The 71043-nt window shown below is 38.4% G+C and overlaps 2 protein-coding genes across 5 annotated transcripts; both read left to right on the top strand.

Moving 5' to 3' along the window:
- Nucleotides 1-12098: 12098 nt before the first annotated feature.
- On the top strand, nt 12099-34053 carry LOC111564421 (RNA-binding protein, mRNA-processing factor 2a). Of its 2 annotated transcripts, XM_055009433.1 has the most exons (8): nt 12102-12560; nt 15163-15240; nt 17556-17594; nt 17774-17836; nt 20331-20481; nt 23099-23247; nt 31458-31530; nt 32959-34053. In XM_055009433.1, exons 1-7 carry the CDS (start codon nt 12291-12293, stop codon nt 31521-31523), a joined length of 816 nt encoding a protein of 271 aa, XP_054865408.1. In that variant the 5' UTR covers nt 12102-12290; the 3' UTR covers nt 31524-31530; nt 32959-34053. The 2 variants fall into 2 exon arrangements, with proteins under 2 accessions (XP_054865402.1, XP_054865408.1); XM_055009427.1 differs by lacking the exons at nt 17556-17594; nt 17774-17836; nt 31458-31530; nt 32959-34053 and having other exon boundaries at nt 12099-12560; nt 23099-24207.
- Nucleotides 34054-41368: 7315 nt separating this feature from the next.
- On the top strand, nt 41369-70209 carry cpeb1b (cytoplasmic polyadenylation element binding protein 1b). 3 transcript variants are annotated; one of them, XM_035945315.2, is made up of 12 exons: nt 41369-41523; nt 41719-41887; nt 47410-47619; nt 48676-48905; nt 55500-55755; nt 58057-58170; nt 59638-59727; nt 62008-62144; nt 63929-64127; nt 65575-65669; nt 66064-66144; nt 68773-70209. In XM_035945315.2, the coding sequence occupies exons 1-12, from the start codon at nt 41509-41511 to the stop codon at nt 68881-68883; spliced, it is 1707 nt and encodes a 568-aa protein (XP_035801208.1). In that variant the 5' UTR covers nt 41369-41508; the 3' UTR covers nt 68884-70209. The 3 variants fall into 3 exon arrangements, with proteins under 3 accessions (XP_035801208.1, XP_023119749.1, XP_035801209.1); XM_023263981.2 differs by having other exon boundaries at nt 59638-59742; XM_035945316.2 differs by lacking the exons at nt 41369-41523; nt 41719-41887 and adding an exon at nt 46809-47264 and having other exon boundaries at nt 59638-59742.
- Nucleotides 70210-71043: the final 834 nt, after the last annotated feature.

The raw sequence follows: 71043 nt of genomic DNA, 5'->3' as shown, positions 1-71043 counted from the left end.
TATATATATATATATATATATATATATATATATATATATATATATATATACATATATATATACATATATTTATAAATAAAAATTCCTAATGAATGTAAGTGAGGTGAAAGTAGCAAGATAGCTGCTGTTGGTTCAGACAAAACAAAAGCTTCAAAATGCAGAGTAATCGTTTGATGGTTGAATCAATTTGCCTACTTCTCTAACTTTGTGGATGTCACCTTTTAAAAATCTCCTCCTAATGAGAATCCCTTCCTGATAACGACGTCAGCAACGATGATCTGGTTGAAGATCTGAGCTGTAAAACTGCTTTCTAGTGCAAATGTCTGCACTATAATGCAGGATTTAAGATCAGCGAGACCACTTCAGGTTTAACTCTGGGTCTTTTGGAGTTACAATGGTGGTTTACATGTTGGAAATAACAGATCGGTACTAAAACACCTCCTGGTGACGACTCAGGTCACTTCCTGTGAAACCGGCTGACCTCGATGCTCAAAGAGCTGGAGGGTCTCTGAGGAGAACAAATGTTTGTAGCGTCTGAACCCTTTTCTTTCCCCGATGAGCATTGATATGAGAGCTATAGATTCTCAGTGCTTTATTTTTTCCTCTTCACTTCATGCAGTTGTACTTTTCTGCAGGTCTTTGTACAACAATAAGTCCTAAAACCTGGACTGATAAAGACCTACAGCTGGTCAGATTAGCACTGAGCCTACAGGGGTTGAAACATCTTCAGATTTGTTTTTCACTTAAGACTGTTCAAAATGAGGAATGAGAATGAGGCTGAAATAGTTTTACACACCATAAAAATACATAAAACAATATATTTAATGGATACATGATTGTAATTCCAGTCAGATCTATTCATGTTTTAACCCTCGTGTCGTTCTGAGGGTCAAAATTGACCCATTTTAAACTTTGAAAATGTGGAGAAAAAATATATATTTTCACAGTGAAACTTCTGATGTCCACATTTTCAACATTTTTGGGAATTTTTTGAACATTTTTTTGGTGGAAGAAAAGAAATGTTAAAAATGTTTCTTAAGAACATTCAGAAAAAAATCAACCAAAATCCAGCAAAATTCAGTGGATTTTGGTTTTTTTTGGGGGGTTTTTTTTGTTTTGTATCTTGCTTTGTCGTTTTGTGTCTTGTTTTTGTCGTTTTGTGTCTTGTTTTTGTTGTTTTGTGTCTTGCTTTGTCATTTTGTGTCTTGTTTTTGTCATTTTGTGTCATGCTTTGTCATTTTGTGTCTCATTTTTGTCGTTTTGTGTCTTGTTTTTGTTGTTTTGTGTCTTGCTTTGTCATTCTGTTTCTTGTTTTTGTTGTTTTGTGCCTTGCTTTGTCATTTTGTGTCTTGTTTTTGTCATTGTGTGTCTTGTCTTAGTCATTTTGTGTCTTGTTTTTGTCGTTTTGTGTCTTGTTTTTGTCATTTTGTGTCTTGTTTTTGTCGTTTTGTGTCTTGTTTTTGTCGTTTTGTGTCTTGTTTTTGTTGTTTTGTGTCTTGCTTTGTCATTTTGTGTCTTGTTTTTGTCATTTTGTGTCATGCTTTGTCATTTTGTGTCTCATTTTTGTCGTTTTGTGTCTTGTTTTTGTTGTTTTGTGTCTTGCTTTGTCATTCTGTTTCTTGTTTTTGTTGTTTTGTGCCTTGCTTTGTCATTTTGTGTCTTGTTTTTGTCATTGTGTGTCTTGTCTTAGTCATTTTGTGTCTTGTTTTTGTCGTTTTGTGTCTTGTTTTTGTCATTTTGTGTCGTTTTTGTCGTTGTGTGTCTTGGCTTTGTCATTTTGTGTCTTGTTTTTGTCTGTTTTGTGTCTTGCTTTGTCATTCTGTTTGTTGTTTTTGTCACAGACAATCTTGTTGCCATAGCAGTGAAATCTTTCTCAGTCTCCACTTTGTTGTCATATTGTTCTGTGCTGTAAAGTTATTAACACAGATGATGATGTGTGGCATTTCTTATTTTTTCATAATGAGGAATAATCCTGTTGAATTGGACTTTTGTCTCAGATCCCTTCATTGTGTCCATTAAACCAGTGATAACATTTATGAAGCTGTGAGTCTGCAACAGCATCATATCAAAATGTAAACTAGAGACATATAGCTGGTTAAAAAGACCTGAAAGAATTGAGTGGTACCGATACTGGAGATGTTGGGTCTGGACCCATGACTAATCTATAAATATATCTGCTTCATGGTGCAGATGAGCCTCAGGTGGACAGCAGATGGAAACAAAGCATTAGATCAGTATTTTTTGACTTTAGTAGAAATTCTCTTAATCTGTGAAAAGCTGTGACAGCACCTTCAAATTTAAATCTAAAATCTATTCAAACGTTGGGGTGTGTTGAATGTATCTGAGTTCAGGAGAAGCTGCTCCTCCACCTCCTCCTTCCTCTCAGCAGGTGTGAGGACGTCTGACAAGTGGTAGCACAGAGGGCAGCTGATAAAACGTGGCGACCAGATGGATAAATGGTGCTACGGCCGGCTAATAGTGTGCTGCAGAAATCATCAGAACAGAACAGCTTCAGTGAGGAGTTTCTAGAAGCTGCTCGTCTCTGATTAGCTTTAATGCATTCATGAAGGGGCTATTTATTGGACAAAGTATTCAGGAAACGTCACAACGCCTCCCCGGCTCAGTGAGTGGGTGAAAAAGCTTCAAAGTTTCCTAGGACTTCCAAATGGATGTTTGGCTGTACCACAGAGGACACGGAGAACAAGCTAAGTGCTTTAGCAGCGGGTGACGCTAACGCAGGAGGACAGGCTCAGCGTGGCGTGAAGCAGAAGAGTGCTGTGCGAGGTGACTTCTGGGACAATGGGGCCGCTTTCCGCAAATAAAACATGAGGCTTATCCTGAGCTCTGAACTATACAGTCTCAGCTTCTGTCAGGTGTTTGTGGTGGAAAAAGAACAGGGAAAATCAGATTTAATGGTCCTGAACTGGCTGGATTAGCTGCAGTGGAGGCTAATTCACTGAAATATTTAGTTTTTTTTGGGTAATTTGCAAAAACCATATGAGCTCCCTAAGTCCCGTTCAGTAGATTATTGCTTTTAAAGACATTTTATTCCACATTGTCTGATAATATCTTAAACTACACATGTATTCTGCTTAATCTCTGTTTGAACTATAAGACTCCAGGATTTCATGAGAAATATTCTAATCAGCTGTGTGCAGGATTTGTCGAGATTTAGTTTAATTTCTTCTTATCGTCACAAACTCTAAGCTAGAATTTGAAATGAAGGCTACTAAAATGTCATAAAAGACTTTTTTTTAAACATTTCAGATATGAATGCATAATGTTAAAAGAATCACAGGATTGGGGATTTGTTGCCTAATAATGGGTATTAATGTGATATTTTAGAGTTATGTGTTGCTACGCATGTAGATTAGCTTTGATGACGTTATCCAGAAACAGAATAAAGAAACAGGAAACAAACTTTTATTTCTTTTATTTTGAAATACTAGACAGTTTCACTGTTCTGTGGCTCTGAAATTCTTATAGTCATCATTCCTCATAAAAGGAGGTTAAATACTTTTGTTCACACAGAATAAGATGGAAATCTAGTAAAATATCATAAGAAGCATTTTTTAAAAACATAATTAAATGAAGAATAGTTAACCCTCCTGTTGTCTTCATTTACAGGCACCAAAAAATATTGTTTCCTTGTGTGAAAAAAATCAAAAAATTCAGGGAAAAAATTCCCCAAATTTCTGAAAATTTGCAAAACCTTCAGGAAGAAAATTCCAATAATTCCTTAAAAGTTTCCCTTAAAAATTTTATTTAAAAAAAATACCCCAAATTTAGCAAGAAAATTCTTGTATTTTTGAAAAATGAGTAAAAATCTTCAAAAAAAATACTAAAAATATCTAATGTGATTCCATATATATCAGTAAAATTTCTAATATTTTCTTTAACAACATTCACATAAGAATCAAACAAAATCCAGTGAATTTTGTTGGATTTTGGTTGATTTTTTTGTAAATGTTCCTAAGAAACATTTTTAACATTTCTTTTTTTTCCACCAAAAAATGTTCAAAGATTTCCCAAAAATGTTGAAAAAGTGGACATCAGAAGTTTCACTGTGATTTTTTTTTTCCCCCCCCCCACATTTTCAAACTTTAAAACGGGTTAATTTGACCCGCAGGACAACAGGAGGGTTAAAAGAATCACGAAATAGTGCATTTCTTTTTTCCCAGGTATTATTAAGACATTTATGATGACACATGTAGATTAGTGGTTCCTAGATTTTTATTTTTTTTTCTAAATGATGCTTTACTATAATATTTGGCTTTTGCTTTATTTCACTGAAAAATTTGCTTATTGTCACCTTTTCAAAGCTCATTGTTTCTTATAAAAAGAATAGCTTTGCTCGATTCATGCACATTTTCAACCTGTGACAAATAATCAAAACAATATATATATACATATTTATTTTGTACCAAACCACTAAAACAGACTAATGTACAACTCCATCTAATACTAATTATTTGGTTGAAGAAGAACAACGCTCCATCCTGTAGGTCAACAGGTTCAGAAAACAAAATATTTTCCTTTGTTTCCTTCTATTAATCAGAGACAGACTACTTCCACAATCTAAATATGAAAAATAAAAATAAACACCTCTTGGTATTTTCATCCCTCTGAGCTGCACTCAGGAAGAAAAAGCTCCAAACAGCTTGAAGAAGTCTTTTAAATTCAGCTGAGGCATATTTAGTGCCGAACGTCCACACAGAGCTATCTTTGGAGATGACAGCGACATGTTTAAAGGTTTAGAGCATCGGTGACTCATTTTTTCACTTTTTAACCCTTTCAACCCCTGAATAAGTCCTGCTTTGTTATCCAGACGTGGACAGAATCAAACAGTGTCACATCAAACTGTGTTTATACAAAAAAAGAATTCAGCATCAGAGGACACTAAAACCAGATTTAAACGCAGCTCTGTGACCAGAACAGTATCTTATTTCTGTAAATTGAGAGAAGTCCTAATGTCTGAAGCCTTCTGTGCATTAACACTCAGAGAACTGTATGTTCTGAATAAATTAATGATCACTCAGCGTCAATATTTCATAGCCGGAAAGTGTTTCTAAAATGGCAAACAGAGCGTAATATATGTCATATTTTCTTACTATAACAGCTGAATACTTGAGGGTTCAGTTCTCTTCTTAAATCTGCAGCTTTCTTTTAATTTAGGTTTTATTTTTTCCAAGCAGAAAATATCTTGTAACAAAAAAAGACTTGAATCAAAGACATAAAACTTGGAATTTTCAGAAAAGGTTTTAACCGAAGACACAAATCATGATTTATCCACACATTTATCAGTTCTTAAAACAAACCAGTGTCGCCTAATTCACCTTTATTCCATCATATAGCAGAGATTATTGTCCATCTCTGTCACATCCATCAGCACTTTTAAACAGTGTTTGTCTGAGTCTTTAGCAGAAACACAAACCGGATGTATTTACATCCATTTTTTAATCATATCTGATGATGATTTGCTTGATTCGAGTGTTTTTAAATCTTAAATGCATCTAGAATTGTGCACATTTCTAAGATAGTTGAAATTTGAGCATTTAGAAGCTGCAAAATATCATTGATACATGAAATATGGTTATTTCTATAATAATAATAATAATAATAATAATAATAATAATAATAATAATAATAATAATAATAATAATAATAATAATAATAATAATAATAATAATAATAATAATAATAATAATAATAATAATACATTTTATTTGTAGGCGCCTCTCAGAACACCCAAGGACACCGTACAGAATAAACAGAGTTAAAACACATTCAGATAAACAATATAAGATGTAGTTAATTTAAAGGAAGGAACTACTACTTCTGTATATTTTGGTTTGTTTTATATTTTTGCACTGATATTTTTTACATGTTTGCATTATTTCCTATACACATTCCCCCTCTGTGGGATTAATAAAAGTTTATCCGAATTTATCTTAAAATCGAGACTTAGGATTCCACAAATGACTACCTGCCAGTTATTTTTTATTATTAGTTCATCTGCTTAATATTTCCTCCATTAAGTGAAGGATGAAGTGTCAGAAAACTGTGAAAAATACCACCTGAAGATCCCAAAGGCCTTATTTTTTCCAACTATCTGCCAAAACCCAAATATATTAAATTAATTTACATATAAAGCAAAGAAAAGCAGCAAAATGAACACTTTAGATGCTTGATATTTTACTCCAATATACTGAAATAATTCACCCTTAATGCAGATTATTCTTGCTTTTATCTTCATCTAGTTTAATGGACATTTCTTTTGCACTGTAATAAAATCCTAATTCCTTATTTCATCCAACTAGATATTTAATCCATTTACAGTCATAGAAATTATAAAATCTTACCTGTAAAGTACCGACTGGAGCCAAAATATTATAATTTAGTGTGAAATAATATGTGAAATATTATTAAATATGTGAAGATGAAGAATAAAGAAGAATAAAATTAAAAGTAAAATGTGTCAGGTTCTTATTTCATCATGAGGATAATTTCATGTATATATATATATATATATATATATATATATATATATATATATATATATATAAAAATAAAAATCACATTTGATGAGCAGAAGCAGCTAAAATATGTCAAATAAATGAAGACATATAATAAATATTACATCAAATATCCCAGAAATAATAACAAATCCAATATTATAGTAAAAATTGTTGCAGGAATATCCACTGGCGTCATTTTCTTTCTCTTTAGAGCTGATGAAAGCTGCAGGTTCAGGTGAAAAACCAACAACTGGAGGAATATGAACATTTAGAGGAAGATTTTAAATAAATGAATGCGCTCTGTGTTCATCGTGTCTCAGTCAGAATAATCAGTTAACTGCTGCTGAGATAAACAGATTATTTCACATTGTCTAAACGTGACATCAAAACTGCGAGCTGTGATGTTTAACAGACTGACTGATCCTCCATGTGTCTGCATGGACTGTTCATCTACCGTCTGGGTTCAGAGTGTTCAGAAAGGCAGAGAAAAACACGGCAGAGCTCCACTATTTTTAGATCAAGTCGCTGAAGAAGTCCAGAGAGACGACGTCCGTCCAGCCGGCCCCTCCTTCGCCCTGAACGCCTGATTGTGTTTCTACACAAAGTCAGGAAACCGTTTGGCCTCTGAGCTGCTCGTAGGGAGGAAACGCATCCAGCTGAGCCTCAATAACACTAACCCTAACGCTGCAGGCTGGGCTCACGTCCAGGATGAGCTGCAGCCCCCAACACACAACACTGGTAGTCCACATTAATACACAACACTGGTAGTCCACATTAATACACGACACTGGTAGTCCACATTAACACACGACTGATAGGCCACCCTAACACACGACACTGATAGGCCACCTTAACACACGACACTGATAGGCCACCTTAACACACGACACTGATAGGCCACCTTAACACACGACACTGATAGGCCACCTTAGCACATGACACTGATAGGCCACCTTAACACACAAAACTCATAGGCCACCTTAACACACGACACTGATAGGCCACCCTAACACACGACACTGATAGGCCACCTTAACACACGACACTGATAGGCCACCTTAACACACAACACTGATAGGCCACCTTAATACACGACACTGATAGGCCACCTTAACACACGACACTCATAGGCCACCTTAACACACGACACTGATAGGCCACCTTAACACACGACACTGATAGGCCACCTTAACACACGACACTGATAGGCCACATTAACACACGACACTGATAGGCCACCTTAGCACACGACACTGATAGGCCACCTTAACACACGACACTGATAGGCCACCTTAACACACGACACTGATAGGCCACCTTAGCACACGACACTGATAGGCCACCTTAACACACAACACTGATAGGCCACCTTAACACACGACACTGATAGGCCACCTTAGCACACGACACTGATAGGCCACCTTAACACACGACACTGATAGGCCACCTTAACACACGACACTGATAGGCCACCTTAGCACACGACACTGATAGGCCACCTTAACACACAAAACTCATAGGCCACCTTAACACACGACACTGATAGGCCACCCTAACACACGACACTGATAGGCCACCTTAACACACGACACTGATAGGCCACCTTAACACACAACACTGATAGGCCACCTTAACACACGACACTGATAGGCCACATTAACACACGACACTGATAGGCCACCTTAACACACAACACTGATAGGCCACCTTAAAACACAACACTGATAGGCCACCCCAACACACAACACTGATAGGCCACCACAACACACAACACTGATAGGCCACCTTAACACACAACACTGATAGGCCACCTTAACACACAACACTGATAGGCCACATTAACACACGACACTGATAGGCCACCTTAACACACAACACTGATAGGCCACCTTAACACATGACACTGATAGGCCACCTTAACACACGACACTGATAGGCCACCTTAACACACGACACTGATAGGCCACCTTAACACACAACACTGATAGGCCACCTTAACACACGACACTGATAGTCCACCTTAACACACAACACTGATAGGCCACCCCAACACACAACACTGATAGGCCACCACAACACACAACACTGATAGGCCACCACAACACACAACACTGATAGGCCACCACAACACACAACACTGATAGTCCACATTAATACCCAACACTGATAGTCCACATTAATACCCAACACTGATAGTCCACCTTAATACCCAACACTGATAGTCCACATTAATACCCAACACTGATAGTCCACCTTAATACCCAACACTGATAGTCCACCTTAACACACAACACTGATAGTCCACCTTAATACCCAACACTGATAGTCCACATTAATACCCAACACTGATAGTCCACCTTAATACCCAACACTGATAGTCCACCTTAATACACAACACTGATAGTCCACCTTAATACCCAACACTGATAGTCCACCTTAATACACAACACTGATAGTCCACATTAATACCCAACACTGATAGTCTACATTAATACCCAACACTGATAGTCCACCTTAATACCCAACACTGATAGTCCACATTAATACCCAACACTGATAGTCCACCTTAATACCCAACACTGATAGTCCACATTAATACCCAACACTGATAGTCCACCTTAATACCCAACACTGATAGTCCACCTTAATACCCAACACTGATAGTCCACATTAATACACAACACTGATAGTCCACACTAATACACAACACTGATAGTCCACATTAATACCCAACACTGATAGGCCACCTTAACACACAACACTGATAGGCCACCACAACACACAACACTGATAGGCCACCACAACACACAACACTGATAGTCCACATTAACACACAACACTGATAGTCCACCTTAATACACAACACTGATAGTCCACATTAATACCCAACACTGATAGTCCACCTTAATACACAACATTGATAGTCCACATTAACACACAACACTGATAGTCCACCTTAATACACAACACTGATAGTCCACATTAATACCCAACACTGATAGTCCACCTTAATACCCAACACTGATAGTCCACCTTAATACACAACACTGATAGTCCACCTTAATACACAACACTGATAGTCCACATTAACACACAACACTGATAGTCCACATTAATACACAACACTGATAGTCCACATTAATACACAACACTGATAGTCCACCTTAATACACAACACTGATAGTCCACATTAATACACAACACTGATAGTCCACCTTAATACACAACACTGATAGTCCACCTTAATACACAACACTGATAGTCCACCCACAACACCAACCTGGAGCCCAATAATCACCAACACACACAGTGGCCTTTATTACTATTGTGATTATTAGTGCTGGTTTTCATCTGTAGTGGTGTCAATCATGTTTATTTCTTATTAAACAAAACCTATTGTTTTATTCATTGCTTCATTAATTATCAAAAATCGTATAAAAATCACTCTCACGCCATATTATTGCTCATATCATCTCTGAAACGGTTCGGTTTTTCCTTTTTTCGTTTTATGAAACTAAACAATGTGTTCCATTTTTGTGTATTTGTGTGTTTTCTATAAAAACATAGCAAAATGCAAAACATCAGTTTTATTGTGTTGTTGTTCTACAAAGTGTTACGATAAATCAGGTTTAATGTAAATTATTTAGATTTAAATTCTCTCTTAAATACTGTTTATCAGCTGCATGTTCCTCTGCATAGTCTTTCTTATTTTTCTTAAATATGTGTGAGCTGCTGGAGGCCTTGAATTTCACCGAGGGATTTTGGGTTTTTGTGTGTTTATTTTTTGTTGCTTTAAGTGTCGATTGTTTAGTTTTGTCATTTTATGTCTCATTTGTTTAGTTTTCTGCTGTTTTGTTTAGAATTTGGTTGCATTTTATGGTAATTTATTACTATATCTATCTATCTGTCTGTCTGTCTGTCTGTCTGTCTGTCTGTCTGTCTGTCTGTCTGTCTGTCTGTCTACAAAGAATCCAGATGTTGACTAAAAGCAAAAATACCAATTTAATAACACACACCCTGTATTCAGCAAAAATACAGAAATATTCTAATCATGAAAATAAAACCAACTCAGGGTGAACCTAAAATTAATCTATTCATATTATAATATTGGATAATTGTTATTGATATATTGACATAAAAGCGTAATTTTAATATTGCATCTTTGTGCAGTAAAGCTATTTTACTCACTTTACTAAATAAATATTCAATATTTTTAAAAAATCTCTGTCTGCAAAGTAACTATTAGAGTCCAAATATTATAATTTAGTGTGAAATAGAAGAATAAAGTGGCACAAAATGAAAAGCTAAATTTAATTGGTCTTGAGGATAATAAAAAGGAAATAAAAATACATTAAAAAACATTTAATGAACAGGAACAGGATGTATAAATGAAGACATACAATAAATATGAGGTAAAATATCACAGAAATAGTAGAAATATTCCAATATTATAGTAAAAATCGTTCACTGGCTTCATTTTGTGTGTTTGGAGGAGATGGAAGCTGCAGGTTCAGGTGATAATATGGAGCTAAATATCCACCTGGAGCATCAGGTTTCCATCAGAAAACAACTCAAATTAAATGACACGTAATTTCAAAGTTGGACATTTGAACTTAGAATTCTAATCATGAAGGTCAAAATTTAACTTTAAATCTGTGGTACTTTGGCTCACTCATGATATAGTAAGAAAAAAACAACGATATGATAAATAAAAATACAAGTAATATTTCTGAAACCTTTCACGTTTTTAGATTTTAGAGGTCAGATTTACTGAAAATAAAACAACAAAACTGTGATAAATAAAAACACAAGTCAGACTCTAACTCTGTCAAATTCAGGATTTCCAAAACTGAATTTAGTTTTATTTTTGTGCCGAGTTACGAAACCTAAACATGAGATTTTTCGGTCAAACTCATGAAATATTAAATCAAAATATCGAGAATAAAAATTAATTTAAAAAATTGATGGCAGTAATTAAAACAAACTTTCAAACTGATGAAAAATGTCAGAAATAATAAACACCTAAGCTTTACTGGCATTTTCATTTTTTTTTTTTTCTGGCAGAGATGGGCTTCCATATGACCATGGAGGCTAAAGCTGTGGTTCTCTGGTCACTCATTGGTCCCATAGAGGTGGTGATGGAGCAGCAGGACCGGGTCTAGCAGCTCCAGGCCCGGGTCTACCAGCTCCAGGCCCGGGTCTACCAGCTCCAGGCCCGGGTCTAGCAGCTCCAGGCCCAGGTTTCCAGCTCCAGGCCCGGGTCTAGCACCTCCAGGACCAGGTCTACCAGCTCCAGGCCCGGGTTTCCAGCTCCAGGCCCGGGTCTACCAGCTCCAGGCCCGGGTTTCCAAGCTCCAGGCCCGGGTCTAGCAGCTCCAGGCCCGGGTTTCCAGCAGCTGAGGCGGATTTGCGCTGATTGTGGCACAGCACCATAATTGATGACCTAATTGAAAGGAGGAGGATGATGATGATGGAGGGGTGGAGGAGGTCACTGAGAGAGAGAGAGAGAGAGAGAGAGAGAGAGAGAGAGAGAGAGAGAGAGAGAGAGAGAGAGAGCTCCAATGAGGGAGAAGTTTACTTGTTCTTCCTCCAGTCCCACAGCTGAGGGCATTGATGTGAGCGCAGAGGCTTTCTGTTTTTTTACGCGCACTTCTTCCCCCATCTACTCACCTTCACACACGGAGCACTAATCCACCTTCTCACCTTTAGTTTTTTAGCGGCTGTGTCTTGTGTTTCCTTTTTTCTTTCTTCCTATTTTTCCTCCTTTTATGAATGATTCTCTCTCGCAGTCCTGCTGCCAAACTCTGCTCGGATTCCTCCTCGTCCAACGCACGACCTCACCTCGGCACATCTTCTCTCCTCAAGCTCCGGCGCCACCAGGACTTCCACTGCAGCTTCAGACGCACTTGGGGGAAATTTCACTCGACGAGGAAGAACCTGATAGTTTGTTCAGCAGCAGCTTCAGCAGCAGCAGCTCAGACCGAAACCATGAGCCTGAAGACAGAGGCAGAGCCGAACAACAACGTTTCAATCGAGGAGGAGGTGAGTTCAGCCAAACTTTGACTTCTACTTCCTACTTTCTCTTTGCCCTTCACTCAAAACTCTCATTTCTGGCCAAACGTTCTCTGTTTTCTAAGTTGTGTTCGTTAAAAGTTCTCTTTTCTGTCCTGACCTTTGCGCTCTGAGTCGTTTTTAAAAGCGGAGCAGTGAATGCGCAATTAGAGGAAAGGCGCACCTCCTGCGGAGCCTCTCAGCTAGCAGGTTTAAAACACGTTTGGGAAAATATTCCGAAGTGTTCTTTTTATTTAACACTTTAACGTTTATTTTTGTGTTCCTGCTTCTTGAGAATGAGCCTCTGTTTAAATTTACGAGTGTTTAGCTGCTAACAATCGGAACACAAAGCTGCTCTTTCCTCCTTTAAAACACCTTTTACTGAAAATTCATTTTTTTATTACTTAAAATCTTATAAATCATATGAAAAGCGTTTTATAGGACTCATACTGCAGAGTTTTTATGAGCACCAAAGCTGTCAAATCCCCCCAAAACACATTTTATATTTAAAAAAAACAAAAAAAAAAAACATCTGAATAAAATAAGCAGAGAGTCTGGATTATAGGAAAATACATTCAATTCAAACTCCAGGGCTGGAATTTGTGAAATATTTTAGTTATTTGATTTTATAGTCCTAAACATCCACATTGAATCCAGGAGGTAAAACCTGACATCATCTCTCCAACCCATCAGATTTCTGAAGCTGAAAATAAAAGTCTGTCCTGCTCCAGTTCTGTAATTTGTCAGTTTAAATCTTAAAGATAAAATCCAGATAGCATTAGTTTCTATTTCTATGTATTTTCTGCGTGTGGCCGGCTGTATTTCCTCCTTAATGACTCCTCACTGAGGGGAGCACCGGCCTGGTGTTGCTCCTCCATTGTTCCCATTGTCTCTTTGACTTTTCTCAGCCCAGCTTCTATTAGATTCTTTTTTTCTCTCCTTCTTTATTAAGAGCAAACAAACTAACGAGGCTCCTTCAGTGGTAATTTAACCATCATGTCGTCCTGTGGGTCAAAATTGACCCATTTTAAAGTTTGAAAATGTGGGGAAAAATATATATGTTCACAGTGAAACTTCTGATGTCCACATTTTCAACATTTTTGGGAAAACTTTGAACTTTTTTTGTGGAAAAAAAAAGAAATGTTAAAAATGTTTCTTAAGAACATTCATAAAAACAAACAAAATCCAATGAATTTCACTGGATTTTGTTTGATTTTATGTGAATGTTCTTAAAGAAAATATTAGACGTTTTACTGATATATATGGAATCACTTTAGATTTTTTAGCATATTTTGGAATATTTTTACTCATTTGTTGAAAATATTTTCTTGCCAAATTTGGGGGATTTTTTTAAAAACAAAACTTACAATGAATTATTGGTATTTTCTTCCTGAAGGTTTTGCAAATTTTCAGAAATTTTGGGGAATTTTTTGCAGAATTTTGGGATTTTTTTCAGACAAGGAAACAATATTTTTTGTTGCCCGTAAATGAGGACAACAGGAGGCTTAACACCATGTGGATCTTTAAAGTTGGGCTCAGACGTCTCCACAGCTTCAGAATGATGAGGGGGAATTAAAACATCTCCAGAGCGTCCAGCTGAGCAGCTTTCAGCCGCTGCATCGCTGCTGAGCAGCACCTGAAACATGCCGGAGGGCCGGCAGGTTGGGGCCACGGGTCAGAGGAAGGAAATGGTGTCACGCTGAGCGCTGTTGTCCAGCGCTGTTCCTCTGGCAGCCCCCATTGTACCGAGGGCCTCCCCACCGGCTGGAACTAATGGGCCCCGCACCGCAATGTTTATCCCCCCCAGCCACAAACAGCCCCGGCCTGGATGAGGAGGCTCCGCCAGGCCTGGATGAGGAGGCTCCGCCAGGCCTGGATGAGGAGGCTCCGCCAGGCCTGGATGAGGAGGCTCCGCCAGGCCTGGATGAGGAGGCTCCGCCAGGCCTGGATGAGGAGGCTCCGCCAGGACCCACCAGGCCTGGATCCTGCAGGCCCGGATCCAGGAAGCTCCACCAGGATCCATCAGGCCTTGATGAGGACCTGAGGGTTGAAGAACGTCTCATGTTCTCTGTCTGGGGCAGGACGTTCTGTTTAAATGGCAGCACGGGATGAATGTGGTGTTTTTAATCCTCAAAGCAGCAATTTCCAACCCGATAGATCTGATAATGTTTTCTAGCCTTTTATTTTTACGTTACTGCCCAATTTTAGGTTTTTCTGACCTTTAAATAATAAAATTACACTGTTTGCTGGAATATTCGCTCTTATTTTACTCTTGAACTTGAGCTTTTGGTCTTTTCTACTCATTAATAATTGTGTTAAATGATGATCTTTGAAGGTCGCTTCACATCCAGCTCAGGTCACACTTAGCTCTCCCTGTTTTTCACACTTATTTGGTCCTTTTTAAAAAAGAAAATCCACAAACCTTCACCTATAAATCTGTTCCCTGCTGATTTCTCTTCTTGTTTTCGCCACATCATGCCCTGAATGTTTAATAATTTCTGTAACTGCTAGTTAACGAGGGTTGAGAGGTGAATTTATTTACAGAACGCCAAATTTTAATAATAATTCAGAGTATTCTGAACTCTGTCTGCAGGTACGAACCCTGTTTGTCAGCGGCCTGCCGGTGGATATCAAACCACGAGAACTTTACCTGCTCTTCAGACCTTTTAAGGTGAGTTTCAACATCTCATATTTCTCCAGAACTAGGATGATGTTTGTTTAGTGATTGTGGAGCTCAGGGAGGAATTTAAAGGTGAATAAATGAAAAAGACTTGATTTGTGGACACTGCTGTGCTGAAATAAATCCAGGAAAGAGTTTGTAAAAAGGACTTTCTGCTCATGGAGGAGCTGAACCTTTATTTTTCGATGTTGAAGCATCTGTTGTTCAGGTGACTTGTGGAAAAATTTTTATTTTCAGTGAAACTTCTGATGTCCACATGTTCAACATTTTTGAGACATTTTTGAACATTTTTTGGTGGAAAGAAATGTTAAGTGTTTTTTTAACAACATTCACACAATTTTTTTGTGTGAATGTTGTTAAAGAAAATAGTAAAAATTTTTACTGATAAATGTCATTTTTAGTATTTTTAGGAATTTTTTCGGAGATTTTTGCTCATTTTTTTGAAAATATTTACAAGAATTTTCTTGCCAAATTTGGGGGATTATTTTTAAATAAAACTTTTAAAGGAAACTTTTAAAGAATTTTTGAGATTTTCTTCCTGAAGGTTTTGCAGATTTTCAGAAGTCTGGGGAATTTTTTTGCTGACTTTTTGGATTTTTTTTTTCAGCCATTTGGTGCCCGTAAATGAAGACAACAGGAGGATTAATATTAGCTCTTCCGTTTTAGCGTTTGATGCTAACAGTAGAAGGTTTATTTCCTTTTGCTCGTCCTTTAATCCAGTCCACATATTTGCATATATGGAAATTAGGCCACATCATTGTACATCTCTTGTTTCCTGGACTCGGCTCCATAAACTCCCTCCCTCCCGTGTCCTAACTAACATTGGAAGCCGTGTCCCTCCACATGGATGCTCTTGTGGAATGTGTAAATGAGTAGCTCTGAGATTGGCCAAAAAATCTTCTCCGTGACCCGGCTCGCCCACTGAGAAGGGAAATCTGTATTTCCTCTCCTAACATTGTGAAAGGCTTCAGGTTGTTAGAACTGTGATGTTTCCTTTTATTCCAGCGGTGGACGAACCCGGTGTGTAAATCCAGAGTTAAACTGGTTCACAGCTTTCTGTTCTTCAGAGGAAATCTTTTAATATTACCTCCGTTCTGCCGCCTTGTTTCTAAACTACTGAGGCTGAATCTGGTTTGGATCACGGCCACTGAAATTTGTTTAATTTTCCGCGGCTGTAAATCAGGATCAGCAGAGATCTAATCTATCAGGAAACCTCCCTCCACTCCTCAGTAACTGATTATTTAACCCTCCTGTTGTCCTCATTTACGGGCACCAAAAAATACTGTTTTCTTGTCTGAAAAAAATCCAAAAATTCGGCAAAAAAATTCAACAAACTTCTGAAAATTTGCAAAACCTTCTGGAAGAAAATTACAATAATTCCTTAAAAGTTTCCCTTAAAAGTTTTATTTTAAAAAAAAAAAAATCCCTCAAATTTGGTAAGAAAATTCTTGTAAATATTTTCAAAAAATGAGTGAAAACCTTCCAAAAAAATCCTAAAAATATCTAAAGTGATTTCATATATATCAGTAAAACTTCAGCGAAATTTGCTGGATTTTGGTTGATTTATTTTTTTTTGTGAAAGTTCTTAAGAAGCATTTTTTACATTTCTTTTTCCCCACCAAAAAATGTTCCAAAATTTCCCGAAAATGTGGACATCAGATGTTTCATTGTGATTTTTTTTTTCCACAATAATTCCTTAAAATTTTCCCTTAAAAGTTTTATTTTAAGAAATCCTCCAAATTTGGCAAGAAAATTCTTGTAAATATTGAAAAAAAGAGTGAAAATCCTCCAAAAAAATCCTAAAAATATCTAAAGTGATTCCATATATATCAGTAAAACTTTTAATAGCGAATTTCAGTGGATTTTGGTTGATTTTTTTTCTGTGAATGTTCTAAAGAAACATTTTTTTTTTAAACATTTCTTTTTTCTCACCAAAAAAATTTTCAAAAATTTCCCAAAAATGTGGAAGTTTTCCACTGTGAAAATACTTTTTTTTCCCCCACATTTTCAAACTTTAAAACAGGTCACTTTTGACCCGCAGGACGACACGAGGGTTAACAACCTGCTGCTGTTTTAAACCAACCTGAGGCTTTATTTGGACGTTAATCTCAGCTTGAAGCCTCCCTGTCCAGCTGAACATTCATGTTCTTCTGTTAGCTGTGAGGACAGATGGTTCATGGGAAGCATGTTCCTTGTTTTACCAGAGCAGCCTCCTGCCAGGTTTCTCTTCATATGTCGAGGCGTTCATGCCTGACTTCCTGCATGTGACTGCAGGGTGGATAATTGGCTATCTTTCTTCCCCACAGGGTTATGAAGGGTCACTGATTAAGTTAACATCAAAACAGGTGAGATCCTTCATCAGTGTTTTAATGCCGTATTTAACACCAGGCAGAGCTGGATCTCTGTAACTTGAAAAATGTAAAAAAAAAAAAAAAAGATCCAGTTTTCTTTGATTTGAACTATAAAACCCAAGGTTTTCTGTGTGTCTGCTGTCTCAGTGTGTTTTCTTCCTTCTGTCCTGCAGCCTGTCGGGTTTGTAACCTTCGACAGTCGATCTGGAGCTGAAGCTGCTAAAAATGCACTAAATGTAAGCATGGAATTATTTCTCCTGTTCATCTCCTCACTGAGTCTTTTACTGTCAGGTTATTTCCCCCTCTTTTATAAAATCTTTTAACCCTCCTGTTGTCCTCATTTACGGGCACTAAAAAATATTGTTTCCTTGTCTGAAAAAAATGCAAAAATTCTGCAAAAAAATTCCCCAAAATTTCTGAAAATTTGCAAAACCTTCAGGAAGAAAACTCCAATAATTCCTTAAAAGTTTTATTTTAAAAAAATCCCCAAAATTTGGCAAGAAAATATTTTCAAAAAAATGAGTAAAAATCTTCCAAAATATCCTAAAAATATCTAAAGTGATTCCATATATATCTGTAAAACTTAATATTTTCTTTAAGAACATTCACATAAAAATCAACCAAAATCCAGCAAAATTCACTGGATTTCGGTTGATTTTTTATGTGAATGTTCTTAAGAAACATTTTTAGCATTTCTTTTTTCCCCACCAAAAAATGTTCAGAGATTTCCCAAAAATGTTGAAAATGTTGAAAATGTGGACATCAGAAGTTTCACTGTGAATTTTTTTTTTTTTTTTCCCCACATTTTCAAACTTTGAATTTGCGAAACCTTCAGGAAGAAAATTCCAATAATTCCTTAAAGGTTTCCCTTAAAAGTTTTATTTGAAAGAATCCTCAAAATTTGGCAAGAAAATTCTTGTAAATATAAAACAAATAGTGAAAATCCTCCAAGAACAACCCTAAAACTTTAAAATGGATCAATTTTGACCTGCAGGACAACACGAGGGTTAATTACTAGACTTGTTCTAACCTTTTTGTTGTTGTTGTTGAAACCTGAAGAAAAAAGAATGATTGGGGGAAAAAACTATTTCTCTCTACTTAAATTTCTCAAAGCCAACCCATTTTGTCTTCTATAATTCAATGGCAGGGCCATTTTTGGAAAGAGGCCAGAATCCCGTAGCCTTTACGGTAGTTTACTTTGACCTTGATACACATCCTTCTAGTCTGGAATAGCCTCCTCATTTTGCATATCACTGCTTTTTACTGTAATTCTCTCTAGCCACATGTGTAGTGTTGATCTGGACACATCTAGCTGTCACAGTAGCCCACGTTGGCAGAATCTAACACTTCTCTGTCATAGCCTTCCACCAGCAGTCACACACAGAAACACACAGAAACACACACACCAGAGACTACTCACCTGCATGTGGGCACAACGCTTAGGGCACCAGAACACAGCAGGGTTTAAGATGATGCTCAGAGCCTCACTGGTGGCCTCCTCTTCTTCCTCGTCTCCTCCTCTTCCTCCTGTTGGATGAGGAATAAAGGGGATGCGGTGTGTTGAAGTATTCCGAGTGCATCCTTCAGCCCCTCTTTTTTTTTTCTTTTCCTTTTTCACAGGGTTTCTGCAGGGCATTAAAAAGCATTAATAGTCATTAAGTTGATTTTGTGAAAATTAAGGCCTTAAATGACATTAAAAATCATTACATTGGATTCTCAGTGGCATTAAAAATTCTTTCTGCAGTTTCAATTAAATATTTGACAATAATAATATAATAATATATAATTATAGACTGCGGTTCGTCAGATATGTACATCTGTGTAAACATGCTGAAGCATTGTGATAGTTGTTCCGGCTAGTCGGGTACAATTGCCAAAAACTGCATGTTTTTAAAGTGTCTGGCAGGCTGGACCAGGTGGAGGAGAGCTGGGAAAAGGGGAAATGTGAATTCCAGCAAAAATGGCTCAAAAAGGTGGATTTCAGAGAATGACTACAGCCTGTTGGTGGTCAGGGGTAGTTTTTTTTGTCGTTTTGTCTTGTTTTTGTCACTTTGTGTCTCGTTTTTGTCACCTTGTGTCTGTTTTTTTCATTTTGTGTCTCGTTTTTGTCATTTTGTGTCTCATTTTTGTCACTTTGTGTCTGGTTTTTGTCATTTTGTGTCTCATTTTTGTCACTTTGTGTTTCGTTTTTGTCATTGTGTGTCTCGTTTTTGTCACTCGGCATCTCGTTTTTGTCGTTTTGTGTCGTTTACCTAATTCCAGCAAACATGGCTCAAAAAGGTGGATTTCAGAGAATGACTGCAGCCTGTTGGTGGTCAGGGGTGGTTTCCAGATTCAGAAATAGTGAAATGTAGGGACAGTTTTCATATAAAAATCATCTTTTAAAAAAACAAATCCGTGTAATTTGTTGTTTGAGTTCTCGGTCATGGCATTAAGATTTTTACAGTCTAGCATTAAAAAGCATTAAATTTGACTGGTTGATATCTGCAGAAATCCTGTTTCATTTTTGAAGCTTTTATTGGTTCAATAAAAGCAGTCAGGAGGAGCAGGGGTGTTTTGGGGGGGGGTTATTTTGCTTTTTAACGCCCAACAAGCTGGGAAGATGCATCCTGAATATGAAACTGTGAGGACAGGAGGCCGTGTGAGACGCCTGAGATAAACCCTCAGACTCAGCCCACCTCCCTTACTATACTATCTCCCCCTTCCTCCCTCCTCCGTCTCTCCCCCCAGGGAATCCGTTTTGACCCCGAAAGCCCCCAGACCCTGCGCTTAGAGTTTGCTAAAGCCAACACGAAGATGGCAAAGAGTAAGCTGATGGCCACACCGAACCCCACAAATATCCACCCCGCTCTAGGAGCTCACTTCATTGCACGGGACCCATGTAAGTTCTACGGCTGCACCACTCCTAGGCTCTCATCCACTCTCACCTCAGTCGCCTGGTTCTTCATTAATCTCAGAACGTCGCGGCGTTCAAGCGTTCCGAGGCGATATCTAACAAACGAAGGACTAACTCACCTCCACATGCATGTGTCATCTCGGTTCTCTGCTTCTGTCAGGCTGAGGAGGTTCTGATGGGGTTAACAGGTTTGTTCGGTTCGGACGGCTGCTTGTTGACGACGCTGTTGAATCAGACCAGATTTTGTATTATTAAACGTTTTACTTACAGTTACAGAATCTAAACAGCATCTTTTCCTCTCACGGTTCCAAACAGAAGTGGGTTAGTTCTCGTCAAACCGGCAGGACTTTTGTGTCTGTGATGAATGCGTCTTGACTGTTCTACGTAGAAATAAAGGGAAGCTAAATCTGGTCCGACGGCTCCTCTAGAGTTGTTCCAGCTCAAACCATCAGTTTCTCCTCAGACATCTTTGATTTGGCTGAAATTTATAGCAAATATATAAAATTTTGATATTCATCCAGATATTTGTGAAATTTTAGTTGATTTATGAAAGACTTTTTAAAAAACTGCCCAATCACCCCGCTTTCAGCACATTTTTATTGCACTTTGACATCTGAAGCCACTTTTGGACGACATCAACTAAAAAATTATTAACCCTCCTGTTGTCCTCATTTATTGGCACCAAAAAATAGTGTTTCCTTGTCTGAAAATGAAAGTGCAAAACCTTCAGGAAGAAAATTCCTTGAAAGTTTCCCTGAAAAGTTTTATTTAAAAAAAAAAAAAAAAAAAGATTGAGAGATTAAACTGTTAGAATAATCACTGTGAAACTGATTCAGACCCCAATGTTGGACAAGTAGATCAAATGGTCTAATTATTAACTTTATTCACTGTTTGCGAACAAGCGCTTCATAATAAAACTATTCTATCGGTTTCATTTTTGATTATTCTGACCTTTGTCTGCATTTAGTTCAAAAAATATCGTTGGTTTTCTTCTGCGTTATCAGTGGATGGTCAAATCTGGTACTTTTCATGAAGGCTTCAGTTCTTCATCCATAATCACAGATGATCTGCTAGTCTAATATTGTCGATTCTGGATTAATGACGTTCACAGTAAAAAGCTGACTATTTCAGTCTTTTATGCTTCATGGTTCCTGACGTCCAAACGTGAAAAAATGTGCTGAAAGTGGGTCGATGGGAAATTTTAACTAAAACTATATAGGAAAGTATTTGATGTTTGGATCTAAAGCAGGAGAGTCAAACTCTTAGTCCAGGTTCCACATTCAGTCCAGCCTGATCTCCAGTGGACCGGACCAGTAAAACCACAGCAGAAGAACCTAGAAATAACCACAACGGTTCCTTTGTTTCAGTGCAAAAAAAGTAGATTCTGAAAATGTTCACATTTAAGGAATTATCTTTTTACAAAACATCATGAACAACCTGAAATTTCTTAAGAAAAATAAGTTCAATTTCACCAACATTCAGCCTCAGTTTATCATTTCCACATTACAACTTCCAGATCACAGAGTGTCTACAAAGGAACACAACATTTAGTCACAGCTATCTGGAACTGAATGATGTAGTATTTTACTTAATGATTTTAAGAAAATGACAAAAGTCAGACAAAATATTACAAAAATCAGATGCAAAACAACAAACGAGACACAAAATGACAAAAAACGAGACAAGCGATACCAGACAAAACAAAAAAGAGACAAAAAAATTTGACAAAAAAATTACGAAGCGACAAAAAAATGGACAAACAACAAAAGTGAGACAAAAAATTTGTCACAAACAAACCAAAAAATGACAAAAGGTGAACAACAAAACAACAAAAAAGTAGACTAACGACGCAAGTAAGACAAAAACACAAAACAATAGAAAGCATCAAATAAAGCAAAACACAAAATGACAAAAATAAGAGAAAAACACAAGCAAGACAAAAACGAGAAACAAAATGACAAAAACATGAGACAAACGACAAAACTCAGACAAAAAAAACAACAAACGGACAAAATATTACAAAAATGAGACACAAAATGACAAAAGAACAATCTAGTATTTTACTTTCGGATCCAAACAACTTGTCATGGTCTAGAAATGATTTTAAATTTATAGTTTTACTAATTTACAATGTGCAGTTAATGTCTTCTCAGGAATTTTTACACTTTGAGGGCCGGATTTGGACCCTCTGGAGGACCGCTTTTGGCCCACGGACCGCATATTTGAAACCCCTTATTTACAGTTTCACAGATACTGTTTTAACTCTTTGATGCACAACATGGGTCAAAAGTGACACAAATTCAATGGAAAATGTGTCTCTTGACCCACGCCGTGCACCTAAGGGTTAAATACCGATCGTTTGATATAATAGTTTGAAGTAAATGAGATGTTTGAGCAGAATGATGATCTGAGATGGAATGAGCCTCCTGTAATTAATCTTCTTCTTTCAGCAATAGAAAGCGTTCATTCAGTTCATCAGCAGTCGGTAGTAAAACTGAACGATGACGCAACATCTCCTCTCCGTGTTTTAGTCCACATTTTCAGCCTGTGTTGATGCTTCGCTGATGCTCGGACAGGTCAGTCAGCTCTTTGTTTCCTCCAGATGACCTGACGGGGGCAGCACTGATCCCAGCGTCCCCAGATGCCTGGACCCCGTACCCCCTGTACACCACGGAGCTGACCCCCGGCCTCCCCCACGCTGCCTTCACTTACCCAGCAGCCGCCGCCGCTGCTGCCGCCCTCCACGCCCAGGTGAGGGACCAACCGGTGTGTGTTCTTCTTCTTCTTCTCTTCTCGTAGCCTTCAGTGAACGTTCAGCTCTGATGTTACAGGAAGTTTGAACGGAGACGCTGAATTAACGAGCACCTGTCAGCATGCATGGTTGACTTAAAGCTTAATTTCTCTAAAAGTAGCAGTGTGCAGGTGTTTTAACCCTCCTGTTGTCTTCATTTACGGGCACCAAAAAATATTGTTTCCTTGTCTGAAAAAATCCAGAAAATTCAGGAAAAAAAATTCCCCAAATTTCTGAAAATTTACAAAACCTTCAGGAAGAAAATTCCAATAATTCCTTAAAAGTTTCCCTTAAAAATTTTATTTTAAAAAAATCCCCCAATTTTGGCAAAAAAATTCTTGTAAATATTTTCAAAAAATGACCAAAAATCTTCCCAAAAAATCCTAAAAATATCTAAAGTGATTCCATATATATCAGTAAAACTTCAAATATTTTCTTTAAGAACATTCACAAAAAAAAATCTACCAAAATCCAGTGAAATTCGCTGGATTTTGGTTGATTTTTATGTGAATTTTCTTAAACATTTTCAACATTTATTTGTTCCGCCAAAAAATGTTCAAAAATTTCCCAAAAATGTGGACATCAGAAGTTTCACTGTGAAAATCTGTATTTTTTCCACATTTTCAAACTTTAAAACGGGTCAGTTTTGACCTGCAGGACGACACGAGGGTTAATTTCACTGTTTGTCCAATTCAGCTGCAACAAGTTGAGTTTGAGGGATGATGTGTAATCCTAGAACCAGATGAGCAAATTAAAAGCAGAACAACAGTCCCTGTGGTCCCCTATCGTCCCCCTGTGGTCCCCCTGTGGTCTCCTATTGTCCCCCTGTGGTCCCCCTGTGGTCTCCTATTGTCCCCCTGTGGTCCCCCTGTGGTCTCCTATTGTCCCCCTGTGGTCCCCCTGTGGTCTCCTATTGTCCCCCTGTGGTCCCCCTGTGGTCTCCTATTGTCCCCCTGTGGTCTCCTATTGTCCCCCTGTGGTCTTCTATCGTCCACCTAATTCCAGCAAACATGGCTCAAAAAGGTGGATTTCAGAGAATGACTGCAGCCTGTTGGTGGTCAGGGGTGGTTTCCAGATTCAGAAATAGTGAAATGTAGGGACAGTTTTCATATAAAAATCATCTTTTAAAAAAACAAATCCGTGTAATTTGTTGTTTGAGTTCTCGGTCATGGCATTAAGATTTTTACAGTCTAGCATTAAAAAGCATTAAATTTGACTGGGTTGATATCTGCAGAAATCCTGTTTCATTTTTGAAGCTTTTATTGGTTCAATAAAAGCAGTCAGGAGGAGCAGGGGTGTTTTGGGGGGGGGGTTATTTTGCTTTTTAACGCCCAACAAGCTGGGAAGATGCATCCTGAATATGAAACTGTGAGGACAGGAGGCCGTGTGAGACGCCTGAGATAAACCCTCAGACTCAGCCCACCTCCCTTACTATACTATCTCCCCCTTCCTCCCTCCTCCGTCTCTCCCCCCAGGGAATCCGTTTTGACCCCGAAAGCCCCCAGACCCTGCGCTTAGAGTTTGCTAAAGCCAACACGAAGATGGCAAAGAGTAAGCTGATGGCCACACCGAACCCCACAAATATCCACCCCGCTCTAGGAGCTCACTTCATTGCACGGGACCCATGTAAGTTCTACGGCTGCACCACTCCTAGGCTCTCATCCACTCTCACCTCAGTCGCCTGGTTCTTCATTAATCTCAGAACGTCGCGGCGTTCAAGCGTTCCGAGGCGATATCTAACAAACGAAGGACTAACTCACCTCCACATGCATGTGTCATCTCGGTTCTCTGCTTCTGTCAGGCTGAGGAGGTTCTGATGGGGTTAACAGGTTTGTTCGGTTCGGACGGCTGCTTGTTGACGACGCTGTTGAATCAGACCAGATTTTGTATTATTAAACGTTTTACTTACAGTTACAGAATCTAAACAGCATCTTTTCCTCTCACGGTTCCAAACAGAAGTGGGTTAGTTCTCGTCAAACCGGCAGGACTTTTGTGTCTGTGATGAATGCGTCTTGACTGTTCTACGTAGAAATAAAGGGAAGCTAAATCTGGTCCGACGGCTCCTCTAGAGTTGTTCCAGCTCAAACCATCAGTTTCTCCTCAGACATCTTTGATTTGGCTGAAATTTATAGCAAATATATAAAATTTTGATATTCATCCAGATATTTGTGAAATTTTAGTTGATTTATGAAAGACTTTTTAAAAAACTGCCCAATCACCCCGCTTTCAGCACATTTTTATTGCACTTTGACATCTGAAGCCACTTTTGGACGACATCAACTAAAAAATTATTAACCCTCCTGTTGTCCTCATTTATTGGCACCAAAAAATAGTGTTTCCTTGTCTGAAAATGAAAGTGCAAAACCTTCAGGAAGAAAATTCCTTGAAAGTTTCCCTGAAAAGTTTTATTTAAAAAAAAAAAAAAAAAAAGATTGAGAGATTAAACTGTTAGAATAATCACTGTGAAACTGATTCAGACCCCAATGTTGGACAAGTAGATCAAATGGTCTAATTATTAACTTTATTCACTGTTTGCGAACAAGCGCTTCATAATAAAACTATTCTATCGGTTTCATTTTTGATTATTCTGACCTTTGTCTGCATTTAGTTCAAAAAATATCGTTGGTTTTCTTCTGCGTTATCAGTGGATGGTCAAATCTGGTACTTTTCATGAAGGCTTCAGTTCTTCATCCATAATCACAGATGATCTGCTAGTCTAATATTGTCGATTCTGGATTAATGACGTTCACAGTAAAAAGCTGACTATTTCAGTCTTTTATGCTTCATGGTTCCTGACGTCCAAACGTGAAAAAATGTGCTGAAAGTGGGTCGATGGGAAATTTTAACTAAAACTATATAGGAAAGTATTTGATGTTTGGATCTAAAGCAGGAGAGTCAAACTCTTAGTCCAGGTTCCACATTCAGTCCAGCCTGATCTCCAGTGGACCGGACCAGTAAAACCACAGCAGAAGAACCTAGAAATAACCACAACGGTTCCTTTGTTTCAGTGCAAAAAAAGTAGATTCTGAAAATGTTCACATTTAAGGAATTATCTTTTTACAAAACATCATGAACAACCTGAAATTTCTTAAGAAAAATAAGTTCAATTTCACCAACATTCAGCCTCAGTTTATCATTTCCACATTACAACTTCCAGATCACAGAGTGTCTACAAAGGAACACAACATTTAGTCACAGCTATCTGGAACTGAATGATGTAGTATTTTACTTAATGATTTTAAGAAAATGACAAAAGTCAGACAAAATATTACAAAAATCAGATGCAAAACAACAAACGAGACACAAAATGACAAAAAAACGAGACAAGCGATACCAGACAAAACAAAAAAGAGACAAAAAAATTTGACAAAAAAATTACGAAGCGACAAAAAAATGGACAAACAACAAAAGTGAGACAAAAAATTTGTCACAAACAAACCAAAAAATGACAAAAGGTGAACAACAAAACAACAAAAAAGTAGACCAACGACGCAAGTAAGACAAAAACACAAAACAATAGAAAGCATCAAATAAAGCAAAACACAAAATGACAAAAATAAGAGAAAAACACAAGCAAGACAAAAACGAGAAACAAAATGACAAAAACATGAGACAAACGACAAAACTCAGACAAAAAAAACAAACGGACAAAATATTACAAAAATGAGACACAAAATGACAAAAGAACAATCTAGTATTTTACTTTCTGATCCAAACAACTTGTCATGGTCTAGAAATGATTTTAAATTTATAGTTTTACTAATTTACAATGTGCAGTTAATGTCTTCTCAGGAATTTTTACACTTTGAGGGCCGGATTTGGACCCTCTGGAGGACCGCTTTTGGCCCACGGACCGCATATTTGAAACCCCTTATTTACAGTTTCACAGATACTGTTTTAACTCTTTGATGCACAACATGGGTCAAAAGTGACACAAATTCAATGGAAAATGTGTCTCTTGACCCACGCCGTGCACCTAAGGGTTAAATACCGATCGTTTGATATAATAGTTTGAAGTAAATGAGATGTTTGAGCAGAATGATGATCTGAGATGGAATGAGCCTCCTGTAATTAATCTTCTTCTTTCAGCAATAGAAAGCGTTCATTCAGTTCATCAGCAGTCGGTAGTAAAACTGAACGATGACGCAACATCTCCTCTCCGTGTTTTAGTCCACATTTTCAGCCTGTGTTGATGCTTCGCTGATGCTCGGACAGGTCAGTCAGCTCTTTGTTTCCTCCAGATGACCTGACGGGGGCAGCACTGATCCCAGCGTCCCCAGATGCCTGGACCCCGTACCCCCTGTACACCACGGAGCTGACCCCCGGCCTCCCCCACGCTGCCTTCACTTACCCAGCAGCCGCCGCCGCTGCTGCCGCCCTCCACGCCCAGGTGAGGGACCAACCGGTGTGTGTTCTTCTTCTTCTTCTCTTCTCGTAGCCTTCAGTGAACGTTCAGCTCTGATGTTACAGGAAGTTTGAACGGAGACGCTGAATTAACGAGCACCTGTCAGCATGCATGGTTGACTTAAAGCTTAATTTCTCTAAAAGTAGCAGTGTGCAGGTGTTTTAACCCTCCTGTTGTCTTCATTTACGGGCACCAAAAAATATTGTTTCCTTGTCTGAAAAAATCCAGAAAATTCAGGAAAAAAAATTCCCCAAATTTCTGAAAATTTACAAAACCTTCAGGAAGAAAATTCCAATAATTCCTTAAAAGTTTCCCTTAAAAATTTTATTTTAAAAAAATCCCCCAATTTTGGCAAAAAAATTCTTGTAAATATTTTCAAAAAATGACCAAAAATCTTCCCAAAAAATCCTAAAAATATCTAAAGTGATTCCATATATATCAGTAAAACTTCAAATATTTTCTTTAAGAACATTCACAAAAAAAAATCTACCAAAATCCAGTGAAATTCGCTGGATTTTGGTTGATTTTTATGTGAATTTTCTTAAACATTTTCAACATTTATTTGTTCCGCCAAAAAATGTTCAAAAATTTCCCAAAAATGTGGACATCAGAAGTTTCACTGTGAAAATCTGTATTTTTTCCACATTTTCAAACTTTAAAACGGGTCAGTTTTGACCTGCAGGACGACACGAGGGTTAATTTCACTGTTTGTCCAATTCAGCTGCAACAAGTTGAGTTTGAGGGATGATGTGTAATCCTAGAACCAGATGAGCAAATTAAAAGCAGAACAACAGTCCCTGTGGTCCCCTATCGTCCCCCTGTGGTCCCCCTGTGGTCTCCTATTGTCCCCCTGTGGTCCCCCTGTGGTCTCCTATTGTCCCCCTGTGGTCCCCCTGTGGTCTCCTATTGTCCCCCTGTGGTCCCCCTGTGGTCTCCTATTGTCCCCCTGTGGTCTCCTATTGTCCCCCTGTGGTCTTCTATCGTCCCCCTGTGGTCCCCTATCGTCCCCCTGTGGTCCCCCTGTGGTCCCCTATCGTCCCCCTGTGGTCCCCCTGTGGTCCCCCTGTGGTCTCCTATTGTCCCCCTGTGGTCCCCCTGTGGTCTCCTATTGTCCCCCTGTGGTCCCCCTGTGGTCTCCTATTGTCCCCCTGTGGTCCCCCTGTGGTCTCCTATTGTCCCCCTGTGGTCTCCTATTGTCCCCCTGTGGTCTCCTATTGTCCCCCTGTGGTCTCCTATTGTCCCCCTGTGGTCCCCCTGTGGTCTCCTATTGTCCCCCTGTGGTCTCCTATTGTCCCCCTGTGGTCTCCTATCGTCCCCCTGTGGTCCCCTATCGTCCCCCTGTGGTCCCCCTGTGGTCCCCCTGTGGTCTCCTATCGTCCCCCTGAGGTCTCCCTGAAGTCCCCCTGTGGTCCCCTGAGGTATTACAACAACAGCAGAGGTGTGGAGTCGACCAGCGTCCAGTCTGAGTTATTATTGGATGCTCATCTCATGCCAGGTCTTAATGCTATGAAGCGTCCTCTAATAAAAGATGTGGAGAACGTCTGGACAGTGGAGATGATGCAGTGAAACCTGAGACCTCCAGGCGCTTCTCTTAGATTCCTCTGTGGGTTTTTATCGTCTTTTTGGTTTGTGGATGAGAAAGATACTGAAGGTTTTCTTTAAAGGAGCTCCTGCTGCTGTTTTCTCAGTGCTGCACTAAAACACCGTGTTTTTAGTCTGAAGCTGGACTCAAGAAGGAATTATTATAAAATGTGTTTTTTTGCCTTCATGTAAAGTTTTATCCCGACTAGGAACAGGTGCAAGGTTTATTTACAGAAGACTGACTGTGATCCTCTGAACCCCAAAACTCACCAGCAAAAGTGTCTAAAATATTAAATAAAAATGAGCCAGACACTGTAAAACCAGAACACTCCTTTAACAAACCTGCTGTTCTGTTGGAAGAACTTAATAAAGTCACATTTAAAATTAATCAAAAATAAACCATTGGCTCGTAAAAAAGCTAAAAATTCTGCGCTAACTGACAAACCCATGAAGCCATACAGCCACATGACAAACATTCAAGGATTTATTTATTTACTTTTTGGCCTGAACCAGGTTTAACTGCAGGCTGTGTAATTTGTGAACAGGAAAATATAATCTGTAGAGCCTCCGTTTGTTCCACTTTTTGGTATTTTTTGTGCTGTTTTCTATTTTTGAGTTGTCTCTGCTTCTAGCCACAGCTGTGATGTTTTCAGGAGGTGCAGGATTTCATATTGCAGTAAAACATGAACTCCCAGTGAGTAGAAATAGAGTAAAATACCCAGAAACTCCTGGAGTTCAGAGGGTTAACATGCTGCCGGCGATGGAGTCTAAAATCAGTTTCATTTTGGACCTAACATCAGTTTAACCCTCATGTGGTCTTCAGATCCTGTACGCTCCCCTCCACTGAGCCTCTAAAATAAAGTGGTTTAATTGAATTTTCAAAACCCCAAAATCTATTTTACATGAAGAAACAACCTGTCATGCATTACACTTTATGAATGTCTGGGTTTTCCCTCTTCACAGGGCAGAACAGCTGGATTTAATCAGGGGACACCACTCGTTTTTAATACGTTGCACACGTTTTAACTGTCTTCTTTGCTGAAGTAGAGGTTCATCACTATTTTTGCTGCTAATGGTACTGCATAGGTGTAACATTATTTTTAGCAAGACATGGTACCAGAAATGTGCAGAAAGTATCCTTAAATGCATTTTTTGGAGGAAAACTACATACTGTACAATGGAATTCAACAACAAAAACTCAATCGTAATCTTCTCACGTCTTTTGAATCATTGCTCCCACCCACGAGGAGCATGACTGATGACAATAATTAAAATATAATAGATACAATCTTGGAGGCAGTGTTTCACTTTTTCTGATGTTGGAATCACTTTAGGAAGTCATTGGATGTCAAGTTGAAAAACGGTCATTTAGGGGTTTTCTCTGCTAATAAACATAGTGGACATAGAGGACAACACGAGGGTTGATTTTGAATCTGGTTTGCTAAACTCAGTCTGAACATGGCGACTGCTGTAAATGGGATTCTTAATCAGCTGTGGGAGAATCGGGTGCAGGAATGGGTGCAGAGTGTTTACGCTACAGTCTAAACGCTGGCAGTGGGCGGGGCTTTCTGGTAACAATAGCAATGGAAAATATTTGTGTGGTTGGGTCACTTAAAGTTCATAGTTGGCTAACTTCCTCCTGTAAAGCAGGGAGTGCTGCAGCGAGGTGGGCAGATACCGGCCGTCTGTCGGACACCAGAGACTGAGGAATGTGAAGCATTTGCTTGGAGAAATTGTCAGACTCTGATGGGCTTCTCTGGAGGTGCCAACTTACCGTCCACGTTCCTGTTGGAACATAAGCTGAGCGGGTAGCAGCACAACAGGCCTTCTAATTGCATTCTGATGATAGATCCCTAAAACGCCCTGATCCCTAAATGACCGGCGGCCCGTCAGCTGGACCGACACGGCAAATGTCAGAAACAACTGTTGAGCTGAGCAGAGACCTGGTTCTGGTTCAGTCACAGGTGTGGACATGTTGAACACATGGAGAGCTTCTCCACATGTCCCTTAATTATTCCACCACTATTGTCCTCAGTGAGTTCTGTGACCCACATTCCCACGGCTTCAGAGAGCGGGGCTTAAAGGGCCAGCCCTCCTCACCGGCCCGTAGACGGAAACCTGTTAATGGATGAAATCTCAAGTCTTCTGGTTCTGGTGTACATGACTGTGTTTGTGTTTCTTTAGATGCGCTGGTACCCTACTCCCTCTGAGACTTCCCAGCCTGGATGGAAGTCCCGGCAGTTTTGTTAGATATTTAGTGAGTAACCTTTGGTCAAACCGTGTTTTTCTTCTTTTAGTCCACTCCACCCACCATCCTCTGACCTGCTGTCAAACCAACACAATGTTTAACTGGAAACTACAGAAGTGAAAATGCTTGAAAGACTGATTTTGTGTTTAAAGGAGAAGGCTGGAAGTGAATTCTGTCAAAAGATCCACACATTAACCCTCGTGTCGTCCTGCGGGTCAAAATTAACCCATTTTAAAGTTCGAAAATGTGGAAAAAAATATTCTCACAGTTATAAATTCCACATTTTCAACATTTTTGGGGAAATCTTTGAACATTTTTTTGGTGGAAAAAAATTTTTAAAAAGTATTTTCTTTAAGAACATTCACAAAAAATCAACCAACATCCAGTGAATTTTACTGGATTTTGATTGATTTTTTTTTTTTTTAAATGTAAATGTTCCTAAAGAAAATATTAGAAGTTTTACTGATATATATGGAATCACTAGATATTTTTAGGATTTTTTTTGGTAGATTTTTACTCATTTTTTGAAAATATTTACAAGAATTTTCTTGCCAAATTTGGGGAATTTTTTAAAAATACAACTGTTAGGAATTATTGGAATTTTCTTCGTGAAGGTTTTGCAAATTTTCAGAAATTTGGGGGATTTTTTTTGCAGATTTTTTGGGATTTTTTTCAGACAACGAAACAATATTTTTTGGTTTCTGTAAATGAGGACAACAGGAGGGTTAATCAGGACTTCCCCAAACTCGGCCTCCAACCGTCATCTAAAAAAGGCTTTCAGCTCCTGAAACATCTGTACACTGGGATTTTTAGCAAACTTTCTTTTTCTTCTGGTTTCTGTCACTCTTCGTTTGGATTAACATCTGTGTTTGAAATGTGCTGCCTCACCTTTTTCCTCAGACACTTTTCATTTGCAAATTAACTCACATTTGATGCATGAGTGAGTTTTTACAGCGTCAACAAGGAAAATGGCATCTAGAGAAGAAGTCTGGATGCTGTTTTTGGTAAATGTTGGGCTTTAGGATGCTCGGTACGATCACTTCAAAGTAGTTTTTGGCATATTCTTGGTAATTCGTAAAAGAAAAATGTTGGATTTCAGCAGATTGACCTTTTAAAGCAGTGATGAAGCTCATTTCTCTGCCGTAGACTCTGATCTAATCTAGCGTTGAATGTCATCAGATGTTTTAATCTGGTCCACAGTAAATCCACTACTCTTTGGTTTCTGTTTAAAAACTTGCAGTTTTAGGGAATTGGAGTCATTTTTCTAAATGAACTATGAATGCGAGTCGTGTTTAGAGTCGGTTTGGAGCCGAGGCCACGGAAACCACAGACAGAATAACGCCAGCTTTATCCTTTTAAAACTCACTTTGTTTGAAATGAAAGATGAAGCGGCATGTTTGGACTAACTGGTGTTTCTCTTCTCCCGTTTCCCTCCAGGCCTCTGGAAACCACACCTTTGTCCAGCTGAAGTGAGGTTTGCCAAGCTCTTCATTAATTTAATCAGGTTTATTTAATGGACAGATGTGCATTATTATAAACAAACAGTATTTATATCTCCTCCCGATTGTCTCTGGGGGGAGTCTGAGTTAAAACCATCTTGCTGTCGACAATCTAAGCTCATCCTTGGCAACTATTGCGGTACCATCTTAGCACTTCAAAATAAAAGCCTCATGCAAAACCCGTTCAAACTCCATGGATCATACTTGCTGAGGGAAAATTGCCGCATTGTTAAGCTAGTCCTTCCTCGGGTCGCCGCTGCTCTGGGGGGTTTAGAAGCGTTAAGAGTCATTGCATGTTCAAGTCTTTTTGGCATGAATTTAGAACGCAGAGTTCTGTGTATCCTAATTTTCTTAGTGTTTGTGTTGCCGTGTTCTCGGCCTAGACAGCGACATGTTTTGTTTTCTGTAGAACCTTGGTCTTACCTCTGTGGACGCTAGGCTGTTGTGTAAATGGCTTATCTCGCATGGACCTTGTGAATGCATCCCTGACGTTCTGACAATCCCAGTCCTGATGATCATATCAATGTCTGTCATTATTTGAGCAAAAAAGGAAAGTACAGATGTTCTTGTACTTCTTTTTGCGTAATGTATATTTATGCATTTTTGTGCAACTAAATAATGAACCTGTATAAGTTGGATGTTTAGTCGTCTCTTGTGTTCTTTGGTGTTAATTTTTGATCCTATAATCCTGTTGAAGTAGTTTTAAAGAAGAAAAAGTGCAATTTGTTTAAAGGGGAAGTGGGTATCTGTCAAAATAAAATAAAAAAAATAAACGGAAGTATTCTGAAGGTGGCTTGTGCCATTCTGCTAACATGAGATTGCTGTAAAACGATCTTTCCAGAATGTGAAACTGGACTACAAACGTGAAGGGTTGCTTTTTGGGGGCCATTTTGAAATGGGAAGCAGGATTAGACTGATGGAGGAATTTAGTTTGTGGTTTAGAAACATGTTTGTCTTTGTATCTGCTGTGCATAAGATGTAAAACAAAAAAAAAAACAATAATCCCATCTTATGAATAAAAGAAGTGAATGCATATCTCTGGGCATCTGTCATTCATCGCTGCGGCGACCAATCAAAGCTAAACGCTCACAGAACTGTGGACATCAGATGTTGGCATCAATAATTCAGCTTTTCATTTGTAATGCACCGCTGCATTAGTGTCTGTTTGCATCATGTGTGGCTCTGACCTCCACTCTCTGCCCTCATGAGCCGGTGAGAAGCTCAGCCGAGCGTGAGGATCCTCCAGAGACTCCTGAGTGGCTGTTTTCAGTACGACTGGTTAACATGTGGCCATGCTGGGATAATTAAGTTCAACACGCTGAGTTTACAACATCTGACACAAGACGGCTTCATCACGGCCACATTTACAGTTTTCACATCTACATTAAGTCTTCTTTTATTAATAAAACACAGGAAAAAACATGCTTCTGGTGAATTTAAACTCCAACATGAGCATGAAAGTTAAACCTTTAACCCTCGTGTCGTCCTGCGGGTCAAAATTGACCCGTTTTAAAGTTTGAAAATGTGGGGAAAAAAAAATTTTCACAGTGAAACTTCTGATGTCCACAGTTTCAACATTTTTGGAAAATATTTGAACATTTTTTGGTGGGAAAAAAGAAAACTTAAAAATGTTTAAGAACATTCACAAAAAAATACCAAAATTCAGTGAATTTCACTGGATTTCGGTTGATTTTTATGTGAATGTTCTTAAAGAAAATATTAGAAGTTTTACAGATTTTTTTGGAAGATTTTTACTCATTTTTTGGAAATATTTACAAGAATTTTCTTACCGAATTTGGGGGATTTTCTTCAAATAAAACTTTGAAGGAATTCTTGGAATTATCTTCCTGAAGGTTTTGCAAATTTTCAGAAATTTGGGGAATTTTTTGGCTGAATTTTTGAATTTTTGGATTTTTTTCAGACAAGACACTATCTGACCATCAAAAATGAAAATCAAACTGATTTTATTCTAACGTATTTATTGCAGATCCTCATCTACGAGGATTTTCTGCTTTTCTGTGATTTATGCTGTAAACGGTGTGTTTGTTTCAATCACATCAAACCACATTTAAAGACGTCACCCTGAAATAATGATGGCCTTTTTTGCAGCCAAATATTTTGCAAAAAATATTTGGCTGCAAGACTAAAATATGCATCAATCTCATACAATATTGACACCTCTTCTGTGGAGTTAAACAATGAGAACAAATGCAGACAAAAAAAAAGAAAAAAAATGATGGCCTTTTTTGAAATGAATGACAAAAATAATCCACAAATTAAAACAAAATAGTGTAAATAACAGTAAAAATAGCCCTAAATGCTTTTAAAAACAAATATGTTGCATGTTTCTTAGTAAAATCAAATCAGACATTTCTGAAATAACGGCCTTTTATATAAAAAAAAATCAGAAAAATAATCCACTAATTAAAAAGAAATGATATAAATGACAAGAAAATAGTTCTTGAAATAAAAACTGATTCTCAAGAAGCAAGTACGCTGTCTGTTTCTTGTTCAGATCAAACCAGACTTTTAAAAACATCACCCTAAAATACAGAAGGACATTTTCTGGACAAGATCGACAAAAATAATCCACAGATTAAAACAAAATAAGGTGAAAATAGTTCTAAACCAGCATAAACTGTTCAGAAGAAACAGGAATGTTGAATGTTTTCTGGTCAGACCAGACATTTGAAGGCATCCCTCTGACATAATTACCTTTTTAAAATAAAGTATTGAGAAATTAAAAGGAAATAATTTAAATGACAAGAAAATAGTTCTAAAAACAACAGACGGTTCCCAAGAAGCAGATATGCTGAATGTTTCTTGATCAGATCAAACCAGACATTTAAAGACGTCAACCTAAAATAATGGCATTTTTAAAAAACTAAATTGCAAAAATAATCAACAAATTAAAACAGAAAAAAATTACAGAACACCAGACAGATGGTTTCCAGGTAGCAGATATGATCAAACCTGATGTTTAAAGATGTCATCCTGAAATAATATTGGCCTTTTTGGCACTGATTCACAAAAATATTCCACAAATTAAAACAGAATAGCGCAAATACCAGTAAAAATAGCCCTAAATGCTCTTAAAACAGCAGACAGATGGTTTCCAGGTAGCAGATTCGATCAAACCAGACGTTTAAACACGTCACCCTGAAATACTGATGGACATTTTCTCACCTGAATCAGAAAAATAATCTGCAGATTTAAAGGAAATAAGTGAAAAAAGCTCTAAAACCAGCAGACAGACGGTTCCCAGGAAGCAGATATTCCGTCAGGATTGAGCCGTTCGCCCTTCGTGGACAGAAACGGGTCATTTAACTTCACTTTCACACAGAATATTTGGATTGACATGAAATCAATAGAGAGCGTGAAGATGAGGATCTGCACAGCGTTTCCTTTTCTCTGCTGCTTAAACATCTCCTGTCTCTGCAGAAAGGACCGTATGTTCTGGATTAAACGCAATTTTAATACATTCTGTGTGTTTATCCTAAAGTCTACTTACAACCGTTATGTTCCAAGTGGACCTGTGGGTTCAGGAACCAAGAAATTCTTTTAAAAAAAAAAACAAAAAAAAACCGTTTATTTCAGGATTAGAGTCAAATGAGAGATGATATAAGTGCCTGAAGATTCTCAGCCATCCACGGATATTTAAGAGTTAAAATGAAGGAAATTAGCTCCAGTTTCCAAAAGGCCTCTTCAGTTTTAACTGAAGTTAGAACAGAAGGAACCCAAGACTCAAACACTGGGATAGCAGCTGATTTATTTAATGAAACAGAAATATTTCTGTGTTTAGGTACATCATCTAGAAACAGCAGGACTCAGACTCTACATTAGTAAAGAACAAGATGTTACACAGCAAAAACTAAAACTATTTAACCCTCCTGTTGTTTCATTTACAGGCACCAAAAAATATTGTTTCCTTGTCTGAAAAAATTACCCAAATTTCTGAAAATTTGCAAAACCTCCAGGAAGAAAATTCCAATAATTCCTTAAAAATTTCCCGTCAAAATTTTATTTAAAAAAAAAAAAATTCCCCAAATTTGGCAAGAAAATTCTTGTAAATATTTTCAAAAAATGAGTAAAAATCTTTCCAAAAAAAATCCTAAAATCTAAAGTGATTCCATATATATCAGTAAAACTTCTAATATTTTCTTTTAGAACATTCACATAAAGATCAACCAAAATCCAGCGAAATTCACTGCAGTGTAACAAATTGCTGTAAAAATACAGCATATTTTGTACAGTAATATACCGTTCTTTGTAAATACATCTGAATACTGTAAATTCACGTGTTTTTTAAGAACAAAATATTAACAGCAAGCTACCGTACAATCTTACAGCAGATTACAGTATTTTTCTGGTTTGTGTTGATTTGAGTGTGACTGTTGCTGCAGTCCGACTGTTACTCGTCTCAGCAAATCTTCCTGCACATCACCACATTTAGCAAACAGCCAACACAAAGAAGTGACGAAATAGGTTTAAAATAGTATGTATCGGGGATTTTACTCATTACTGAGAGAAAAACTGGGAGAAAAGGAAGAAGTGAGGACGACGATTTTCGGGCTGGCTCAGACCTGCAGGGACCATCTGTAGCTGATCCATCCTGCTCCGGTTCACTTAACAAGGTAACTGTGATTATTAAAAAGTCAGCCTTATTTTTAATTCTGTCAGTCTACTTTATGTTTTATTCTTTGACAGTAACATAAATATAGCCAGGTTAGTTACTGCTTGGTGTTAGCCACGAGTCGCTAGCATGAATGCTAACGTTTCCCACACTGTTAGCTAGCAGCTAGCTAGCTAGCATCCTCCCCTTTGGCTGCAGAGTGGACAAAACTTTGGGTCTTTCTTTTAAACCAGACCAGGAAAATGAATTTCTAAGCAACCAGATCCAACTAGGTAAAGTTAGCTATCTCTGTCTTTTGTGTAATTTTCCATCAAATATCCAATGTGATGCTCCACTGATCTGTTATCACATCTCCACATGTACTTGTCTGCATTCGACCATTTGGGTAATTTCAAGTTTTAAAAAGGTTTGTAGGATGTGTCATGTTGCTTTTCTCTCCACTTAGGAAAGATAAACTTGCTTGTTATGCAAACGGCTGCAAAAATTAGATTTAAATGTGTACTGAACTAAAGCCTCTGTTTTGCTTAATAATTTGAGTTTCCTGTTTATTTTTGTTTGTATGTTTTTTTTTGATGAATGTGACAGAGTTCCATATTATGTTCAAGGGATCTTTGCCTACCACACCTAATATATTCTTTCTTTGTCATTTCGTTGTAGGCTCTTTCTTGGTATCAACCCTGAGAGGGGAACAAAGGGCAGCCAGGAGAAGGTGATGTTCCAGAGGTCAGGAAGCTGCTCCAGAAAAAGACATCTACTGTAAATCCACATGTAGCCTCCTTTATAAAAAGACTGATGGACTCTGAGTGGGACTTCATGTAAACCCACAGCACCTCTCCACACAGGACTTCACTTTCACAAAGGAAAAGCCTAGTCTGCAACCAGATGTTCATGTTGTCATTTTAAGGTAACAAGTCTCAGTATTGTGTTGGGTTTAGTATAAAATACTTCAGTTCCAGGTTTGTTCCATGACTTGGTGTTTATTGAACATGATCATGAGTTATGACAGGCTGATTCTAAAGGCAGGGTACCTGAAATGTGATATGCAATTTTTAAACAGATTGTTGACAACCTGTTAAACATCATTAATTTTTTTTATAGATTGTATTTTACAAGACTTCAATTTCTTGAAATTTGTTAGCTGCTGAATGTGTTCAATACAGTAGTTAAATAATTTAAGTGATATATAGGAATCTTTTGTTACAGTTCAGGAAAAATGGAAACCAAACTCAGTGTACCTGAACTAGAACATGCACAATGAGAACCTGTTCAGCATGAGGAAATGATTGTATGTTACTAAAATTTAATGGGTTAAATAAGTCAGTTTTTGAACTATGTTTGATACAGAGTTGGCTTTAATAAAAGCTTAATGTTGAAAAGTCATCTCTCGTCAGCCATTTCTATGCTATGCTATTTCCTGGGGCTTTCATTTTGAAAGCCCCAGGAAATAGCTCTCTAAACAGCATAATACCGTAATATTTTTTACAGTCAGTCTTTCAGAGAAATGTGGGAGAGTTTCTGATGCAATTCTTCTCGTATTTCGATCAGTTCTGTCAGATATTTGCCTCCTGTAGATGGAGAAAGATGAACTGGGTCATTTCATTGTTACACTTTTATTCTGTCTTTATTATCCCAACCTGGAGGAAATTTTTAAAAATGACCGGAAGACAAGCAAAAACAACAGAAGGTTCCTGAAGGAGGCCTGGAGATGTTTTTAATGCTGGACTTTGTCGCCCTCTACTGGTTCAACTCCAACATGAGCAGCAGGAAGGAAACCGCTGCAGAGAAGAAGAAGAACCTCCAGGATGGACGGTCATGAACAGAAGTTTCTCTACGCTTAGAAACACCAAATATATCAGGACAACAGGAACATATATACAGCATTCCCAGTATAGCTAAATGTCCTTACAAGCTACCAGTTAATCTGTGACCCTCATCTTCACAGAACTGGTGAAGTTCAACAAAATTTTAGGTTTTTCTGACACGGGCTTGTTTCTTCAGCCCAATCCACAGGTTCCAGGTCAGATTTAGTTCAGAGCTTAGAGGAAGTCGACCTGAAACCTTCATTTTAGTCTGATTTAATCGTTTTTTTTACTACTTTTCATTGTCTTGTCAGAAAAGCCAACACAAGATCCAATCTTCTTTAGGTTTTCCTGAACAACATGGAGCTAATCTTCCATCTTCATTTTTCCATTTTTACTTTGTGTGAAGTTTCAGTTCCACTGGCGGCAAAACAGCCTCAGAGCATGATACTGTTAAATACTAATACTGTTCCTGTAAAAACAGCTCATTTTCAGCTTTTTGACAATGAATTTTACTGCTAATCAAAATGTTTATCACCCATCCATCCATCCATCCATCCATCCATCCACCCGTCATCCATTGTTTAATCCTCATCAGGGTCATGGGGGGTGGAGTCTATCCCAGCTGACTGAAGGTGAAGGTTCACCTGGACAGGTAACAGTCTATCACAGGGCTACACATAGAGACAAACAATCACACTCACATTCACACCTACATACAATTTAGAATCACCAATGAACCTCAGCATGTTTCTGGACTGTGGGAGGAAGCTGGAGAACCTGGAGAAAACCCACACATGTACAGGAGAACATGGAGACTCCATGCAGGAAGATCCCAGGAAGGCCGGGACACGAACCGGGGATCTTCTAGTTGCGAGGCGACAGTACTAACCACTGATTCACTGTGGAGCCTCAGGACCTTTATGTCAAAAACAAAAACCTGAACAAAAAACAAACTTTCCAAACCTCTGAATCAAAGAATCACATCTCTGACTTAAAAGAAGTTATGGAAGTAAAATGAAATATGAACTGGCTAATTAGAATTATTTATGTTTTATTTGCATATTTCATTTACATGTGTGGCCCTGTGATAGACTGGATATATTTATATATATATATATATATATATATATATATATATATATATATATATATATATATATATATATATATATATATATATATGAGCTAGAAAGCTAGAAGACATACAATACTGAAAATAAATTAAGTTAAAATGAGACTAAAAAAGAAAAAGTTTGTGAACTAATAAATATTTAAAAATGAATCCAAATGTCCTGAACACCGAAACTTAAACCTCGTGTCGTGTGAAAATGTCGGGGAAAAAAATATATATTTTCACAGTGAAACTTCTGATGTCCACATTTTCAACATTTTTGGGAAATCTTTAAACATTTTTTGGTGGAAAAAAAGAAATGTTAAAAATGTTTCTTAAGAACATTCACAAAAAAAAATCAACCAAAATCCAGCGAATTTCATTGGATTTTGGTTGATTTTTTTGTGAACGTTCTTGAAGAAAATATTAGAAGTTTTACTGATATATATGGAATCACTTTAGATATTTTTACGATTTTTTTGGAAGATTTTCACTCATTTTTTGAAAATATTTACAAGAATATTCTTGACAAATTTGGGGGATTTAAAAAAAAAAAAAAAAAAACTTTTAAGGGAAACTTTTAAGTAATAATTGGAATTTTCTTCCTGAAGGTTTTGCAAATTTTCAGAAATTTGGGAATTTTTTTTTGCAGAATTTTTGTATTTTTTTCAGACAAAGAAACAATATTTTTTGGTGCCCGTAAATGAGGACAACAGGAGGGTTAAATCTGTCATTTCTCTTTAAAATAAATAAAGTTAAACTTCAGGGTCACGTGACCCCGCGCCGCTCTTTGATGTGCAGCGCGTGGACACGCCGAGGTCTCGCGGCACTGCGATTCGCACAGCGCACGTTCCCTAAATTTGTCTAATTAACGGGATAAAAATGCAGTTTTCCCGCAGCAGTACGTTTGTTCTGCGTTTTTTCCTGTAGCTGAGCTCCGTCATGGCGTTTTCTCTGGTGAGTTAAACTGAATTTATCCGCTCTGAGGCCTCGTCTGTCTTTGACCGCTAGAGTCGTCGAACTAAAACGGCGCCTCCTTAAACTCCGGTAGATAAAACGCTTCGACGTGTCGGGAAACTTGGTTTAACTCCTGCTGTTGTGTCTGAACCCTGAGTCTAACTTTGCGGGTTGATTCTCGTTTCCTTCGTGCAGAGAAAAGATGCCCGCAGGCCGGACAGTCCGGACTCCGACTCTCCGGCTCTGACCTCCTGCAGCAACGCGGACATCTTCCGCAGGATGAACACGATGCTGGGCAACTCTCTGGACTTCACCGGGGTCTGCACCACACCCACCGGGGGCAAGAAGCCCGACCTGCTCAGCGGTAAGACGGCTTGATTTGGAGAAAACTCTGGAGCAGGAAAAGCTTTATTTATAGAAAACTGTGGAGCATTAAAAGACGGAAAAGTTAAAAGTTGGACACCGAGTTGGGTTCAGTTTGGAGCTGCAGCCGGAAAGTTGAAGAGACGCTGCAATGAGGATAGATTAAACCTTTAGCATCCAACTGAAGTGACAGACTTCATCATTTCAGTCTAAAGTTTAGCCTTACTTGCATTTAATTGCTAAAATCAAAGAAATACTGCACTGAGAATGTCACTGGAGGTTTAGCAGACTCCAACATTTCAGTCTGAAGGCTGGCCTTACTCAATTTCACCGTAAAATGTCCTAAAAACACAACTATCTTCTGCACATTAAGAGCTAGTTGGCTAAAGTTAAAGAAATGCTGAAATGAAAACCTCACTGAACTGAAAAACTCCAGTATTACAGTTTGAAGTCTGGCCTTATTTGCATTTAATTGCGTTTTTCAAATATTTTTACTGTTAAACTGACTATTTCCTGCACATGACGGTTATTTATTTGATCCCTGTGGAGCAGGAAAAGCCAGAAAAGTTCAAGTTTTGACACCATGTTGGGTTCAGTTTGGCGCTGCAGCCATAAAGTTAAAGAAATGCTGCAATGAGGATGGCTGGATGGATAGATAATAGAACCTTTAGCATCTAACTGAAGTGAAACGGATCCAAAAATACAGTCTGAAGGCTGGCCCTAGTCAATTTCAACATAAAATATCCTAAAAATAAAACTGTTTTCTGCACATTAAGAGCTAATGGGTTAACGTTGATGAAATGCTGCACTACAAACTTCACTGAAGTGAAGCAGATTTCAATATTCAGTCTGAAATATGCTTTTAGTTGCATTTAAATGCTAAAGATGAAGAAATGCTGCACTGAGCATCTCACTGAAGTTTGAGTTAACCCCAAAAATACATTTAAAGTTTGGCCCTACTGAGTTTCACCATAAAATGTCCTAAAAATGCAACCATTTGCTGCACATGATGGCTAAATGGCCAACGTTGAAGAAATGCTGCTCTGATCATCTCACTAAAATTAGAGCAGAGACCAAAAATACTGCAAAGTTTGGCTTTAGTTGCATTTTTATAATATTTTGTTGTGAAATTAATTGTTAAATGACTAAAGCTGAAGAAATGCTGCAAAGATAAATTTGTTGTGAAGTTGAAGTAAACACCAGAAATGAAGTCTTGGGTTTGGCCTTGGAAGCTTTTTTTTTTTGCATTTTTGTACTCTTTTATGGTGAAAATTAGTATTTTCTGCACATTTAAAGGGATAAATTTTGTTTTTAGGCCTCACTGTTGTGGAAAATATTACAAAATCTAAAGACTATTAACTTACTGCTGTTTTCATTGTTGGTTAAAATCTATTTAATTGTTAATTAACCTCAAAGCAGATACAAAATACAATCTGAACCTTTTTCTTAGTTGCATTTATTTGCATTTTAGAGTATTTTATTGTGAAAGTGACAATTTTTTCACATTAGGTGCTAAAAGCTGGTTTGAGGCCTCATTGTCTGACGTTTAGCTGTAGTTGCATTTAACTGCATTTTTACAATATTTTGAATATTTTCTGCACATTAAGGGTTAAATGTTGCGTCTTACCGTCAGGAAAATACTACAGAGTCCGAGAGAACGGTTCTCATTATGAGTTAAAGCTTTTGGTTTAACTGACCTTTAAGTTAACAAATGAATTTCAACCGTTAAATTCATACCACGTAGTTTCAGAATTAATTGAGCATTAAAAACCAAAAACTGCGTTTACTGAAATGTGACTACATTGTGGATTCTGATGTTTAAGCTTTGAGAAACATCAACATTTTCGCTATTTTTAGGCAACTAATGGATCAATCAAAGAAATGATCGACAGATTACTGGACTGTAAACGATCATTAGTTGATAAATGCTGTTTTAAGGCCTCACTGCTAGTAAAACTTGATGATTAAGTCCTCCATTAGTTTAATGTTGGTCTGGAGACGATCAACTAACTGCTGCTTTCATTTTCAGTTAAATTATCTGAATTTAACCCCTGTGTCGTCCTGCGGATCAAATTGACCCGTTTAAAGTTTGAAAATGTGGGGGAAATACATTTTCACAGTGAAACTTCTGATGTCCTCATTTTCAACATTTTTGGGAAATCTTTGAACATTTTTTGGTGGAAAAAAAGAAATGTTAAAAATGTTTCTTAAGAACATTGACAAAAAATCAACCAAAATCCAACGAATTTCACTGCATTTTGGTTGATTTTTATGTGAATGTTCTGAAAGAAAATATTAGAAGTTTTACTGATATATATGGAATCGCTTTAGATATTTTTAGGATTTTTTTGGAAGATTTTTACTCATTTTTTGAAAATATTTGCAAGAATTTTCTTGCCAAATTTGGGGGATTTAAAAAAAAGATTCTTAAGGCAAACTTTTAAGGAATTATTGGAATTTTCTTCCTGAAGGTTTTGCAAATTTTCAGAAATTTGGTTAAATTTTTTGTTGAAATTTTTTTTCAGACAAGGAAACAATATTTTTTGGTGCCCGTAAATGAGGACAACAGGAGGGTTAATTGATCTTGTTGGAGCTGCAACACTTTATCGACTAAATATCAAGTATTAATTGTCCACTATTTTGATAATCGATTAATCTTTGAATGGTTTTAAACAAAAAGCCAAAATTCAGTTTCCAGCTTCTTAAATTTTAATATTTTCTGCTTTCTTTCCTCCTCTGACGGTAATAATCAACCATGAAAGGAACCCTTAGTTGCTGCCCTCTGTGTGAATTTAGTTTAAAAAATTGTTTCCCAAAAGTCCTATAAAATGTTGTGAAATCAAGTTTTTTGTTCTGATTGAATTTCTCTCGGGATTAATAAAGTATCTATCGATTAATAAATTGTCCATCTAGAGGAATTTTTGCAAACCTAAAAAAAGTTTAAAAAAAAAAAAAAAAGGCACAAACCCAAATGAAGAATTGTCCAGTTTTGTAAATTGAGTTAAATTTTCTCCGCATATTAAACAGTTTTGTTGCTCAAATTGTGAGAAATAACAGGAAAATGTATGGATTTCTCTTAAATATGTTCAGACTGATTGTCCTGACTATATTAAGACTAATAGCTGCGTAGTGACCTGCTAAAGTCATTCAGAGCAGAAAAAAAAAAAAAACACGCTTTAAAATGCATTTTAGGTCCAACCAGGAGCCCAGAAACAAGATCTTTTAGTTACACTGAAATTAAGAGTAGAAAATATTTTTGCCTTTTAAATTTAGAAATTGTCTTTTTTTTTCCTGATAAATGATTTGACCATTAATTAAAGTTTCAGTTCAATTGTTGTCTTTAGTCTGAGTCTAAAACAGCATAAACATTCACCGTGTCTGATTTCCAGAGAAAACTGAGGACTTTATTCTGGATAAATGTTTCGGAAATCAAAATTATTGGCTTCAGGTTGGCTGAAGTTTTTAATTTCTAGTAACTGGGGAGTAATTGGATCTGAAAATGTACTAATAAGCCTAAAAATACTCATAATTTTTCAGTTTCCTAGAATAAAAACATGACTTTCCAAGAGGGACTGTAGATCATGATCTCAGTGGGAGCTGTGGGTTTTATTCAAACTGCTTTCCAGAGAGATTTTACCAAAATGTACAAGTGAAAATGAAGGAAACATTATTTTAAATCAGTTTTATTAACTGCGGTTTGTATGAACACAACGTGCAAGGAATTTGGTTTTGGCTGTGGGTGTCGCCCTAGGAATAAGGAAAGGGAGTAATAAAAAATATAGAAAGAGGAACAGGGGGGAAAATGGTAATAAAAATAAATATAGCACAATATGTACAGATGTTTACAAGCTTAGAAAGAATTGTATAAACACAGTAGTGCAAAATGATTGCTAGATGATGATGCCATGGAAAAAAAGCAGAGAATTAGAAGTGCTGAACATGTCCGCTGGTATACAGGAGGAATGAAGCCGTTTATCAGAGCTCTGTAGCGCCTGCTGGAAGGGAGGTGGAGAACAGTTTATCTCCAGGCTGAGTGGGGTCTCTCATGGTCCCTCTTCCTGGTTCTAGTGGAGAACAGATCCAGGATGGAGGGCCGGGGGGCTCTGATGAGCTCTTCAGTCAGTTTCTGTCTGGCTGTTTTTGTTATTGTCTATAAAATGACATGAAAAAGCAAAGATTAATCCAATAATTCTCCTGCAGACTGTCTACTATGCTGACCCCACCAGGCCCACACTGATCCAGGAGGAACCCAGGGTTGGATTCTCCTGCTGCTGTGCATTAATTTGTGTTTTTGTTGCACCTTTAGACCTGAAACCCCCTCTGAATGACCCAACATTCGGGCCGCAAGACTATCATTTAGTGTTCAGTTAAATCCCGCTGCCCTCTGCTGAACCTCCTTCTCCTCGTCTTCACCGTCTGGCTGCCAGCAGCTGATTCATGCTGCATCGCTGCACTGCAGCACTTCCAAGTGCTGCTTTTTTCACCTCCAGGACTGAGATATGCCAAGATTTAAGCTCAGCGTCTGTGTTCTTTCTTTGAATTGTTATTTCTCTCAAAGGCACGTCTGCATTCGTGGCTACGCCTCCTCTTTTAGACCAAACCTGAGAAGCTTTTTAACAGTTTCATGAAGCAGCAGCAGTTTAACAGAAATGTTAACTAAAAGTGGAGGAAATTGGTGCAAATGGAGCTAAAGTTGTGGCCTCTGTGGCCCGTCCAGCCGGCTCGCTGTTTGCTGAATCAGGGCTGGAACTGGAAGCCTTCCAGGAGAGGGAAGGGAGGAGCTGGCAGTGCAAATCGCTCAGCATCTGATCAGTCAGCTGCTTCTACAGCCACGTTCTGCTGCTTCTACAGCCACGTTCTACTGCTTTTTGTTAATGAGCACAAATCGGGTGAAATCGCAGCAGCTGGTTTTTAAAATGAAACTCTGTGCATCCTGGAGTCTGAATACTTTCTAGTTGGAGTCTGCTGAGTCATTTGCTCCCATGCTGCCTCCCTCCATGCTGCCTCCCTCCATGCTGCCTCCCTCCATGCTGCCTCCCTCCATGCTGCCTCCCTCCCTATAGCTCTGCCTCCTCCCTCCCTCCCCTCCATCAGGAAACAAGGCAGACTCAGTAAAGCAGCAGCAGCGGTGGTAAACGGCGGTGCTAACGGCAGCCGTCTTCTTCCCGCTGCTTCCTGGACGAGGGGAGAGCTCTTCTATCAACAAGCCGAACGCTACGGCAGGAATTTTTCATTCCACAGTTGTCAGGAGGAGGGAGGGGAGCTGATGTCATTAGCAGGGGTGTGTGAGTGCATCAGCAGCCATGTCACATGCTGCTAGGTGGGTCAGTGATGCGGACAGAGATGCATGGCAGTTGCACCGGGCACAGAGGCAGCAGGTTAGCTTCATAGGAGGAGGAGAAGTTTGTTTTACTCAGATTTCTTTCTTTCTTTTCTGACTGACTTTAAGAAACAGTTTATTTTGTTGTTGTTTGTGGCTGTCTAACACTCCTCTCTCTCTACATCTGTCGGATCTCCAAACAGAGTCGGAGCTGGCTGCGGTGGGCAGCAGGAGGATGCTTTTCCCCAACATGCCCGGCTCCCAGGAGATGGCGTCGTCCAGGGGCCCGCTGGGCATCTCAGACCTGGGCCTGGGCCTCCAGTCCCTCAGTCTGTCCGGCTGGGACCGACCCTGGAGCAGCCAGGAGACGGATCACGCCTCCCCGTCGCACGTCCAGACCAGCTCTCCCTCCAGTAAGGACTCGACTCGTGGTGTTTCCCAGGAGTTTGTTTGCTCTCATGACCCCCTGTTTACTGGTCAAACTGTGACATGTCTGTGTCTTTTTTTCCTGATTTATTTGTAGCCCTCGTTAATATTGAAATGTGTGAACAGCAGCCGGTCTGTGTGGGAACGGGCTATAGCGTCACCAGGGAGGATGATGTGGCACTTTTGCTTTGCTGCATCTCTAGAAATCCGGCCGGCACAAAAACAAGCCGGTGAAGCTACTTTTCCTTTCAGCTGAAGCCCTGAGAGTCCGGTTTAAACATGGATCTCTTACCTGTTGATCACTCCTGGTGCTGGGATGTGTCAGGAGGTTTAGGTAGAAAACATGGTTTAACTCGGACGACATGAACACTGATATTTGAGGCGCTGCTCGGTTTTAAGGCGAGTCTGTCTTTAGCAGTGGTTAGAGACGCCCCATTTAGTCGTGACCCATTTGAAGCGCTGTAGATTTACCGCTGCGTGTCCAAACCAACCCGCTAAAACTTCATTTAGAGCTTCTAAACTGGGCCTGCAACAAAGTGGGACAGCGCTTTGAATGCAGCTGAATAATCCCTCAGAGCCTCGCAGTAGCGTACCGGCCTCGCTGCCAGCTGACCGCTATAAGGAGGAAGCAACGCTCCGGCTGAGGAATTGCTGCTGTTTTGGAAAAGATGGCGATGAATCGGTCGCGATAGGGAGGTGTTTTAGGGGAGGCGTCGGGCTTCTGTGTTCAGATTGTGTTTCATATTAATAGCAGTCAAATGTAAAAGTGAAAAACTGCTTGAAGCTTTGGGTGGAAGCTGTTGGCAGAACATCAGGAACCTCCTTCTGTTTTTAGTAACTTCTAATGAATCGATGAGCATCTGCAGATTCAGCACGCGATCCTGATTCTCCTTACTCGGCTCGTGAAGCTGAAAATGGAAAGTTAGAAACGCGAATTTGGAACGTGGCGTCCCTTTGCACGAGTCTTTGCTCAAAAAGACGACACCAGACATGCCAGCGGTAGCTAAATACTCTGATTACTGATAAATTCTCCTCTTCCGCAGTGCTCGGTATGCTCGGCAGTCCTTTCAATAGCCTCCTTGGGAAGCCCCCCGGCTACCTGCCCCCCGAGTCCATGAGCATGACTGCTGACTTCCTGGAGAAGTTCCCCGGCATGGCTCGCATGGCTAACCGGCTGGACTCCAGCTCCTTCCTGGACTCTCGCTCCAGCAGCCCTGAAGACTCTGAGACCAGCGGCTTCAGCTCCGGGTCAGACCACCTCTGTGACATGCTGGTGAGTGATGATTGATCTGGATTTAATCCGTTAGTGTTGGTTGGAGCAGATCCCAAACAGATGGTCTACAGCAGGAGAGTCAAACTCTTGTTCCATATTCAGCCCAGTTTGATCTCCAGTGGACCACACCAGTAAAATCAGCATAATAACCTATAAATAACCACTCCAAATTCTGCAAAAAAAAAAGTACATTTTGAACATGTTTGCTTTTAAGGAGCTATCCTTTTACAAAACCTTATGATTAACCTGACATTTGTGAAGAAAATTAAGTTCAGTTTCAGCAACATTCAGCCTCAGTTTATCATTTCCACATTACAACTTCCAGATCAGCGTGTCTACAAAGGAACTGAACCATAGAGGATTTTACTTTACAATTAAAACAACTAAAAAAGACAAAAAAAAAGAAATAAGGCAAAATATTACAAAAATAAGACGCAAAACGACAAACGAGACCCAAAACGACAAAAAATGAGAAACGACATGAAACAAAAGAAAAAATTTGACAAAGTAGCAAAAAAAAAATGGACAAACGAGACAAAAACAATTACACAAATGACACAAACAAGGCCAAAAATGACAAGTGAGAAACAAAACAACAAAAAAATAGACCAACACAACCGAGACAAAAAACGAGATGAACGGCAAATCGGACAGAAACAACAAAAACAAGTCAAAATATTACAAAAAAGACACAAAATGACAAAAGAACAATCTAGTATTTTACTTTATGATCCAAACAACTTTTCATGGTCTAGAAATGATTTTAAATTTATAGTTTTACTAATTTACAATCTGCAGTTAATGTCTTCTCTGGAATTTTTACACTTTGAAGGCCGGATTGGACCCTCTGGAGGACCACTTTTGGCCCGCGGGCCACATGTTGGACACCCCTGGTCTACAGTTTGTGGCATTCCTATTTATTCTGATTTACTCTACCATCCAAAAACCACTCGGCCAGTTTGCTGACCTGCACATACCATAAATTATCTAATATAGGGCTTCAATCTTTAATTTAGAAATGGGTCTATTTGCTGGTTTTCCCGGTTAAATATATTTTCAGAAGACTTATCTGCCGCATTTTAATTTGCCTTTCATGCTGCCAATGCAAACTCAAATCTGTCAACACGTTTTGTACATTTACACTAATTTCATCACCCCAAAAGACAAAATATACCAGAGTTTTTATTTATTCATGTTTTTTAAATGACCAACACCAATATTTAAAGAGCAAAGTGTCCAATGTCCATTTTACTCTGCAGATATCATCCTGTTTTTCTTTTTTTTTTTGCATTTAAAATGCAGCAAGATTTTAACGAATGAAACACAAAATTGCTAAACTTAAATTAACATTTAACACTGTCATTGTTGCTCCCCCCCTTTTTTTAAGTAGGTCTGCATTCTGTCTGCATTGCACTTATTATAAGTGTGAAAAAAATGTCCTCAGTTAATCAAAACTAAACTTTTAAACAGGGCTCAGTTTTAAAAACAGAGTTTAGTAGCGAAAGGTAGCATCTTCTGCTGCTGTTCTTGGACTGATGTTGAGTTTATTTGTGTTTCCAGTGTCTTGGCTTGCATATCTCTGCTCATCTGATAACAGAAATCTAACTTCTTGTTGTGCTGCTGCAGAACCACAACACCTGATTGGTTCATTTGGTTGTGTTGCAGACTGATTTCTGCCAGTGTTTCCTCTACATTCCCAGCTGCCGCTCCTTCAAATTTCTTTCTTTTTTTTAATTGTCGTAAATCCTCCACCGCCGCATGTCTCCACCTCCACAGCAGAGTTCTGCACTGTGTCAGGTTCTCACGAGTACTAAGGTAAACTACAGATAACTATCCTGCTCAGTATCTACTCTTTGATACGTCGGGTTAATATGACGTTAATTAGTCGCCTTAAAGTGACGTCACATCCAGCATCCAGGCAGCAGGTCAGTCAGAGGAGTGACGTCTTGGAAAATAGAGCAGCGAATTACCGGAGAAAAGTTATTAGCTGAAGATAACTCATAATAGATTCTACAAGTTAAACAGGCATTCTCTAAATATTGATGTCCAGCTAACGGTACGTAGCATATCAGTAGCTTCGGTTAATTGGACCCAGTGCCAACTCAGTGTAGGTAACGTGAGTAAACTACTGATAGTATTAACCCTCCTGTTATTTTCATTTACGGGCACCACAAAATATTGTTTCCGTGTCTGAAAAAATCCAAAAATTCGGCAAAAAAATTCACCAAATCTCTGAAAATTTGCAAAACCTTCAGGAAGAAAATTCCAATAATTCCTTAAAAGTTTCCCTAAAGTTTTATTTTTAAAAAATCCCCCAAATTTGGCAAGAAAATTCTTGTAAATATTTTCAAAAAGTGAGTAAAACTCTTCCAAAAATTCCTAAAAATATATAAAGTGATTCCATATATATCAGTAAAACTTCTAATAGTTTCTTTACTAACATTCACATAAAAATCAACAAAAATCCAGCGAAATTTGCTGGATTTTGGTTGAATTTTGTTTTTGTGAATGTTCCTTAAGAAACATTTTTAACATTTCTTTTTTTTCCCCAAAAAATGTTCAAAGATTTCCCAAAAATGTGAACATCAGAAGTTTCACTCTGAAAATAAATCTTTTTTCCACATTTTCAAACTTTAAAACGGGTCAATTTTGACCCACAGAACGACACGAGGGTTAAACTTATATCACATGATGTAACTGCTGACTGCATTTTCAGATGAATTTGTTCAAATATTTTTCTAAGAGAAAGACACCTGATGACGATGCTTGTCAGATATCTTAGTCTTTCACTGACTCATAAATGATGGTTCGGTAAAAAATTGTGTTCACGCTTGTAATCAGACGTGATGTGAGTGTAAAGTGATCTAACGTTAATGTTTTATGTAATCATATAAAACTCCCAGCGCCCTCCTTATTTTATGTTTTTTGCATAATTAACAGTAATTGCAGCAGAATTAAAGAGCAGATAATCTACATCTGTCCCTGGGCAGGAACACAAAAGCAACCACAGAATAATAAAGCAACCCTGAACCTAAAAGCCCATCAGTGAGATAAATACAGTCAGTGAACGTAATAGAAGACGATCACTGCAGCTGACTTCAGCCAGACATGAGAAGGTTTTAAACCTGCAGAGCTTCCTGAGTCTCTGGTTAAACTATGAAAGCCAGATTTCTCAGTAAAGTAGTAAAAAATGGACTCTAATGCAGTCATTGTTTGGAGTCGATTGGTTCTGAAGCATCGTCTCTTTTCAGCGTTGAAGGAACCGAAAGTTATTCAGCGTTTTTTAGCTGCAGCACCATCTGCTCTGTTTCAGCTGCAGTGTTTCAGTGGTGTGATAGCAGAGCTCACAGCTTCTGCTACGTCTGAGATTCGTAGCGATTCAATGCAAGAAAACAAATCCAGCTTCAGTCTCTCTGTGCAGCGTATAAGTCTGACTTGTAGGAGACACTTTTTGCAGTTATCCTCTAGTTTTAGACTTTTGCCTCATGAGCTTTTAATCTTAAAGTGCCGTTTATCTCAAAACTGCATCTAATCTGCCTGATTAATCCTGTTATCACTGCTGTGTTTATGCATGTGGTAAAGGGAGATTAGATCAGGGGTGTCCAACATGCGGCCCGTGGGCCAAAAGTGGTCCTCCAGAGGGTCCAATCCGGCCCTCAAAGTGTAAAAATTCCAGAGAAGACATTAACTGCAGATTGTAAATTAGTAAAACTATAAATTTAAAAGTATTTCCAGACCATGACAAGTTGTTTGGATCATAAAGTAAAATACTAGATTGTTCATTGTTCTTTTGTCATTTCGTCTTATTTTTGTCATATTTTGTCTGTTTTTGTTTTTTGTCTGACTTGTCATTTCTCATGTTTTAGTCGTTTCCTTTATGTCACGCTTGTGTTTTTTTGTTTTATTTTTCTCATTTTGTTTTGCTTTATTCATCATTTTGTGTATTGTTTTTGTTTTGTTTCACTCATCTTTTTTTGTCTCATTTGTCCATTTTTTTGTTGCTGTGTAACTTTTGTCTCTTTTTTGTCTCCTTTTTGTTTCATGTCTCCATTTGTCTCATTTTTTTTTTTGGTCATTTTGTTTCTCACTTCTGTCGTTTTGTCTCATTTTTGTAATACTTTGTCTTGATTTTGTCTTTTTTAGAGTAGAAGACTATATTGTTCAGTCCCAGATGACTACCCTAAATGTTTTGTTCCTTTGTAGACACTCTGTGATCTGGAAGTTGTAATGTGGAAATGATAAACTGAGACTGAATGTTGAAATTTGATTTATTTTTCTTCAGAAATTTCAAGTTGTTCATGATGATTTGTAAAAAGATAATTCCTTAAATATGAACATTTTCAGAACGTACTTTTTGCACTAAAACAAAGGAAAATTTTGGAGTAGTTGTTTGATATGCTCTGATTTCACTGGTACGGCCCACTGGAGATCAAATTGGGCTGAATGCGGCCCCTGAACTAGAATTAGATCATACTAGCAGTTCCCTTTTTTATTTGGTGTGAAGCCGTTCAGTCTTCTGGTGGGACTTTTTGGTGACATCTACAGGAGGTAAATTACCGACACCTGGAAATAGAAGTGCATATTTTGAACCCTTTCTATGTTGAGCTTTGCAGTGTGTTTGGGAGGTGAAGCTCTAAACTGAAAATGTGAATTTGTCTCACGGTTCAGTAAACACTCTGAACTCCAGGCAGTTTCTGGGCATTTGTTGCTGCTGACGTTTTTACTCACTGGGGCTCAGGTTTCTTTTTTTTTTTTTTTCTTTTAACTGCTGGGTCAATCTATGACTGAGGGACTTCTGAAGTCCATGGGATATATCTGCATACAATTTTATTAAAAGTTTAAAAAAAACTAATGTTTTTATGTTCATTATGATCATGTCTTTACAAATTCCATAATTATTTATTATGGAAACAATCACTTATTAACAAAAAATGACTGGATATCACTGAAACGTCAACTAAATAACCGTCCCAATTTAATAACAACCATCTTCTAATGAGCTAAACAATAATAAAATGAGCTCATTCAGAAATAGTTTGGATTGTGTTGTTTTTATTAAGTTGAGATAATCATGACAGATATTTCTTCTTTGTGCAATATATCACATTTTATATGGAAAATAACAAATTAAATCCCTTTCCACTAAGTTCTCCATTCCAAAAACACCTCTCCAGGAAGTGTGTTAATTCCAGATCACATGACCTGCTCCACATGATGTCATTTCCTCCTGAAGAAAAGACTGGCCAGACTCCAAGGCTTTCTGACTTATTTAATATGAAGCAGGAAACAGATTTACTACAATGTCTTTATATATAAATTCTATCATTTGTACATATAATATTCAGAAGAATCTTTCTCTAAAATGCCATGTGGTGTTTGGTTATAGGCGGCCATGTTGATTTTAGGCCTGAAAACAGCAAAAAAAATGTCAACTATGATACAAAAAGTCCCGCAATTATATATTGACCCAACTGCTCTCTGCTGAAACGCCCAAGATTAGTTTATCAGAAAAGCTTTATCAATATGTTTTCCCTGAATTTGTCATGTTGCTGTAGGTTTCAGCTGAGTTTGTGATGGCTACAAGGTTGTGCCAGAGAACGCCGAAATTTTCATTTTTGACAGAATGTTTACCACAGACAGTTTGGTTTTGGGGATAAATGCGATAAAAGACAATAGCTGCTGGTGTGCGTCCGTAAGCCAGACATTAGGCTGGTTTTAAACTTCCTGAGTGTCGGGTAGAAATATGACATTAATGTTCCTCTGTAGAACTAGCTATATGGTTGGTGTCAACAATAGCAGATTTATTTTACACAAAATGTGGTTCCTGCACATGTGTTATTTTGGGGAATTTTTCATGAAATATTATAATTTTAAGTTTAAATGCAATCAAACTGTAACAGATGAGTGATCAGACTATCAGAAAACTGAAAACCCACTCATTTATTTATACAGTTTGGCTCTGTTTGGTTATTTTGGAGCTTTTTCCTTTTAACCCTCGTGTCTTCCTGCAGGTCAAAATTGACTCGTCTTAACGTTTGAAAATGTGGAAAAAAAATACGTTTTCACAGTGAAACTTCTGATGTCCACATTTTCAGCATTTTTGGAAAATTTTTGAACATTTTTTGGCAGGAAAGAAAATATTGGAAGTTTTACTGATATATGTAATCAACTGAGATATTTTTAGGATTTTTTTTGGCAGATTTTTACAGATTTTTTGAAAATATTTACAAGAATTTTCTTGCCAAATTTGGGGGATTTTTTAAAAAAAACTTTTAAGGGAAACTTTTAAGAAAGTTTTGGAATTTTCTTGCTGAAGGTTTTGCAAATTTTCAGAAATTTGGGGGATTTTTTTGCTGAATTTTTGGATTTTTTTCAAACAAGGAAACAATATTTTTTTGGTGCTTGTAAATGAAGACAACAGGAGGGTTAAATCTGCTCTTGAGGCGTGAGATGGTTGAGACCTTGTCTGTTACAAAGATGTCGCTGGATTTCTTTCCCTATTGTCAGCTTTTATTTTTCACACGGTGTAAAAACAGTCTTAATGAGGTCGGTCTCCTTTAACCGTCAGATGTCTGGACTTGTCTTTCTCTACAGTCGACTCTGCGGATTTCCCCTCCCCTGCCTTATCTGGCCTCCAACATGCAGAAGGATCTGCTGCGTCTGGGTTCCCGTCTGGATCCCCAGGACTCTAGCTCCCCTCTGACCCCGCCTCCCAGCGCCAGCCCCGCCTCCTCCACAGTCTCCCGCCGCTGGCGTACCGGCTCCCCGTGGCCCGGCACAGACGTGCTCGACCAGCCGGACGACGCGTTCAGCATCGAGAGGGAGGCTCGTCTGCACCGACAGGCGGCAGGTGAATCCACTACTAACCAGTGTCGCCAACTTAGCGACTTTCTCCTGAGATCTGGCGACGTTCCAAATCCTCCTGGTGATTGAGATTTTAGGTCAGATGTTCTAAATCCTCCTGGTGACTTGAGATTTTAGGTCAGATGTTCCAAATCCTCCTGGTGACTTGAGATTTTAGGTCATCTTTATCATAGTCCTCTCTCTTTTTCCATAACAAAAACAAACAAAACAAAAAACAAACAAACCAAGACTAGGAGCTTACAGCAATCGCTTTTTTCTCACAAGAAATATATACATGAGTAGAAAATACAGTGTTATTATTGTGCACGAAAGGTCAAAGTTTCAGTCATAAAAAGTCATTCCGAATAGGGGATATAAAATGAATCCATTTGTCCCAAATGATGTAAAATTGTACTTTTGAATTTGTAAAGACAGGGTTTCTGCAGGGCATTAAAAAGCATTAATAGTCATTAAGTTGTTTTTGCGAAAGTTAAGACCTTAAATGCCATTAAAAATCATTACATTTGATTCTCAGTGGCATTAAAAATTCTTTCTGCAGTTTTAAAGAAAATATTTGACAATAATATATAATTATAGACTGATTCGTCACATATGTGCATCTGCGTAAACATGCTCAAGCATTACGATAATTGTTTCCTTCCGGTCGGGTACAATTGCCAAAAACTGGTTGTTTGTAAAGTATCTGGCAGGCTGGACCAGGAGTAGGCGAGCTGGATAATGGGAAATACAAATTCCAGGAGATATGGCTAGAAATCATGGATTTCAGAGAATGACTGCAGCCCGTTGGTGGTCAGAGGTGATTTCCTGATTCAGAAATAGTGAAATGTAGAGACAGTTTTCATGTAAAAATCATCTTTTACAAAAAAAACCAAACAAACCCGTGTAATTTGTTGAGTTTGCGGTCGTGACATTGAAATTTTTACAGTCTAGCATTAAAATGGCATTAAAAAGCACTAAATTTGACTGGCTGATTTCTGCAGAAACCCTGAAAGAGTGTAAATTTTTCCATTTTAAGTATTTCCTTAACTGTTCCCAACCAATCCTCAAGAGTTGGTAGGGTTGAATTTAGCCATTTTCTTGTAATTGACTTCTTACTGGCTGCTAAGAGTGCTTGCAACAATTTTATATCCCTTTTTCTGTCCAAAGCTGAAACCAGACCCATATATAGATTGGTAAAGTCGTTAGGGATTTGAGCTTTAAAGATATCGTTCAGAGCTTTATGAATTCCAGACCAGTATTGATGCAATCTGGGACATTCCCAAAATATATGAAAATGATTTGCTTCTAAAGATCCGCATTTTCTCCAACATTCTGCATTCATATTTCTGTATTTACCCTGGCATGGGGTCCTAAAAAATCTTATAACATTTTTCAGCAGTGTTCCCTCCAGATGAATGAGTTGGTAGAAGTCCACTGAAGGATACAAAGCTTTCCAATTCTCATTTGAAATTTCAATTGCTGCTTCATGCTCCCATTTATTCTTGATACATAAAGTATTCTGGTTTTGTGCATTTAACATCCCATTATACAATTTAGAAATTCCCTTTTTTAATGAGGAATTGTAAGCTGATTTTACAATGTTGAAAAAAACTGCTTCTGTCAAAGACGGTTGTGAACTTTTACAATGCTTTTTAAAAGTCACGCATTTGGAGGAACCTGAAGAAGTCTTTCTGATCCAAACCAAACTTACTTTGCAGGGACTGGAAGTTCTGTAATATCCCTTTGTGTGTCTGGCGACTTTTTTTTGTTGAAAGCGACAGATCTAGTGACTTTTTCTGGTGTTTTGGAGACTGTGACATGAAAGCTCGGATCGTTCTGCAGTTACTGTCCTCAATGAGCAGCAGGTGGCGCTGTAAGCTCCTCCCCATCCTAAAGCACTCGTAGGCGGTCAGTCTAACCTCCCAGCAGTCCCAGCTGCAGTCTGATTAGGAGACCCACACCACTTCGCGTCCAGACGGCAAAACTGCTGCAGATCCCGTCCTGGCTGACGGAGTGGGATGAAAATGTTTTACTGTCACACTAAAATCACTGCATTTGACTCACACAGCCTTTTGTTCAAAAACATATTTAGTGGGTTTTTTACTCAGTTTTTCTCCCCCATGTTATTCCTGTCTCCTAGAATGTCCATGACAATTACATGCAAATGACCTATTACTCTAATTAGGGGATGATGTCATTTAGTGACTTCTAGTGGCTTTTAGGACAGCCAGTAGCTACTTTCCTTACTGAGGAGTTGGTGACACTGCTACAAACTCAATCTTAGCTAACCTCCTTCTGCTCTGATCAGCTGTGAATGAGGCCACCTTCACCTGGAGCGGTCAGCTGCCTCCCAGAAGCAACAAGGATCCTCTGTACTCCTGCAAGGTCTTTCTAGGAGGCGTTCCTTGGGACATCACAGAAGGTAAACCGCTGGAGCTATTTAATCGATGTATTAGATCCTACAGTTACAGTGAAATCAGTCTAACAGAAACAGGGCTGAAACGATTCCTCGAGTTATTTGAGTTATTCGATTACTAAAATTCCTCGAGACAAAATTCTCTGAAGCGAGGCTTCATTTAATCAACTCCATGCTAGACTCCAGGTCACGAAGTGACAGACCGTGGTCCGAGGTCGGACCCAGACTTCATTAGGTACAAACCAGGTCCTTAAATTTGACGGGATGCTTCTATTTTAACCAGTGCAGCTTTTCTACTGTTTACAGCAGGAGTGTCCAACCAGTCCACGGTCTAAACGGTCGTCTAAACAAGTCGTCAATGAACAAAAACCAGGACAGATTCAGCTGCTGCACAGATTATTTCTGCCTCAAATGTCTTCAGAAATACTTTTCCCTGAAGTGTTTATGAGATAAAAGAGAAAGTTTGCAGCCGATCTGCTGTGTTTATCTGACGCATCTGTTGGACTGTCGGGCTGAAAGCTCGGTCATGTGACCACGTAGTGACCCACTGAAGCTCCAGCGCTGTCATGTGACCACCTAGTGACCTGCTAGTAACCAACCACCATGCATGGGATTTTCAGATGTGGTGCGTTTACATGTGGGAAAAATGCATCTAGTGAACACGTAGCTTCACTGTAAGTTTTCTGGAAATATTCAGGCACCATGATGGAATTCCGGCATGCAGCTCAAAAAAAGACAGGACTACATTGCCAGTCGAGTTCATCTACCAATGGAATGAGGGGAACACAGCTTTTGCTCTCAACCAAACTAATGTCACTAGCCAATGGGAAGTAGAGTGGGGGCGGGTCTTAGAAAGACGTTGAGATCCAGCTGCAGGTGAGTCCATACCAGCAGCAGAGAGCGTAGTATTCAGCCAAGGATGCTCAGTCATTCTTCTTTTCCATCTATTCCTGTTTCTTTCATTCCTTCTTTCATTCTTCCTTTCCATTTGTTCCTTTCAATATTTTCTTTTACTGTATTTCTGTTTTTCTTTCTTTCTTTTTCTTCCTTTTGTTTTCTGTCTGTTTCTTCTGTCTTTTGTTCTTTCTTTCATTCTTCCTTTCTGTCTCTTTCTTTCCTGTCTGTTCTTTTTTCTTTCTTCTTTTCCATCTGTTCTTTCTGCCTTTTAAACCTTCCAGTGGCTTTTGTGGTTCAGAGTCTTGTCAAATTAAATTAGTGAAACTGTTAAAGATCATGTTAAAAATAATCGGAATTCAGTAACACTTTAGAAAATAATAAATTATTCTCTCATTCTGATCTCAGAACTTTTTCAAAGGCTTCATTTTGATATTAAAACATCAATGATGGTTTTATATCTGGTCAAAGTTTGCAGGTCTGAGCCATCTCTGTTAAAAACTAGAAACTGGTCACTAAACACACACATCTCACCTCATCCTAATTCTTTAATTAAATATATATATTTTTTAATTCCAGCTGGCCTGATCAACACGTTCAGCGGCTATGGTCCTCTGACGGTGGAGTGGCCGGGTAAGGATGGGAAACACCCTCGCTGCCCTCCTAAAGGTAATGTGGCTAAAGGTAATGAGAAGCTGGTAGGAGACTCTTATTATTCCTGGTTTTAGGGCAGCACTGTGGTGGTGGTGGTGGTGAGTTTACCTGGTGGTCGTTATGACGGTGATTCTGGGAATAACGGGAGATACAACAAGGTGCGAGAATCTGGGAGTGGATAGAAGAGAAATACCTCGTTAATTCTGCACTAAAACCAGTCTGTCTGTTTTATTCAACAGGTTTGATTTCTAGATTTCATTCTGATTGGTTTAGTGATGCACATCAACACTGCTGCAGATTAACCTGTCAAGTTTTGTGTTTAACCCTCCTGTTGTCCTCATTTACAGGCACCAAAAAATATTGTTTCCTTGTCTGAAAAAAATCCCAAAATTCTGCAAAAAATTCCCCAAATCTCTGAAAATTTGCAAAACCTTCAGGAAGAAAATTTCAATAATTCCTTAAAAGTTTCCCTTAAAAGTTTTATTTTTTAAAAAAATTCCCCAAATTTGGTAAGAAAATTCTTGTAAATACTTTTTAAAAATTAGTAAAAATCTTCCAAAAAATCCTAAAAATATCTAAAGTGATTCCATATAAATCAGTAAAACTTCGAATATTTTCTTTAAGAACATTCAAATAAAAATCAACGAAAATCCAGTGAAATTTGCTGGATTTTGGTAGATTTTTTTTGTGAATGATTGTAAACATTTTTAACACTTTTTTTTTTTCCCCACCAAAAAATGTTCAAAAATTTCCCGCAAATGTGGACATCAGAAGTTTCACTCTGAAAATATATTTTTTTCCACGTTTTCAAACTTTAAAACGGGTCATTTTGACCCGCAGGACGACACAAGGTTTAAGTGAGTGTGCAAAAATAGATTTTTTTATTTATTTTTTTTTTTTTTACAATATTTTATTGTGTTGAACGATCACTATTTAGGTCAGTTTTTCAAATCATCTTTGGTTTTCCAGAAGTTCCCTTATTTGAAGCTTCTTTCCAGCTGTTTATCTTGTACTTTTAGCTATTTATTTAAGCTTTTTTCACTACTTTAAGCGATTTCTATCCATTTAAAACATTATTATTATAAACATTATTTTTAGCTAATTATTTGAATGGTTTCTGTGTAGTTTGACACTAAATATTAGAACCAGTTACCAACTACTTTTAGCTAGACTTCTCTGCACGCTTTGACTAGTTTTCTTGACTAGTTCTGAATCACTGCACTTAGTTTCAATTTGTAAAAGTTTGACCAATTCAAAGTTCTTTACAAATGATTTACAAGCTGTAGTCTTTAAAATACCTCCTGCAGGTTCATACTAAAACCATTACCTAAAGTAATGTTGGTAATATACAGAGATAACAGTAATATCACACATAATGAAATGAATATTGCTTCTGGAAAATTACATTGAAATATTGCACATTGACAATGTTGTACAAGAAAGTGAAATAAATATAATGTTGAACTTGACCCTTGTGTCGTCCTGCGGGTCAAAATTGATCAGTTTTAAAGTTTGAAAATGTGGAAAAAAAAATATATTTTCACAGTGAAACTTCAGATGTCCACATTTTCAACATTTTTGGGAAATCTTTGAACAATTTTTTGGGGGAAAAAAATGTCAAAATGCTTAAGAACAGTCACAAAAAAAAAACAAAATCCAGCAAATTTCACTGGATTTTGGTAGATTTTTTTGTGAATATTCTTAAGAAAATATTACAAATTTCACTGATATATATGGAATCACTTTAGATATTTTTAGGATTTTTTTGGGGGGGGGGAAGATTTTTAGTCATTTTTTGAAAATATTTACAAGAATTTTCTTGCCAAATTTGGGGGATTTTTTTTTTTTTTTTTTAAAATAAAACTTTTCAGGGAAACTTTTAAGGAGTTATTGGAATTTTCTTCCAGAAGGTTTTGCAAATTTTCAGAAATTTGAAATTTTTTTGTTGAATTTTGGGATTTTTTTCAGACAAGGAAACAATATTTTTTGGTGCCTGTAAATGAAGACAACAGGAGGGTTAAAGTGAAATGTTGGACATAATGAAATGTTCGACCTGAGAATATCAAGTGTTGTAATTCACATTTTGTAGATTAAATGAAATGCTGCATGTGATACAGAAACCGATAATTCACAAACTGCTGAGAAGTAATATTCCGTATAATACTGACCTGTTGAGATCAGTGTGACGTTTTAGCCGTTTAGTTTGTACCGACGGGTTCAAAGTTTTAATGAAGAACTTTGTCAAGCCAATCACTAGACATGAAATAATCAAAGTATTTTCCTGCGTTTCTGTAGGTTATGTGTACCTGGTGTTCGAGAATGAGAAGTCTGTTCGAGCGCTGCTTCATGCCTGCACCCTGGACCCGTTTCACCCCGACGACAACAGAGAATACTACTTCAAGATGTCCAGCCGCAGGATGCGATGCAAAGATGTGAGTGGAACCAGACGAGGTGGACTCATGCGCTGAGATACAGAGCTGCTGTAATATTCAGCATCTATCACGAACATTTTACCCACCAGAACAGCCTCTCTAAAGGCATTAGTGAGCTTTTCAGAGTCATGATGGATGCAGGCTGTTGTTTGTACCTATGCTGTCCTCCCTATGAGTTTTCTGGGTTCATAGGTAGACGGTTAGCCAACGTGTGATTCCTCAAACCCAAGGCGTAACTTTTGTTACTGAAGGTCACTTTATTTCCATCGGAAAACAGACAAGTCCTGTCCAAGGCCACAACAATGAAATAAACAGGAGATGAAGCAGCAGCAGAATCTGGATCCTCTCAGGGCCCGACCAACATGAAGTGTTTTGAAAAATCCCCTGCTTTATCATAATGTTCTATGAAAAAATCAGTAGGGGGTGCTGCCGTATATGAAATTCTGCTGCAGGACAGAACAGTACATAATAGTAATAACTTTCTCAAACAGTAATTTGATCTGAATATTTCTCTGCTGTGTGTAAATCACACGTTTCCCTGAACTTCTGGACAGTAGAGCTATTTACTATTTATTAATCCAAGGAATGTGACCGTTATTTGACGATCAGCGTTGATTTGTCTGTCAGTCTGCCTGTTGGCAACATTATTCAAAAACAGACCCAACAGATTTGCATAAAATTCTCAGCGAAGGTCAGAAATGACACAAGGACCGAGTGATTAGATTTTGGCAGTGATGCAGCTTATAGACTGGCTCATGAATGTTTACAAAACTATAACTGAATAATTCCTACATTTTAAAGAAAATGTTAACAGTTTGCAGACATTTTAAAGTCATTTTGGACCCATTTTTAGTAATTTTTTTTTTAACCCTTCTCAGCCATCCGAGACCATTAACTCATCTTGGGCAGGATTTGAACAGTTAAGGAGGATTTTTTGAGCAAATTCTGGACCAATTTTGAGTCATTTCTAGTCATTTTGCACATAGTTTGAGTCATTTTTGACAAATTTTGACATTTAGAGAAAACACTTATTTTGTGAGATGAAATTTGAGTCATTTTGGACATGTTTTTATTGTTTTTAGTTGTTTTTGGAGCCCTTCTAAGCCATCCTAGATGTGATGATTAGAATGAGAATTGATGAAATGTAAATGAGGCCAGCCGTTGGTATGATTTAAAATATGTCTGATAACCGCTTTGTTTGAACAGAGCAAATGTTTTTTTTTTGTTTTTTTTTGTTTTTTCCAACTAGAGAATGTCAAACTACAGGGTGGGCCATAAGTTTCCATACATAGGATGGTTTATTTATATAATGTGCTCTATATGATTACCATTGTTTCAAAAACGCATTCATGCGTGTTTCACGCCGTTGATGAACTTGCATTAGCACAGTTGAAGTTCTGCTTGTAACGGCGTTGGCGATGCGTTCCTGGAGATGATTTATGTCTCGTATCTTCACCTGATACACCATTGCCTTCAAGTGCCCCCAAAGATAGCGTGAAACGCATCTTCTAGGGTATCTGAAAGACAAAAATATACATTTTCCTGTGTATGGAAACTCATGGCCCACCCCGTAGACCAATCTAAAAGCTGTTACCAGTTGTGCAGCATTTAATTTAGTTTTTCTCCAGTTGTTTGGACTATAAATCATTTGAAGGCGTCGTAGGAAACATTGAGCATCACTAAAACTCTAAATCACTGAATCAGTGCTCTCCATCTTGGTGAAGGTCTTTGTTTGAAAGGAATTGAGGTTCAGTAGTGATTTCTTCTGACTGTCCATCCTCCAGGTGCAGGTGATCCCATGGGTGATCTCTGACAGTAACTATGTGCGCTGTCCTGCTCAGCGTCTGGATCCCAGTAAGACGGTGTTTGTTGGAGCGCTGCATGGGATGCTGAATGCCGAGGCGCTGGCCAGCATCATGAATGACCTGTTCGGAGGCGTCATGTATGCCGGCATCGACACGGACAAGCACAAGTACCCCATAGGTGAGCACTGGTTTTTAATCTTTGAGTAAGTTAGAAACACAAAGGCTAAATTCAGCTTCGTTGACGTGTTGGCGACAGTCGAGGCATCTTTAGTAAACCTTTAGGCTGCATGTCCACTAGATTTGATTTTCCCGCATGTAAACGCGCCGCATCAGAAAATCGCAAGCATGGTGGGTGGTCACTAGGTGGTAACATGGCTGCGCGTTTACCGTGATGATCCGGCAGACACGTTGGATAAACAAAGCGGCTCGGCTACAAACTTTCTTTGATTTCAAAAACACATCAGCGAAAAGTATTTCTGAAAGCATTTGAAGCGAGAAATAATGTGCAGCAGCTGAATCTGTCCTCCTTTAAGGTCACAGACGGCTAATTTAGATGTTTGAGGACTGACCATAACATTGTCTGGTTTAACACAGTAGCCTTCATTCCTCACCAATGTGCACATAAATTGTATACAGATTGATGTCTTTTCATTATTTTTACGGAGTTAAGTCTTACTCTAAGCAGTGACCGTGAGGTGTTAAATGAGAGGGATCAAGACATTTCATGAATGTTATCCATTATGGGATGTGCACTCCACATTTCCTACAGGTTGAAGAGGTAATTGTATATTTCTAGGATGCGTAGTGTGGGAAAAAAAAAATGTCAGGAAAAGTACAGCAAAGCCTGAATAATTTTGCTTGCTTTGAGAAGCTTGAGAACAACATGCATGCTTTTTAACTTCTTGCCCTGTTTCCTCTGTCTTGCCATTTACTTTTCAGTTGTCGTGTGAGCACATTTTAGTTACTGCAAATGAATCCGGACATTATGGAACGATGCTTTGGATCTCTGCACTCTGCATCGAATTTGCATAAAGTAGAAGTCAAGTTTACTCTATGCAAATAAGCTCCAGGTAAACACACCGGATTGCAACTGGAAAAGCACCACAGCTGGACCGGCGTGCAACATGCAGTGAGTTTCGAGCTGCGATCCAGTGTGTTTACCTGGAGTGAGCAAATTCACTGCGGCGTGCAGAGATCCCACGCATCGAGAAACTTTCCTCAAACGTCTACACCATCAGTGAACTAATCCGAGGACAGATTCAGCTGCTGCACAGATTATTTCTCACCTAAAATACTTTCAGAAGTACTTTCCCTGAAGTGTTTTTGAAATAAGAGAAAATTTGCAGCCGAGCCACTTTGTGTATCCAACTCATCTGCTGGACTGTCAAGCTGAAAGCTCGGTCACGTGACCATGTAGTGGTCCGCTAGTGACCGCCCAGCATGCGTACGATTTTCAGATGCGGCACGCCGATGTGCGGGAAAATCGCATCTAGTGGACACGCACGTTTAGTCTGTTTTAGGTTTGGAAAAGGGTTAACGTTCTCTTTATATTTACATCTTTTGTGTTCAGAATTAATTTTTCCGACCAGCTTTTTGTAACTTTGACAGTCTGACTTTTCTTCCAGGCTCTGGACGTGTCACTTTCAACAATCAGCGCAGTTACCTGAAGGCTGTTTGTGCAGCGTTTGTGGAGATAAAAACACCCAAGTTTACAAAGAAGGTAGGAAAATGCAGCAGAGTTGGTGTTTTGTGCCCATTATTGGTGTTTTTTATTTTGGCAAAAAGCTCTACAGTGACTATTTATGATTCCTTTATTAAAATACACAACGAAACTTTAGTGCCTAAAGATGGAGCTTGGATAAATTCGTAAAAGATTGATCAAAACATATTCACATACACAGTTCCAGATTTTCACGATTTTTTTCCCCTAAAGGAAAGTTTAAAAAGGCACTTTAAAGTCATGTAATGGTTAAATAAGTGGTATTGAACTTGGATTGAATAAAGCATGAGTGAAAATCATAAATTAGCCTAAAAAGGTTCCATGTACACAACAAATATGTTGTCTTTTTAAAAGTGATGCTTGTGTAAACTGACTGCTGTTTCTTTTCACTCAGGTTCAGATTGACCCGTACCTGGAGGACTCCATGTGTCAAGTTTGCCTTCGCCAACCTGGACCTTTCTTCTGCAGAGACCAGGCCAGTGGAAGTCTTTCTTTAGCTAGTCTTTAGCTCGTTAGCAGCAGTTGGGTTCAGTTTATTGTCCAGCTGTTAGTGTCAGTCCAGACAACATGAAAATGGATTTAAATGTGTTTAACTTTAACTTACGCCGACTAAAGGTCAAATATTTTTCTATCACAAATGTGGGAAAATCAATTGATATTTCCAAGAACTTCCTACTTGTGTATTTTCTTTGTCATCCTGATGAGGTGAAGGTTTGAGATGATTTTGTCTAAAGGACCTGACAGAAGAGCTTAATGATTAACCCTCGTGTCGTCCTGTGGGTCAAAATTGACCCATTTTAAAGTTTGAAAATGTGGGGGGAAAAAAAAAACATTTTCACAGTGAAACTTCTGATGTCCACATTTTCAACATTTTTGGGAAATCTTTGAACATTTTTTGGTGGGGAAAAAAAGAAATGTTAAAAACATTTCTTAAGATTCACAAAAAAATCAACCAAAATCCAGCAAATTTCACTGGATTTTGGTTGATTATGTGAATGTTAAAGAAAATGAGTTTTACTGATATATATGTAATCGCTTTAGATATTTTTAGGATTTTCTCATTTTTAAAAAAAAATATTTACAAGAATTTTCTTGCCAAATTTGGGGGATTTTTTTAAAATAAAGGAATTTTTAAGGAATTATTGGAATTTTCTTCCTGAAGGTTTTGCAAATTTTTCAAAATTTGGGAAATTCTTTTGCTGAAATTTTTGGATTTTTTTCAGACAAGGAAACAATATTTTTTGGTGCCTGTAAATGAAGACAACAGGAGGGTTAAATAATTTTGATTATTTGAAATGGTGAAATCAGCTGTTTAGCATGTTGAGCCACACGTCTGATCGGTGATATTCATGTTGTCCTCGTGGTGGTCACTCTTTATGGTCTCTGGTGCTGAAGCTTCACCACGTTTTAAATCTTTTACAGTGAATATTAAACTGAAGCTTGACTTGAATCCTAATCAGTCATAATTAGTTCTAATCAGTCACTTTCCCCAAATCATTCAGTCCTCCGTAGTAATGTAAGGTATTTTTATAAGACACAAATATATTGGATAATTTCAGATTCTATTTTGCTTTACTTGAGTCTTAAGTGTTTAGTAGTGTTATAGTGGGGTACATTTAAGATGTAATCTTCACTGTAATATTGATGTTGCATCAAACATCCTGATCATTGTGGTTAAAGGACTAGTTATAATAATTCTGAGCTTTCATAGTTTTGTCCTCAGTAATTGAGTAATACTGACACTGCACTCACTATACGAAGGCAATTATTGAGATCTCGGAACAGCAATGGAGCTAAAACATGTCTCAGGAAAGGGAAACAACAGCCTTTATCCAGATTAGCAGAAATAAATTACAGAATTACCTCAACTGTTTAACTTCTGTTTACAAGTTTCAGGCTTCAGTTTTGATGTACTTCATGTGGCCTGACAGAATCTTCTTGAGTTTTACAGTTTAATGCCAGGCTACGCTCAGTTTTATCACCAAATAGAGGTTCAGATCTATTTTTAGTCTTTTGTAGGGATGTCAAATTATTTTGTGTTTTTTTTTTTTTTTTTTAACTCGTTTAAATCATTTGGTGTTTAGTGCCTGACAAAACCATTTTACTTAAAGACATTTCAAATCCTGTATATTAGCTGTAGGTGAGGCTTCTTGGCGTTTAATGCTGTAGCAACACGACGAAGCATCACTTCAGTATCCGGTGAGGGTATTAGCCAGCAGAGGGCACTGTGGAGGTTTAGCTAGTGAGGGTGGGCACCACGATAAAGTCTACTGTGAGGCTTCATGACCTCCTGGCAGCATACATGCATGGATTCAAGTTTACATCAAATAATCTTTCCCATCTCCAAGCAGCTAAGAGGCCATAAAAAGTTAAAACCACTGGTCTGAAATGAAAAGCTTGGTTTATTATCCTTGGTGTCAAATTGTAGAAGGAACGAAAACTGTCAAATGCAGCAGAGTAGAAAATATATTTCCCTCTGAAATGCAGTGGAAAATTTGAAATGGAAATTCTGAATTACAATACTAAAACACAAGTACACTTACTCAGATGTGCTCAGTTACTTTCACTGCTGATATTCAGAGATCTGTAGGAGATCTTCCTGATCTGATGGATGCTAAAATGCATCCATTATATAAGTAATCGGTTTTGAAAAAGATCAATCTGAGGCACGTGGTGAAATTCGATGTTGAATGCGTGATAAATAAAAAGCATGCTGAATTTATAGTCATCCATTTTTTTTATTGATGGTTCTGCACCGTAAAGTAAATTATTTTAAATTGCAACACGTGTGACAGCTGACGTAAACGAAAGATTGTGCTTCAGTTCTTGCCAATTATTACAAAATCGGAAAAGATTTCCTCCATGGGGTTTGGGACATCACTAGTGTTTAGTGTCGTTAACAAACCGGTAATTTACCCGGAGAGTGTAGCAACATGGACGCGTTTCTGTATTCAGCAAAGAGCTTGGTAAGGATCATAACTGATGGAAACATTAGTCGGTAAAACACATATTGTCAGAACTATAATTGCTGTTTTTAAATGGTCATTTTGAGCTTTTGTGCCTGGTTTCTTTGGAATAACTGAGCCAACATGAACCCCTCCAGGCCTGCTTCAAGTACTACTGCCGCTCCTGCTGGCACTGGCGGCACTCCATGGACATCCTGAGCAACCACCGGCCCCTGATGCGCAACCAGAAGAACCGGGACTCCAGCTAGACCGGACGGATCCGGCCGCTCTGAAGGGCCAGACGAGAAGAAGCCTCTCTTCGGGGCGACGCTGCCCGCCAAGGAGAACACGAGCGCCGGGCCCTCGAGGCTCCGCGGCGCTCCACCAGGCACTGGGGATATCACTGTAGAAAATGTTCACTTTTGCACTTGCTCCATTTTTGCTGTTCACAGTGGCACTATGCACAGTGACCTTGTTGGAAGAGACAAGGGGCCCTTCACACTTATGCATTTTCCCAGACTTGTGGCCAGATGGAAAGATGGGAGTCAGCCTAAGGTTAAGAAGTGGATAAAAATGCCATTTCTTTTTTTGTTTTTCCTGCTTTTCTTTGTTTTTGTTTCCATGTTTTGCATAGTGAAGAGCGATCACGCAGGTCTCATTGCCATCACTGGCAGATGCCATACAGTGCCTTTAACTTTTTATTTCTCCCTCCTCCCTCCCCCAGTTGGCGTCTGTTTTTTCCTGTGCAAGCCAGCTGGCGTTTCTTACTTTTGAGAGTTGAATGTTGGGCTTCATTTAACCGGTCGCATTTCAGACATTTTTACGCAGTTTTTTACTAATTTGTACACAAACGGTTTTAAGTCATGACATGAAAATTTTGAACAGAATTCTACCAGGCGGCTGTTTATGGGAAAACCCCCCTTTTATTTTCCTGCTTTTTTTTCCCCTCATACATTTTTCTGTGGCTGTTAACTTTTCTTTTTTTAATTTGCCCTCCCAAATTTCAACTGAACGGGCACAAATGTTGGATGTACTACCTTACCTTGCTCTGTTGGTCCAGTTACATTAAATGTGTGTAACCGTAGAACTCAGCGGCGATCTGTCGTGTTCTTTCAAGCAGCCGATGATCCCGTTGAAACTAGATTGAATGAATCATTTAACTGTACATAGTTTTGATTTTTGCACTTTTTAATTTGCACGTGTGGAGAGGTGGCAGTGGTTTTTAATCACTTTTGTACGTCAGCAGGGGGACGTTAGAACAGCTGCTTGTTTCCTGTTGAATGTAAGAACTTCCACTGAGCTGATGATGATGATTAATTATCCAGAGCTTGAGTAGACCCCAGTAAACACCCTGATGCTTTCTTATCCCATTTTGCCTTCCTGTTCCGGTTGGATATAAATGCATAGTAAGCTGTGTGCCAAAGACAAAGTGTCTTTTCTTTATCCATTAGGTTGTCATGCTGAGCTTGTTGTCCCTTAGCCCAGCTGCTTTTTAGAGTTTTGAAAGTCTACCTCATTGTGGTCTGCCAAGTTTGCTGCTACTTACAGTTGTGGAGTATGTTCAGATTGGGCACAATAAAGGTGTTTAAGCATTACCAGCAGCCTCTGGACTCTTCTTTAATGGAGCTGTTCTTTCTTGCTTGTAGCTCAGGAGTTGTATGTCTGGAAGATGGTGATATAGTCGTGACCAAGAGTTTACCTACAACCGGGACCATGGATATTACTGCAGTCTTGAGTATCGAATGACTTATAACTGAGTTTTCCATGCCGGCATCACTGAAATGTGTCCTAATTAAACTGTCATGCATTGTGGTTCTTTTATGTATCAAAAATTTACAGTCAGCAACTTGGATTTTCAGTTTTAGTGATGTAGAAAGTTGTGTACATTTTTCTCAGTGGGATGGAGTCTTAACTACTTGAGTGATTGTGATCGACTACAGCTGGTGACTCCTGAGAAATTTTAAATAAAACCCATTTGGTACTCGTCAGACTCGGACACAAACTCTAGTGGTAAAGTCTGTGGAGTTGAGTAGAAATCTGAAAGCGCAGATCATTGATGTGATCGAGTCACTTGGAGCCTTTACAAAGCAGTGACATCCCAACAAACTAAGTATAAAGTTCATGGTCCGGTTGTGTTACTGCCACCATCAGGAAGAAAACACAACTACCACCTGCTGCTGAGAGACGGTTGGTCAGGGTGGTCAAGCCGACCCAGAATCTCCAAAAAGCAGGTCTGAATGAACTAGAAGCTGTGCAGATGTCGTTATGTTTTATGTCGTCATGGGCTGAGAGGCTGTAAGAAGAAATCTTTTCCTCAAGTTGAACCTTAAAGCTGGACTGAAGGTTGCTGCTGTTCACATGGACAAAGAAAAGACCTTCTGGAGGAAAGATCTGTGGTCAGATGCTACAGGGCTATGGTGAGAAAGTGG

This window comes from Amphiprion ocellaris, chromosome 1 (assembly GCF_022539595.1).
Source record: "Amphiprion ocellaris isolate individual 3 ecotype Okinawa chromosome 1, ASM2253959v1, whole genome shotgun sequence".
Taxonomy (NCBI): Eukaryota; Metazoa; Chordata; class Actinopteri; family Pomacentridae; genus Amphiprion; species Amphiprion ocellaris.
This window is presented reverse-complemented; position numbering and strand designations above follow the sequence as displayed.

Excerpts from the sequence above, each read along its gene's own strand:
- LOC111564421 (XM_055009433.1), top strand. The coding sequence starts at position 12,291 with ATGATTCTCTCTCGCAGTCCTGCTGCCAAACTCTGCTCGGATTCCTCC. Across the intron at positions 17,595-17,773 it reads TTAAGTTAACATCAAAACAG|CCTGTCGGGTTTGTAACCTT; the intron begins GTGAGATCCTTC and ends TCTGTCCTGCAG. Across the intron at positions 20,482-23,098 it reads CTTCATTGCACGGGACCCAT|ATGACCTGACGGGGGCAGCA; the intron begins GTAAGTTCTACG and ends TGTTTCCTCCAG.
- cpeb1b (XM_023263981.2), top strand. Across the intron at positions 41,888-47,409 it reads GAAGCCCGACCTGCTCAGCG|AGTCGGAGCTGGCTGCGGTG; the intron begins GTAAGACGGCTT and ends ATCTCCAAACAG. Across the intron at positions 59,743-62,007 it reads TAAAGGTAATGTGGCTAAAG|GTTATGTGTACCTGGTGTTC; the intron begins GTAATGAGAAGC and ends GCGTTTCTGTAG.